This window comes from Helianthus annuus, chromosome 17, assembly GCF_002127325.2.
Source record: "Helianthus annuus cultivar XRQ/B chromosome 17, HanXRQr2.0-SUNRISE, whole genome shotgun sequence".
Taxonomy (NCBI): domain Eukaryota; kingdom Viridiplantae; phylum Streptophyta; class Magnoliopsida; order Asterales; family Asteraceae; genus Helianthus; species Helianthus annuus.
The window spans coordinates 104783552-104855640 of record NC_035449.2 but is presented as its reverse complement, the minus strand read 5'-3'; the positions used below and the strand labels follow the sequence as shown (position 1 = coordinate 104855640).

Here is a 72089-nt window from a genome sequence, read left to right as displayed (position 1 = left end):
CGTGAACTCACCTTCCTTTGTGTTGACACTTGATTTTTAACGTGTTCTACAGGTACTTGAGTTCTGCTTCGGGAATTATGGCGTATCTTGTGGTTGTTGATGCATGTTTTATTACTTAATAATGTTGGACTAACTTTTAAAACTACTGGGACGAATGTATAAGATCTGTGAGGATCAAAGCAACTTAACTATGTCGTGGTTGTGTCGTGTCTTAAAACGTAATGTTTGAATAACTTACATCTAAAATATACTAAAATGTCCAACAATTAAATGCATCGATCGACAAGATATAAATGGGCACCAGCTTCCGTCACTACTACGTTTTATATTCCGCTGCGACGTTTTTGGGGTGTGACAGAAGTTGGTATCAGAGCCAATGGTTGTTAGCGAACTAGATGTTTTCGGAGGAAAACACTAGACTTCAACCGAAGAATTTTGAGATTTGAAGTCCAAAATTCTCGAAGCCAAGATTTTTAAATAAATAAACATGGAAAATTTTATCATGTGTTTATATGCATACGTGATTTTCTGTTTATTTGGGCCTTATGTGTTACTATTCATATTTATCACACACTTACTTTGTAAGGTTATGATGTGTCACGTCTCGGCCTATAGAACCAATAGTAGTCCTGCTCACTGATGCTGTCGAGCCTACACTTGAGATTCTTTCGCCCGTCGTTACAGAGATCGCATCGACTTCGAGAGCTGAGAAAGCGTCCGCTATGAAGAGGCAGAAAGGGGTTTGGGTCAATCGCTCTCACTGTGATCATCAGTTCGCCACGTTACGCGGAGGCATGGAGACGATGAAGGACTTAGAAGGACAGATGGACTGTTATGATGGCTAGGAAGATGTTGGACTTCCAGGGATTGAAGCGTTAGTTGTTGGTTGTTTCTGTTATTTGTTTTGTATGTCTCATTTAATGAACCCTATTTATGGCTTGCATGCCAAATTTTCAGATATTTAGGAGGAAATTCCATATAGGCTTGTTGAGGGTGTTGATGTAGACATGCCAAATTTTGATTAGTCTTCGTACTAAAAACAAGCTTTGTAATTTCTGGTATAAATATCAAATGGGTTTCTTTTGGTTTAAGAATTGTTCTCATTAATATGTGGATATTATACATGCGCAATGTATGGTCCACTAGCATTTAACGATTGAATTATTTTTGGTTATTGTCTTATGTGATTATTATTCTTGAAAGATTCTTGAAGAATGGGAGATCCATGCGGATGTCAAAGACGACGATGGGGGCTGATTAGTGGTGTTTGGTTGTTCTTTATCTAGATGTTAGTCTAGTGGTCGTTTCCTATTTTGGTTGTTTTGTTTTGGTTTGGTTTTTGGCTTGACTTTCATGGGGTGTGTCTCATGATTGAACTAGTGTAGACTCACTACACTACTTGTATTTTTTTGGTTGTGAATATATAGAATCACCGGGGTAACCCTTTACCCAAAAAAAAAAAAAAAAAAAAAAAACGACGAAATGCCGCGAAAAGTGAGATAGGGTTCTGGACTACCTATTACCCCGAAGGAGTTGGCACAACTCATAGCCCAACGCGTTAATACTGCCATGGAACAGCGCGATGCTAACCAAAATAATGGCCAGGAACGTGGAGTGATGCTCATGGGCATGGTTTTGGTGAGGAACGCAGATTGGAGAAGCGTGAGTAGCTAACCCTAGAGAGAGTCGGGAAAGGATAATGCCAGGGATGGCTGGAGTGGTCTTGAGAGGAAGACTCAGGAGGATGAGGGGATAAAGTGCGCCAGATGTGGTCGGACTAAACATTTGACTCGCGAGTGCTATGCTAAGAGTGCGTTGGATGGAGTTACGCTCGAAGGATGCTACAAGTAGGGTGAGCAAGGACATTTCGAGAGAGATTTTCTGAAAATGAAGGGTCAGGATGCCAGAAGTAGAGTGTTCGAGCTAAACGCTGGGAAGGCACGAGACGATCTTGCTGTTGTTACAAGTAGGTTTCGAATCAAGAACCAATCTATGTTCATACTTCTAATACCAAAGTTGACTTGAGTTTTGTTCAAGAAACTTTGAACCATTTTTGTGTTCACCAACAAGTAAGTTGGGTATAAAGTGCCCGATAGAACTAGCAATTGGTAAGTTGATAGAAACTAGTAAGGTCGTTTGCAGTTGTAGTATTTAGTTAGGTGATCGTAGTTCTAGTGTTGGTTTATTTCCAGTGGAGCTGGGGAGCCTTGATGAAGATGAGAGGATGGACTGATTATCCAAGGACAAAGTAGGGACTATCGCTTGAAGAAGCTAGCTAGGATATCTCGTCCTGATAACAGTAGAAAGGTGGTAGTTGTTCGTGGAGATCGACCGAGTTGAGTATCGAGTGTCGAGTGTTGATGGTTAAGAGCTGTCAGTTTTGTGAGGATGCTCAGGTGGTTGCAAAAGGGGCTATCCTGCGTTCTTAGTTAACGTGGTGGATACGAAAGCCGAATGTAGGAATACCGGAGAGATTCCTATTGTTCGCAATTTTCCAGAAGTTTTCCTAAAAAGACTTACCTGGATTTCCCCCTGCGAGACAGATCGAATTCTGAATCGATCTGGCACCCGGTGCTACACCAATTGCAAAATCTCCTTATAGATTAAGCACCGTCTGAGATGATAGAAATGTCGAGTCAGTTTCAAGAGCTATTAGACAAGAGTTTCATTCGATCAAGCTTTTCGATTTGAGGTGCATCTATTTTGTTGTGAGAAAGAAGGATGGATCCTTCGGGATGTGAGAGGATTTCAGAGAGCTGAACAAGATGAGTATCAAGAATCGGTACCCTTTTACCGAGGATTGAAAAATTGTTCAATCAAGCTACCGGGACTCAGCTGCTACACGAAGATCGATCTACGATTAGGACATTATCAGTTGAAAGTTGCTGACGAAGAGATGCTGAGGACTGCTTTTCGAACGCGATAGGGCCATTACGAGTTATTAGTCATGCCTTTGACTAAATTATTGCGCCATTTATATTCGTAAATCTCATGAACAGGGTATGGAAACCCTAATCGGATGAATTTGTGATAATATTCGTCGACAACATACTTGCCTATGTGCAAACCAAGGAGAATCATGAGTAACGTTTGAAGTTAATTATAGAATTGGTGAATGATGAGGAGCGCCAAAAACCCCGTCGGGAGTATGATGATCCATATGACTAGCTAGGGGCTACAGGAGATTTATTGAGAATTTCCCTAAATCAGTGCAACCTTCGACACTAATAACCCCAAAAGGAAAAGGGAAATTGATTGGACAACAAGATAGTAGGAAGCTTTTCGGACCATCGAAAGAAAAGTTGGGAGCGTGTATGATGGACTCCGAAGGAAGTTAAGATACTCAAATGCCCTTGGCAGAGTTATCTTGCAATAATAATTAACACGCTAGTATTTAGATTGCTCCGTATGAAGCCTTGCATAGATGGAAGTGTTGATTGTCACTTCGTTGAGCTAACGTGACGAAGGACAATTAACCAGACCTTAGTTTATCTAGGAAATCAGTGACAGGATTTGTCTAGATCGAGGGAAGGTTAAAGGTCGCGAATTGATCAATAGAGGAATTACATGGACAATTGAAGATTTAGTTCTGTTAAAGGAGTTATATTGAGAGAGATGCTATTAGGTTTAGCAGAGAAAAGAAGAGTTGAGCCACAATGATTAGGTCCTTCCAAGAGCCCATCTTGAGCTGGACCAGTCGCTTATAGGCTCAAGCTACCATAAGGATGGAGTAGTGTACATGATGTATTGTTTGGGTTCAGTTGAGAAAATGTATAATGGATAATACACTGATTTTGTTCTTTATAGAGATTTGTTTGGAAAATAAACGGAAAGCTTATCAAGGTACCATAGAAGCAGTGCGTATAGCTAGAAGAGTTATGCTAATAACCGGACAGGCGATTACAGCATTCTAATTGTGTATGCGATTTATTGATTTGGCGATTTATGGATATCTGAAATTAATGCAAGAAGGAAGGAGGACGAGTTTATGAGATTTGATTCTTGCGAGAGCCCATCTAGAGTCGAATCAATCAGGTGTAAACTCAGACCATCTTAGGTACGGAGTAATGTATATGTAAATATACGTACGTCAAACCTAAAATGGTGAAAACATTGACTTAATCTTCTTGATTAAGTGCTTGTATATGTTGAGCCTTGTAAGCGTGGAGAGCGTTGAGATGTGAGATTAGGGATTAAGAGTGTATGTAATATAGGTCTACGAAGATTCCTTGTAAGAAAGAATCCTCGGACCTTCATCAAGGGGCGACAAGGGCGATTAAGGCGATCTGGTTATTCCTGTGAAATCAGTTCTCGTTTCAATCAAATCCTGGTTCTGATCGACGTTTGTAATCAGGCTAGGGTTCTTGCGAGTAGAGGTTTTCAGTTTCTTTTTCGTTCGTTCTACTTAGCGTTGATTTCTGATTTCGCATTTAGGGTTTAAGCTTATCTTCTTCGGTAAGTGATTGGTGTTTAGTTGCTGAGTTCTGGGTCCGATTGGTTTCTGGTTGGATTTTGATCGATTCTAATCTTGACGGCGGCTAGGGTTTTGATCGATTTCAATTGTGGTTCCGGCTAGGGTTTATCAAGGCTGATTTTCTTTTAGCCGACTTTCCTTGATTGCTGAATGTTCAACAGTAATTCAGGGTTTGTTCAACGGTAATCCAGGCTAGGGTTTATTCTGCTCGTTCTTCCTGATTGACGGCGGCTAGGGTTTGTCGAATTTGGGATGGATGATGTTAGTGGTTCTGGTGGAAAGCAACAGGATCTTCATGCGACACCGAGGGCAACGTTTGAAGAAATTGCAGCAAGGTTTAAAATCATTGGCGATCTATCGACTCAAACTGAACCTCGTAATGTCAACATAAATGATGAATTGTTAGAGAATTCAGTTCCAATTGAAGCTGAAAACCTGCGGTCAGCAACTAAGGTTTCAGATTGGGAAGGGATTAAGCAAGCTACCAAGCGATATGAGCAAAGATTAGAATCCAATGCTGCTGCTTTGGCAGGTCATGGTAATCCGCAACCTTCAGCAACGACGGAACCGGTATCATTTGCAAATGCAGTTAAGAACTCGAAGGAGAAGGTGACGGTCAACTTTAGGGAGATGGAGTCTTCTGAGGTTGTCGAAGGAGCTGATGTTGTTATTCCGCTGGCTTCGGTTCAGCAAGTCACGGACAGGTATGCAAACACCCTCTATGGGTATTTCTTGGGTAAACGGCTAGCGTTTCCGGTGGTGGATTACTTTGCTAAGAACAACTGGGTTAAGTACGGTCTGGTTAGATTGATGATGAATGCGAACGGCTTCTTTTTCTTTAAGTTTAAAACTAAGGAAGGGATGGATAAAATGTTTGAGGATGGGCCATGGATGATAAGAAATGTTCCGATTATTTTGAAGATGTGGTCGGCCTCTATCAAACTGGAAAAAGAGGATATCAAAGCTATTCCGGTGTGGGTTAAGATGCACGATGTGCCGTTAACGGCATATACTGAGGATGGTCTTAGTTTGATTGCATCAAAGATAGGGGTGCCTAAGATGTTGGATACGTATACTGCTACGATGTGTGCTGAATCTTGGGGAAGAAGTAGTTACGCCAGAGCTCTTATTGAAGTGCAGGCGGGGGCTGATTTAAAAAGAAGTGTCACTGTTACAATTCCATCTTTATATGGTAATGGTTATTCTAAGGTGGAAGTTAAGATTGAATATGATTGGGAGCCGCTACGGTGTTCTTCTTGCTGTGTTTTTGGTCATGATGAGAGTTCGTGTCCAAAGAACCCTCAGGTTGTTCCAAATGTGGATTCTGGAAAGAATGTGGATGATTTCCAGGATGTGGGTGCGAGAAAGAAGAAAGCTAACATCCAAGGTCTACACATGAAAAATCAGAAACCTAAATTTGTTTATAGACCAGTTACCAATCCTAAACCAAAACCGGCCTTGAAGAGTTCGAACCGGGTTTCAACTTCAAATCCGTTTGATGCCCTTAAGGACGATGATGGTGATCAGGAAGGTAAAACTGTGGGGCGAATAGAGAAAAAAGAGAAACAGGTGACTGATAGGCAGGATTCGGATGAAGAGGAGGTCGTTGAAGTCTACAATGAAACGAGTAAATTTATGACATCGGGTCTCCATCCTTTTTCTTCGAAAGCAGGGGCAAGCACCTCTTCCACAAAATTCTCAAATGGTTAGGCTGTCTTTGGTTCGGTTGAAGGGGTTGCCGGTTTGTGGCAGCTTTATTTTTGATGATGGCGGTTGAGATTTTGTTTTTTGTTTTGCATTGTCTCGTCTACTAGATCTCTTCTTTGATGTATAGTAGGCTAGGTTATGGGATGTCATAGTTAATTTGTTTGCTTTGTTTTACATATATGGGGCATGTCCTATATATGAACTAGTGTGGAACTCATCCTCACTACTTGTACTTTTTTGCGTTGAAATTTAATAGAATCACCGGGGTAACCCTTTACCCAAAAAAAAGATTCCTTGTAAGAATCAAAGTTTCTCGCAGAAACTATAAGACTATATTCATTAAACCTGTCTTTACTGTTTCCACCTAGTGTGAAAACAAAACCTGTAGAGTAAAAAAATTTCGGGGACGAAATTTCCTAAACAGGGGGAGACTGTGACACCCGGCTTTTCAGGCCGTACCGTACAATTGTAACACATGTTGTGAATAGATCAAAGGCCATATTTGACTGATTATGATGTTTATATGTGAAATTTAATGAGTTGGTAAATTTAAACTTTGGTAAAAATTATGTTGGCAACGATAAAATTAACGCTTGTCACGTAACCGTTAAAATGCGAAACGAACGTCGGTGACCACCCGATCAGTGTTAAAATCCTAAAAATAGTCTATTATGATTAGAATAATAATTTTAATTATATTCGTGAGGAAAAATAAATTAAAGCGCTAAGAATCTCTATTTTTCAAGTTTAAGCGTGTACCACGCGATACAGCGCGTGTACCGGCAAAATATTGTCAACACAGCCTGCCAAGGCAACTGATAATCATTTTAGTAATAATTTGATGATCTTATCACTTTAGAATGATAAAAATAAATAAAAACGCATAAATCCCTATTTTTGCGATTTTAAGTGCATACTGCGCAGCACAGCGCGCATACTTCCAAATACCGGCATCGTAGCCAGACCAGACAAATAAAATATTGTTCAGTAATATTTTGGTGAGTTTATTTTTATAGAGTATTAAAAATAATTTAAAACGCACTAAAACGGGATTAAACGCTAGATAAAATACCCGGTATCCAGTAAAATACTTGTTTTTAACTATATATATTATATGTATATGTGAGTGTGCATATAATGTGTGTGTGTGTGGTGTATGTGGCGGCCCCATAGCAGCCCCACCTCCCTTCTTTTCAATTGCATGGATGACACATGTTGTGTCTAGAGAACATGAATGACGATGAAACCCTTAACACCTTCCATAAGTTGCAAACTTCAACACATGAACTCAAAAACTCCTCCACACATTCTCTCTAAAACCGTACACTCACAAACACACCCAATTTCGAAATTTCCCACATATTTCCTGAAGATTCAAGTCAATCCAAGCTTGTCCCAAGCATTTATGAAGATCCAAAGCTGGTTTGAAGATGTTTCAAGCAAAAACCAAGCTCCATATACCAAACTTCGTCAAGAAACCCATCAATATCTTGTAGGTATAAAACTTATTTTAAAAACCTTGTCTGTGATTCTTGATGATCTTGATGATGATGGAAGTTTCTCTTGTTCTTGAATTTAATCACAAACTTGAAAACAATAACAAATGGGTTTTTGTACAAAATGGAAATGGGTATGTATGTGTATGTATGTATGACCGTAGGATTATGTGTGTGTATATATGATTGTGTTTTGATTTTGACTGAGTGATTCTTGAATACTGTGATTCTTGAATAATAGAATACATGCATGAATCAAAAGTGTCATAAAAGAATGTTTTAAAGGTGTTTCATGATTTAAAAGGGATTTGATGAAAGAATGAACGTTTGGAAGTTCATGTGGGTGAAAATATTTCGTAAATACATATGTATATGTGTATGCATGCATGAGAATTTTGGTCATATACTCATGAATGAAAGATATTTGTAATTGTGTATGAATGATTATGTGATGATGGATGATATAGGTTGAGTTATATGATATTAATGTGTTCTTGAGTATGATTAGAACATAAAAGATGATGATGATGTTGTATGAGTGCATTAGATGCATTTACTTGAACATGCATGATGATATGTGATCATAAAAAGGTGATTTGAGTATGATTTAGTAAAAATCAGTTTTAATCAGATTATATTTTTTATGGGTAAAGGGTTACCCCGGTGATTCTATATATTCACAACCAAAAAAGCACAAGTAGTGTAGCGATCCTACACTAGTTCAATCATAGGACATGCCCTATGAAAGTGAAACCAAAAACACATCAAAACAACCAGCACAAAACGGGATACTACTAGGCTACAACGCTAGACACAAACAAGAACAAAATTACATAATAACTTCAGCCGCCATCATCATGCAATTCTGAACCATTGATATCCCAGGCCCGAAGAAGTCTTCGAACACTTTCACAATTCTTCAACTTCGCTCCCATCAGCTTGTACCGCACTTGTTGAATAATAGTTTCACTTAGAGATTCTGGGGGCCTCAACAGATTCTTGAATAATCTAGCATTCCGCTCCTGCCAAATTACGTAAGCCGTAGCACCCACAACCAACTTAGCGACATACACAGACGCCAACTTCGAGGCGGACCGGTCTCGTAACCAAGAAACAATATCATCCCACTTAGGTTGCACCGAATCCATGCCTGCTCTATGCCTAACCATAAGCCACACTTGCGTCGAGAACTTGCATTCAAAAAACAGGTGACTATGAGAATCATGGTTAGCAAAACATAATAAACAACACATCATATTCATGTTTTTTCTCCGCGAGAAGTCCCAGCTCAGGATTTTATCTTGAGTAAGCAGCTTTCTTCTCATGATAAGCCAAACTAAAAACGCATGTCGCGGAATACACTGACCAAACCAAACAATACGGCACCAATCCACCTCCGCTTCATGATGCCGAACCGCCTCCCACACTCTTGCCGACGAGAATTCATGTTTATGATCACCTTGCCGCCACAAGACTTTATCAGCTTTATTCGGATGCAATAACACATTATCAAGCTGAATAAGAACCGGGTAAGAGTCTCGCCAAGCAACCGGCCAGCTCCAAGAGTTAGCTGAATGAACATCGGCCACCTTAGACTCCAAATTAAACCCCGCGTTAGCAATGACTCTTGGCGAGAGAAACTGATCCAACGACCCTAAGTCACTCCACGTATCGAACCAAGCTGAAGTAGTCGCACCATTACCAATATCGGACCAAAAAAACTTTCTCAACATCGGGCGAAGCTGAAGAAGCTTTCTCCAAGACCAGCAACAGTTAGACGGGATTTTACACACCCAAAAACTTTTACCTTTCAACCTGTAGGAATGAACCCAATCAACCCAGACGGATTGACGCCTCGCTAGGATACTCCAGATATGAGCTGCCATAAGAGCTATATTAACATCACAAATTCGGCGAATACCTAAACCACCCTCAAGCTTAGGAACACACACCGCTTTCCACGAAACTTTGGAACGGCCTTTTTGGAATGCAGTATCATGAGACCAAAGAAAATTCCGCATCAAAGCCTCCAACTTTTGGATGATCCGGTTCGGCAAAGTAAGCACAGACGACCAATAAATATGCATGGATGATAAAACAGAGTTTATAAGTTGCAACCTACCTGCAAAAGACAGAAGTTTGTTCCTCCAATGCATAATACGGTTCTCAAACTTTTCCACTAAAACAAAACAATCTTTTTGAAGCAACCGCGAAGAAATAAGGGGCACCCCCAAATATCTAACAGGCAGCGAACCCTCCTTAAAAGGCATAAGATTCAGAATAGCCGATTTCACATATGATGGAACATTCGAGAAGAACACAGTACTTTTCTGAACGCTAGGCACCAAACCCGACATTTTAGAAAAAGAATCCAGAGCCTTCATAATACACCTAGCTGAAGCAATTTCTCCCTTTGCGAAAATAAACAAATCGTCCGCAAAACATAAATTAATAATCTGTTGACGCTCGCATTTGTTATGAAATTTAAACGAATTATCAATCTTAACCATATGCTGTAAGCTGGCTGTAAGGACTTCCATGACGAGAGTAAATAAATAAGGAGAAACCGGATCACCTTGACGTAAACCCCTGTTACCCTTGAAGAATCCATGAACTTCGCCATTAACACAAACCGAATATGTTGTGGTGGACACACACAACATAATCCATTGAACCATTCTAGGATGAAAGCCAAAACCAAACAAAATTCCTTTCAGAAACTTCCAATCAACAGTATCATAAGCCTTTTGAATATCCACTTTGAACGCACATTTCGGAGGGCCGATATTACGATGATAGTTATGCATCAACTCTTGAGTTAGCAAAACATTATCTGAAATCTTCCTGCCTGGCACAAAAGCTGATTGGTTGACACTAACAATATCATTCAAACCCACTTTAATTCTTTCAGCAACAATCTTGCTGATGCACTTGTATAAAACATTGCAACAAGCAATCGGACGATAATCCGTAACCACATATGGAGAGGAGGTCTTGGGGAGGAGAACAATAATCGTGTGGTTCAATTCCCTAAGCATCTTACCTGTAGCAAAAAAATCCATCACAGCATTCGAAACCTCACTTCCGATAATAGGCCAGGCGGCTTTAAAGAAGCCAGCCGTAAAACCATCAGGACCCGGAGCTTTATCTGAACCAATCGAGAACATCGCCTTTTTAACTTCATCGGCTGTAACTGGACGCACCATGTGACCCGCAACATCAACATTCAACTTGTTCGAAAATAACTCTGAAGCCGGGTTAAGCGACGTATCACCTTGTTGACCCAAAAAGTTCTCATAATGATTAACAAATGCTAGTTGAACTAGGTCATCCTCATACACCTTTCCACTAACATCCTGAATAACATTGATGCGACTATAATGAACTTTGTTTTTAAGAGAAGAATGGAAAAAAGCCGAATTCATATCCCCAACTGCCAACCAATCCACCTTGGACTTTTGTTTTAAGAAACGCTCTTCATCCAGTAAAGCTTCTTGATATTTACAGCGAATAGAAGTTTCTTTCTCACGAAGAACCAAACTAACCGGATCATTATCAATCTCTATCTGGATCCCATCAAGCTCAACACGTAAACCTTGAACTTTTTTGTGCAAATTGCCCTGCTTAAAGAGCAACTGACGAAGAGGCGATTTTAGCATCCGAAGCTTTTTCACAACTGAGAACTGAAACACGCCTCTAACCTCCATATCCCACATACGCTTCACAATGTCTAAAAACTCAGGCTTATGAACAAGAAAATTAGCAAACTTGAAGGACTTGTGTTTTACCTTCCCAACAACCGGAATTTTGAGAACACTAGGACTATGATCCGATAACCGAGCTGGACAAAAGACAGCGACCGCATTTGGGTATTGAGATATAAAATGAGAATTCCCCATGACCCTATCAATTTTCTTCATTAGACCGATCCCCTTCTTAGGCTTTTGACTCCACGTAAAGTGAAGACCCGAACGATTCAAATCCAGCATTTCAATGTCATTAACACATGTTTGAAACTCTCTCATGCTAGCTGAAAACGACGAACACCCCATAGACTTATCTTCCAGATACAAAGCTGAATTAAAATCTCCTAGCATAACCCATGGCTCACTACCGACAAGAGCTTTATGCAAACCGAGATGGTTCCATAACTCCCTACGAGAAACATAATAGTTGGCGGCATAAACCACCGAACAAAACAGCGTTTTTTTCTCATGTTTAAAAAACAGTTGCAAGTGCATAACCTGATCCGACTGAAAAAGAACCATAACATCGAAGATCAACGGATTCCAACCAACAATAATTCTCGTACCTTTGTGACATAACGCACCATTGGACGTCCAATTCCAAGATCGAAAATAACCATAGATTTCTGGACACCATATTTTTTCCAGTTGTTACGCACGAAGTAATCAACCACAGGATAGGCTACCCGATCCCCCAGAAAATAACCATATAGGGTGTTAGCCATTTTGTCTCGAACTACCCGCACAGATTCCTTTGGAAGAACAACATCACACCCCTCATGGACACTTTCGCTAGCAAGAGCTCTAAAATTCAGCTTTGAAGACTTGTTAGTAAATAACGAATCAGCATATGATCTTGCTTTCGAAGAACTAGCATTATCCCCACTAATCCCTTTGTCCACATTTTGCCCATCCTTACTAGAATTCAGTTCACCACAATCAGACCCTAGGTTCACCGGCTTATCTAACGGTACTGAAACCGTAACTTTGGTTAGTTCATCGATGACATTGATCGGCTTAGGATCATTGATGACAATACCCCTTCTCGGCAAAACCATGTTGGAATAACTCTTGAACTGCAAAGACGACTTACCACGATCAGCTTGGTTATTCATTCCATCTTTATTACGATCATCCATGCTTCAGAAAAACACCTCTCTATGAACAAGAAAACTCAAACCACCATGCAGAAGACAACCCAGACAACCAGACCAACAACGAACGAACAAAGAAAGAAAAACCCTAAACTAGCAAACCCTACCCCAAGGATCTTTCGAAACTATATAGTAGATTCAGTTCGAACAAGCAAACCCAACCACTATACAATCAGATCAATCCGAAGGAATAAGGCGGCGATTAAATCACACGAAAAAACTAAAACGAAAACCCTAAAAATTAACTCAATCCCTATGCTAACTAGTTCGAACTGAAAATTGATGAATCAATCCTCTGTAATCAGACTGTTATGCATAGATCAAGAAGAAAATATTAGGGTTGCAAGAAGGAACGTGATCGCCATGCTAGAGAGAGAATTAGGGTTTTTTCTGGAATTTTAATCAGATTATAAACACTAAAATAAAGTTATTTTAAAGTGTTTAGTGATATAAAACTTTTACATAATGTTTGATAGCTTTGCATGTTGTACTTGGTGCATTAAAAGTTGTAAAATATGTGAAATCGCATGATTTATGTGACTTAATCAAAAACTGCACTAATCTGATTATAACCATTATTTTAATCAGTAAATAACATGTATTGTGTTAAAATATCAAGTCATTTCGAGTTGGGATGATTATAGTAACGTTTAACGCAAAACTATGCGTTAAAACGGTCAAAAATCAGCTTTTTTGGTGATTTTAGTAAAACTGATTTAGATCAATAAATAAACTGATGTTTTTAGTTTAAAAACAAGTATTTTAACTAATTTTAAGTTTACTTGGTGTTTGGTTGGTAATACGTGACTTCCGACGCCCGAAAACCTTACCGAATCACTCAAATACGCATTTTTCAATGAACGCTAATATGGGTTATTTTTAGGTGAATCTTATGTGTTAAAATGTGTTATGTGATTTAAACATGTGAATGTGATAATATGTTAAGTGTTAACTTGATAGAGGGAAATTTAGACTATGCATGTATACTTGTACGTTTTGTGCGGTAGAAACGGTAAAAATTGCGTTAAATGTATAACTTGTTTGTCGAGCATGAAAATTTGATACTTATGAGATGTTTTATGCATCTTTGCTTTAAAAATGACAAAATAGATAGGTTAACAAGATTTCACGTGTTTCGATGTTAAATTATGTGAACCTTTATGTATATATATTACGACGCGCAAATCGTAGATATATTGCGTATAAACGGGAAAGTTAACGGATTTACACAATAACGGTCACCAATAAAATTGTTCAAGTCGCAAAAATCATAATAAATATATATGTATATGGACTCATGTGTGTGTGTATATATATATATATATATATTAACTTGCCAACATAATTAAAAATGACAACTTTCCGAGAAAATCTCAAAGTTATGTGATAATTCAAAGAAACGTAGAAACTTAGGATTTTTGTGTAATATATATATATATATATATATATATATATATATATATATATATATATATATATATTGATCTAGAATTGTTCCTATATTAGGACGTATATAAAAATCAATCTCTAGGATTGTGGTATTAAAATACGCACCCAAAGGAGAGTGTCACTAAACCCCTCTTTTTACTGCTTTGTACATATTTTGGGGGTAGAACACGTCGTTAAAAGGGTTTAATAATGTTTTCGAAATAAAACATACCTTTTAATATAAAATATATATTTTCGCTGAAAATATATGAGATTTGATAAGTTATACGTTTCGAAGTAAAACGTTTTTGATGAATAAATGTGGGACATTGGGATGGTACGGTGTTTCCGAGGCGAAACAGACCGTAAAGTTGGGACGGATGCCGGCCTGAGTTTCGAGTGATGGTGATTCAGGGGTTTCGTGCAACTACGTGTATTAAATTGTCATATTAGTAGGATATATATATATATATATATATATATATATATATATATATATATATATATATATATATTGTACGTGAGGCAGACATCATATTGTTCTTCGAGAAAGAACCCTGCGCCCATGATGTCGTTTAATCAGATAAGTATTGTACGCGAGGAATTGTTGGTAGATCTATCGGGTTGACAACCCCGTCGTGACCGTTCGCCCCGTGTCAATGTCAAACGACGAATTTATATTTTGTTCATTGTCAAGCTTTGATTATCCCTGCATGGTTAATATATAGTGCGTATCATCTAGCTAACATACGATTCTGAAAATTAACGCTATAATTTAATATACAAAACCTGGGCAATATATAATACAGTTGTCGGATCGATGAACCGGCGGAAGGCCAATGGATTTTTAATAAGGAAGTAAAATGGACTTTCTAAAACTTATATGGATGTTTTCAAATAAACACCTAATCAGAAAGTTTTCCTTGAAATAAAAATTGGTAGTAAGTGAATACGTGAACTCACCTTCCTTTGTGTTGACACTTGATTTTTAACGTATTCTACAGGTACTTGAGTTCTGCTTCGGGAATTATGGCGTATCTTGTGGTTTTTTTTTTTTTGGGTAAAGGGTTACCCCGGTGATTCTATATATTCACAACCAAAAAAATACAAGTAGTGTAGTGAGTCTACACTAGTTCAATCATGAGACACACCCCATGAAAGTCAAGCCAAAAACCAAACCAAAACAAAACAACCAAAATAGGAAACGACCACTAGACTAACATCTAGATAAAGAACAACCAAACACCACTAATCAGCCCCCATCGTCGTCTTTGACATCCGCATGGATCTCCCATTCTTCAAGAATCTTTCGCACCCTGACGGTATCCTTCAACTTTGCTCCCATCAATTTGTATCGCACTGTTTTGATAATAACATCACTAACCGTCTCAGGAGGTCTCAGTTGATTTTTAAACTACCTAGCATTCCTCTCTTGCCAAATGTTATATGCAGCAGCCGCAACGAGAAGCTTAGCAACATAAGTATCAACCCTCTTATGATGGACACGAGCACTAAGCCAGTGAACAATCTCCGACCAAATCGGGCTGACCGAACTCATCCCCCTCGATCCCGAATTAGCGTCCATACCCGAGAAGAATACTTGCACTCAAAGAACAAATGTGGGTGGGAATCAAAATTCTCAAAGCACAGTAAGCAACACATCATATTCATGTTTTTCCTACGAGACATATCCCATTGCAGAATTTTATCTTGCGTAAGGAGCTTACGTTTCATAATCAACCACATCATGAAAGCGTGCCTCGGAATGCACTGGGCGAACCACACAATATTGCACCAATCAATATCCGGCTCCCTATGACGCAACGAGTGCCAAACCCCAGATGAAGAAAACCCATTAAAATCATTACCGTCCTTCCATAGAAGCCTATCATGACGCAACGGGTCCAATCGGACTTGATCAATCTGAATAAGAACAGGGAATAAATCCCTCCACGCCATAGGCCATCTCCAACCACCATTCGAATACACATCAGCCACCGAATCCTCCAACCTAAAATCAGCGTCGGTAATAACTCTAGACGAAAGAAAATCGGCCAGAGGCCCCAACTCGGTCCACGTATCATACCAAGCTGAAGTAGAATCACCATTACCAACAACCGACCAAATATGTTTTCTAACCAGCGGCCGTAACTGAGTAAGCTTTCGCCACGACCAACAGCTATTTGCGGGCGTTTTACATACCCAAAAGCTCTTACCCTTCAACCGATATGAGTGCACCCAATCAACCCATAAGGAATCCCGTTTAGAAACAATGCTCCAAATGTGAGACGTCATCAACGCTTTATTCATATCCCCCACGCGTCTAATACCCAAGCCCCCTTCATATTTAGGCGTACAAACCAGTTTCCAAGAGACTTTAGATTTACCTTTACTGAACGCAAACTCTTGAGACCATAAAAAATTTCTCATTTTAGCTTCAAGATCCTTGATAATTCGAATCGGCAAAATAAAAACTGAGGCCCAATAGATATGCATAGAAGATAGAACAGAGTTAATAAGCTGAAGTCTTCCCGCGAACGATAACAGCTTATTTCTCCAATGCATGATACGCTTCTCTAACCTCTCCACAAGAACTCGACAGTCGTTGTAACCAAGCCTAGCCGAAATCAAAGGGACCCCCAAATACTTGACAGGCAGCTTTCCTTCCTTAAAAGGCATAATATCCAGAATAGCTTGTTTAGTATGATTTTTCACATTGCAAAAGAAGACCGTACTTTTCTGGTTGCTCGGGACCAACCCCGACATCTTAGTGAAACTCGAGAGAGAAGACATAATGCACTTAGCCGAATTAACTTCCCCTCTAGCGAACAAAAACAAGTCATCTGCAAAGCAAAGATTAATGATTCGCTGTCTTTCACACCGATTATGGAACCTGAAAGAAGAATCAATTCGAACCGAATGCTGCAAAATACTCGTTAAGACCTCCATAACTAAAGTAAATATATATGGGGACATCGGATCACCCTGCCTTAACCCACGTTTTCCTTTGAAGAAACCATGCACTGAGCCGTTAACACAAACCGAAAATGAGGTAGTAGAGACGCATACCATAATCCACTCCACCATTTTGGTGTTAAAACCAAACCCAATCAGCACTTTTCTCAAAAACCCCCAATCCACAGTGTCGTAAGCTTTCTGAATATCGACTTTAAAAGCACACCTAGGGGGACCCACATCTCTATGATAATTATGCATTAACTCTTGGGTTAACAGAATGTTATCCGAAATTTTCCGACCAGGAACAAAGGCCGATTGATTGATGCTAACAATATCATTAAGGGCACCTTTAATTCTGTCCGCAACAATCTTACTGATACATTTGTAAAAAACGTTGCAGCAAGCAATTGGACGAAAGTCAGTAACAAGCATAGGGGTCGATACCTTTGGAATGAGAACAATTAGCGTATGATTCAATTCCCGGAGCAGGTTACCCGTATCAAAGAAATCCTTAATCGCATTAGAAACATCGTTGCCAATTAAAGACCACGCACTCTTAAAAAAGGCTGCCGTATAACCATCCGGCCCAGGGGCTTTGTCGTTACCAATAGAAAACATAGCCTTTTTTACCTCCTCCATTGTTACCTGCCGAACCATATTGGACGCTACATCATGAGATAACATTCTCGGGAATAAATCCGGAGCCGGTTCCAGCGATATATCCCCTTGAGATCCGAAGAACCTTTCATAGTGCTGAACAAACGCTTTATAGACCATGTCACCTTCATAAGAAATCCCACCCGAATCCGTAACAACCTCTATTCTGGAAAAATGGTTTCTGGCTTTCAAAGAAGAATGAAAAAATGTCGTGTTCATATCGCCCGCAGCTAACCAATCCACTTTCGATTTTTGTTTAAGGAACCGCTCCTCATCTAATAAAGCTGCCTGTAACTCTCGGCTAGTTGAAGCCTCATCATCACGGATAGCAACATTAGACGGGTCTTGATCCATTTTTTGTTGAATCGCATCCAACTTCAATCTAAGGCTGTCGACTTTCTTATGGAGATTTCCTTGTTTAAAGAGCAACGACCTTAGCGGGTTTTTCAGCAAACGAAGTTTTTTTACGACTCGAAACTGGTGCACACCATCAACATGAGTATCCCAACATTTAGTAACAATCTCTAAAAATTCTGGTTTGAAAACCAGAAAGTTAGCGAACTTAAAAGACCTCGATTTCATTTTCATAGCATCCGGGAACGATAAAATACATGGGCAGTGATCCGACAGACGATATGGCTTGAAAATAGCCACCGAGTTCGGATATTCAGCTAGAAAAGATGTGTTCCCCATCACCCGATCAATCTTCTTAAGTAACCCAACCCCTTTCTTTGGCTTTTGGTTCCAAGTAAAATGAATACCTGACCGATTAATATCGACCACTTCAATGTCATCTACACACGCCTGGAACTCCCGCATACCAGTAGAACAAGAAGACGTGCCCATGGAGCTATCCTCTATATTCAGAGCTGAGTTAAAGTCACCCATCATAAACCACGGACTATCCGCAACAAGAGTTTTGTGCATCGAAAGTTGATGCCACAAATCCCTACGGGTCACATAATAATTGGCAGCATAAACAATAGAACAGAAGACCCTCCTCTTATCCAACTTAAAAACGAGTTGAAGGTGCATAACCTGATCCGACTGAGCCAAAATCATCACATCAAAAATGGCCGGATTCCAACCAACAATGATTCTAGTGCCTTTATCACAACACCTACCATTCGACGTCCAATCCCACGAGCGGAACACGGACTTACACACACTCGCCAAATTAGCAACATTAACATGGGATTCTAAGATAGCACACAGACTCAACTTATAATCTTTAACAGCCTGCCGAACCTCCATTTGTTTAAGCGGGCGGTTCAACCCCCTTATGTTCCAAACCGCGAGACTAATCATCAGCAACTACCTGAGAAGGAGTGCTTGCCCCTTTTTTGCTCTGAATTTTACACGTCCCTTGCAGAATGAACTCATCCATTTCGTTGTAAACTTCTTCAACTTCATTATCCGAATCCTCCAGGGCCGAACCCGAGGATTTCTTGCTCGTACCTTCTCCCGAATCAACTTGGTTTAACACATCAAAAGGGTTGCTCACTTTAATTGGCACCGAAGTAGACCCAATATTACCTTTCAGCTGAGGTTTTGGGGCAACCGGACGATATTCAAATTTGCTTTTCTGTTTGTTCACCGGAATACCCTGTTTTCTAGCAACTTTCTTACCATGAACTTCAGTATACCCATCCTGATCAACAATCGGAACCTTTTTCATATGCGTATTCTTTTGAATATTACGATTCGGCACATCATTCCTAGTAGTTTTCACCGGTCTTTTTGGGCACAAATCAGCCGTATGACCAAAGACACAACATGTGGGGCAACGGTGCGGACACCATTCATACTCCACATACATAGTTTCTTTAATAAAACCCTCCCCTTCCGGTTCAGGTATCGCCATAGTAATCTCTTCACGAAACTCCTTATCAGCTGAAATTTCCACCAACGCTCTAGCATAGCTGCTACGACCCCACAAATCAGTACACATAGAAGTTGTAAAAGAATCCAGCATTTTAGGCTCCCCGATTGTTGTAGCTATCAGACTAAGACCATCTTCCGTGTATGCCGCAATCGGAACCTCATGAATTTTAACCCAAACCTGCACATTCTTAACTTCTTTCTTTTCTAATTTGGTCGTGGGGGTCCATGTGTTAAGAAACAGCGGTTGCGACCTGATAATCCACGGACCATCCTTGAGAACATTCAACATCCCACCTTCATCATTAAACTTAAAGAAGAAAAAGCCATTAGCATTCATCATCGTTTTCTGTAGACCATATTTCTTCCAATTAACTTTAACATAATAGTCAACAACCGGGAAAGCAACCCGGTCCCCCAAAAAATACCCGTAAATAGTATTAGACAACTTCTCCTGAACAGTACGGACAGATTATTTGGGTAGCAAGATATCACATCCTTCATGCACAGCCGGACTCGCCAACGAACGGAAATTAACTTTCTGCCCACTACTAGCCGCAACCGAATCCGCATAAGACTTCGGTGTAGAACTACTACTCTGACCATTACAAGAACCCTGAACAACATGAGCAGCCCTAGAATCAACCGGATTGAATGTGACCCCTTTACCAGCCGAATTAGGGTTTGCATGGGGCGCCCCCATAGCCGATACAAAGTTCACTCCACATGCAGGATCAGCATTCAACTCTACCGGCTTAGATATCTCAATCAAACCATCAATAACCGAAGTATTATTAGTTGAATACATACCTCGTCTCAGAATCCGATTATTACCCTTAATGTTTGTCACTCGCAACCCAATACCACGAACTGGTGGTGTTTTCTCATCCGTCCCCGGAATGGCAGCCTCCTGCAACGGCTTAGAACGATCATTCATGACAACAGCAGCAACTCTCTCGTGAAACCAAAAGAAAACAAACCATGCACCCGTATACCGAGAACCCTAAAGCCGCAACCAGCAACGAAAGTCAAGAAGAAACAAAACCCTAATCCTTTAAACCCTAAAAACCAATCTCAACCCTTAATCGATTAACCCAGAGTTATCAATCTAGCTAAATTAGTCACAGCTAACCGCAATCAATAACAACCAGGGTAATAAATCAGAGAATCGAATAAGTTTTCTAGGGCAGCGATTTGAAAGAACAAGAAAAAACCCTAGTTTTGGATCGATCACAAATGCTAACAGATTCGTTATAATGTTTTGAAAACAAAACACTAATCACAGACTGTTATACATAAGATTACGAAGAAAAACTGAAGGATTCATGGAGATGAGCAAAAAATCGCCTAGTTCACCTTTTGAATTGGTTTGACTGAAGCTCAAATTGTAATGCGGTGAACCGGCGTATCTTGTGGTTGTTGATGCATGATTTGTTACTTAATAATGTTGGACTAACTTTTAAAACTACTGGGACGAATGTATAAGATCCGTGAGGATCAAAACAACTTAACTATGTCGTGGTTATGTCGTGTCTTAAAACGTAATGTTTGAATAACTCACATCTAAAATATACTAAAATGTCCAACAATTAAATGCATCGATCGACAAGATATAAATGGGCACCAACTTCCGTCACCACTACATTTTATATTCCGCTGCGACGTTTTTGGGGTGTGACAAAAATAAATAAACATTTGATCGTTTTACCGATCACGTGTCTACCTCTTGAAGATCCATTTCAATTTCCTCCTCCTCAACGAAGCCTCGATAGAGTTTAAGCCTTTGTCCGTTTACCTTGAAGGGTACACCGTTTGGAGGCTTAATTTCTACTGCTCCATCTGTAAAGATTTGGGTGATGGATTATGCTTGATTTCTCAATTCATCTAGTTCATTTAATTGATAGAATTGATTTTTACCGGCAAGGTCTTGGTCTAGGTTTACGTTTTTTAACGCCCAATAGGCTTTATGAGCAATTTCTACAGGGAGGTGACAATTTTTCCATAGACGAGCTTATATGGGGTGGTGCCTATTGGTGTTTTGTAGGCAGTTCGGAAGGCCCATAAAGCGTCATCTAATTTATCCACCCAATCTTTCTTGTTTTGACTTACGGCTTTTTCTAAGATTCTTTTTAGCCCTCGAGTTGTTTCTTTGGCTTGACCGTTGGTTTGAGGATGGTAGGCGGTTGAAACACGGTGATAGACCCCATATTTTGTTAAAATTTTGTATAATTGATGATTGCAAAAATGGGTGCCTCTATCACTAATTAGTGCTTTTGGAACACCAAAACGAGAAAATAGTCGTTTTAGGAATCTTATCACAACTCTACCATCGTTGGTTGGAAGAGCTTCGGCCTCGGCCCATTTGGACACGTAATCAATCGCTACAAGAATGCATTTATTACCTTTTGATGGTGGGAAAGGTCCCATAAAATCCATATCCCAAACTTCAAAAATTTCACAAATAAGAATACCTTTTTGGGGCATTTCATTTCTTGTAGAGATATTACCTGTTGTTGGCATGCATCACAAGTTTGAATGAAATTGTATGCATCCATATGGATGGTTGGCCAATAAAATCCTGAATTGAGTACCTTTCGTGCGGTGCTTGCGACTCCATGATGTCCTCCATACGATCCTTCATGACAATGGCGAAGAATTTGTCTTGCTTCTTGACCATGGACGCATCTTAGAATAAGTTGATCGGCACATATATTAAAAAAAACATGGGTCTTCCCAAAAGTAGTGTCTTACATCGGCAAAGAATTCTTTTCTTTGTTGATGTGACCAACCTTTGACTAAAATGCCACTAGCGAGGTAGTTAGCATAGTCGGCGTACCATGGTTCTTCTGGGTATTCAACCATTTCCAAATATTCGGTGGGGAACTTTTCATTTATGAGCTCTTCTCGAGTCAACTCCAAAGCGGGATCTTCTAAGCGTGACAAATGGTCGGCGGCGGTATTTCGGCTCCTCTTTTATCTTTTATTTCAATGTCGAATTCTTGGAGGAGAAGAATCCACCGGATCAAACGTGGTTTGGCATCTTGTTTCTTGAACAGGTATTGGCGGCGTGATCCGTATAGACTATTGTTTTAGAAAGAACAAGATAGGAACGGAATTTATCAAAAGCAAATACTACGGCTAGTAACTCTTTTTCGGTTGTTGTATAATTTTCTTGAGCATAATTAAGAGTTTTACTTGCATAATATATTGGGTAAAAATGTTTTTCTTTTTGTTGTCCTAAGACAGCTCCAACTGCAAAGTCACTTGCATTGCACATGATTTCGAAGGGTAATTTCCAATCGGGAGCTATCATGATTGGTGCTGTAACAACCCGCGTTTTGGGAAGTCAAAGTACAAGTCAAAGTCAAAGTCAAAGGAAAAAAAGATTGCTAATTGCGATCTGTCACTCCTTGCTTAACTATGGATTGTACACCTTGACTTGTAATCAAAATTCTTCTATTTGTTTGCTTTAGTTGTATTATGTGGAGTATCTATTAATAATCGAGGTTTAATCGCATGTTATTCGCTTTGATCGCTTATCGCATCACAATCGCATTCGCAACTCGAATTATGCATTCTGGATATTGTTTTACGTGTGTGTGCTATTTATGTGTTACTTGTGCATGTTTTTTTTTGGGTAAAGGGTTACCCCGGTAAATTTTATAAATCAACTAAAATCAATACAAGGGTGAGCCAGAACGAACACACCTACTAGACTTGGCATACCAAGCCTAGGAAACAAAATGAAAAACAACCAGAACACACAAACCAACCACAAACAGCCACTGAAACAACCACACACAGACACAAACTAGACCCTACAGAACGATCAACTCAGCCCGGGTCTTCATCCGACGCCCTTGACGGGATTTTCCACTTTCTTAGAACACGGTTGAGGTCAGAATGACCTTTGAACTTGAAGCCCATCAACCGAAAACGCACGGAACTTTTAATCTTCTCAGATACTTGAGTAGCTGAACATTGCATCCTGGAAAATAATCTGTTATTCCTCTCTTGCCAAATAAAGTATGCCGAAGCCGCTAGAACCAGCTTGCTAACGATATGTTCCAAGTTCGTTGAGCTCGAGTATTGCTCCATCCATGCCAAAACTGAACTCCACAGCTCATTAACTTGCTTCATGTCCACCAACGATTTCACATTCATCCAAACCTGCGAAGAGAAATTGCACGCGAAAAAAAGATGATCTCTAGAGTCGCGGTCTCGCTGACATAAAGGGCAGCACATTAATCTTAGGTTTGTTTCACTACCCGCCTCCCAGACTTTCAACCTGTCTTGGGTTTTCAATTTATTCTTGATCACTAACCACAGCTGAAACGAGTGCCTCGGGATACATTGACTGAACCAGACCATGTTTGCCCAGCTAACTGTATTACTACGCAGTCGAATAGCATGCCAAGCTTCCATCGAGCTAAATTGCCGTTCGTTTCCCTCTAGATCTTTCCAAACCAATCGGTCATGTAATTGGGAGTTATCCCGACTAATAGTTAAGCCAATTAAAACTGGGTAAGTATCATACCAAGCTTGAGGCCATCTCCATTGACCGTTAGCATCTAATATATCCGCCACCGAAGACTGAAGGTTGAAACCTGCATTAGCAATGTGCCGCGGAGTGATAAAGTCCCTAAGAGGGCTCAAGTGACACCAGTTGTCACTCCATGCATTTGTTTGAGCTCCATTTCGAATGACATTCCATATAAATGGGCGGACCATATTGCGAATCCCTAAGAGTTTCCTCCAACCCCAACTTACGGATCCCCTACATTGGACATCCCAAAAATTCTGATGTTTAATTCTGTGAGCATAAATCCATTGCACCCATAGCGATTTCCGCTTGACAAGGATACTCCATAAGTGTCTCGTAATAAGGGCTCTATTCACATCACAAATTCTTCGAATTCCTAAGCCTCCCTCCACTTTAGGAAGGCAAATGTCGGACCAAGCCACTTTGGCTTTAATATTCCCAGCACTCCCGGCATTCCAAAGGAACCTCCGAATACGTTTTTCCAGCTCACTGACAACCCTAGCCGGAATAACAAAAACCGAAGCCCAATATATATGCATAGAAGACAGGACGGAATTGATGAGTTGAACCCTACCCGCAAAGGATAGCGTTTTTGTCATCCAATTATTAACTTTCTTATCCAAACGGTCCACGAGCATTTTGCAGTCCCCAGCATTTAACTTTGACGAAACTAGCGGCACACCCAAGTATCTTACCGGTAAGGATCCTTCCTGAAACGGCATTTCATTGAGGATCTCATCTTTGACTTGTTGGGGAACATTACAAAAGAACACTGTACTTTTAGCCTGACTCGGAACAAGCCCCGACATACCCGTGAATAACTCCAGGGCAGCTTTAACCTTTCTAACCGAATGAACACTCCCATGAACGAAAATAAAGAGGTCATCCGCAAAAGAGACATTTATAATTCGTTGCTTTACGCACTGCGCATGGAACTTAAAAGACGTACCCGAACGAGCATTCTTTTGGAGTAATAAGGTAAGAACTTCCATAACAAGAGTGAACAAGTATGGAGACATTGGATCCCCTTGTCGGAGACCCCTTTTTCCTTTAAAAAACCCATGGAGATTTCCGTTGATACTCAAAGAATACGTTGCCGTTGTGACACATGCCATAATCCATTTCACCATCTTCTTGTGAAAGCCAAACATACTAAGAATCTTCTCTAGAAACACCCAACTTACAGTATCATACGCCTTCTGGATGTCAATTTTAAACGCACATCTCGGAGCACCTTTGTTCAAGTGATAGTTGTGCATCAACTCTTGGGTTAACAGAATGTTGTCAGAGATCTGTCTGCCTGGGACGAACGCAGATTGGTTGATACTAACCAAAGAATCCAAACTCCCTTTAATCCTGTCAGTTATAATCTTGCTAATGCATTTGTAGAGTACATTACAGCATGAAATAGGTCGATAGTCAAGAACAGAATCCGGGGTATCAACTTTAGGAATAAGGGCCAAGATTGTGTGATTCAATTGCTTAAGGATCTTGCCGTTCCCAAAAAAATCAAGAACTGCATTCGTTACCTCGTGCCCCACTATATCCCACGCATTCTTAAAGAATGCTGAAGTGTAGCCATCCGGCCCCGGAGCTTTAATTTCACTTATACTGAACATAGCATTCTTTACTTCTTCCCGCGTTACTTGTCGGACCATATTAGCTGCATTCTCCGGATTAAGGACATTAACAAAAACATCATCCATATTCATAAAAGTAACCTGATCCTCCTTTCCCAAAAACGCTGAATAATGATCAACTAGAGCGTGCACGGCCTCATCCCCTTCAAACCTATTGCCATTCACATCTCTAATGCATTGAATTTTGGTACGATTGTTCCTGCATTTAACAGAATTGTGAAAGAATGCCGTGTTAGAGTCCCCCGCACAAAGCCATTCCACCTTCGATTTTTGCTTCAAAAAACATTCCTCATCATAGGCAGCAGTTTTGAAGTCATGGAGACACTCGAACTCCATTTTCCGAATATTCACATCCATCGGATTAGCATCAACCTGTTCCTGGATCGCATCTAGCTTCAAACGAAGCTCAAGAACTCGCTTATGAAGGTTGCCTTGTTGAAACAGGATTTTGCGGAGGTCCGGTTTCAGGTTTCTAAGCTTACTAACAACCGAGAACATAGCAAACCCATCAATCTTCTTCGCCCACTGTTTCTCCACACAGACTTTAAATTCTGGTTTTGAAACAATAAAGTTCGGAAACTTAAATGGTTTTGGCCGAGAATTGTTAGTAACATTAGTCAACTTCAGAATGCAAGGCGTATGATCCGAGACACGATAAGGGTGATAAATAACGTAAGCATCCGGAAACAAATCTAGGCACTTAACATTACTCATAACTCTATCAATTTTCCTTAACAAGCCAACTCCTTCCTTCGGTTTCTGGTTCCATGTGAAATGGAGACCATGACCCTTAACATCTACAAGCTCCGTCTCTTCAATACACTCACAAAATTCCCGCATACCTATCGACCGACTAGATGGCCCAAAAAGCGAGTCATCTGAGCTGAGAGCTGAATTAAAGTCCCCCATGACGAACCAAGCCTTATCCGAGCATAAAAGCTTATGTCTACATAAATCCTCCCACAAGCTTCTTCGTTCTTGGTATTTATTTCTCGCATAGATAAAAGAGCAAAAAAATACTCGAATTATCAGCTTTGGACCAGATCTGAGAGTGTATAACTTGATCAGTTTGAGACAAAATCATGACATCTACAACATCACTATCCCAACCGAGAATAATTCTAGTACCACGGTCACAGATTCCCCCGTTAGACGTCCAATTCCAACCTCTAAAAACATTTTTACAAACCCTATCCAGATTAACAACCTCCACATGAGTTTCTAAGATAGCACATACCGAAACCTTGTTATCAGAAAGCATAACACGAACCTCCCTTTGTTTCAGGGGTTGGTTCAAACCCCTTATATTCCAGGAGAGGATGCTAACCATGGAGACCGCTATGACCGGGAGTGCTTGCCCCCTCAGAACCCTTTCCCAGGTTGTCATTTTTCATAAAAGCCGCCATTTCCGTTGGAATTGTCTCCACTACTTCCTCAACGATCTTAGGTTGACCCCCGTTCTTACAGTTACCTGTTCCCTCCCTATCATTATCTTCCTTCCCTTCCATGTCATCTATCTTCGACAATGCTTCAAACGAGTTCTGAGTTTTAACATTACCACTCTTCTTATCATTAACATTTACATCCTTTGTACCAGATGTACTCGGATCAGACTTATTGAACTTAGGCTTGTAAATGAATTTTTGCTTTTGTTTCCTTGGAACCACTCCTACTCGTACCGTCTTCCTCTTATCCGTTATAAAACCCTCATCATCCACCACAACTTGTTTAGTTTTCCTGTTCTCATTCTTCCCACAGGTTTGATCATTATGCCCAAAAATGCAACATACGAAACATCTCTGAGGTTTCCACTCATATTCCACATTGATTACTTCATTAATATATCCCTCGTCTTCAAGCTTCGGGATAGCAACAACGATGCGGTCTTTAAGCTCATGGTCTGCATTAACTTCAATCAATGCTCTAGCAAAACTACTCCTGCCCCAGTTTTCCGAACACATATCCGCTGTATAACCATCCAACCGTTTTGGTTCACCAATCTTAGAAGCTAGCAAGCTTAACCCATCCTCATTATAGATCGCAATAGGCACATTATGGAGCTTCACCCAAACCGGAGCAGATTTAATTCCTTCTTTCTTAAGGCTAATGGACGGGGACCAGACGTTAAGAAATAACGGCACCTTCCTGATCAACCAAGGACCACCTTCCAACACTTTTTCCATACCCTCCTTAGTATCAAACTTAAAGAAAAAGAAACCATCCCCGTTCATCATGAGTTTATTAAAACCAAATTTAGCCCAAACATTCTTAGCATAGTACTCAACAACCGGGAACGGCAACCGATTACCCAAGAAGTAACCATATAAAATATTGACAAATTTCTGTTGAGCTTTGCGGATTACCTCACGAGGGATGACAACATCAGCATCAGGTTTTGTCTCTCCAGAATCCATCTTCCGGAAATTCACCTCTTTTTTTACTACAGCAGCATTCCTTACCCTATCCGCATATGAGACCTTAACGGCAGGCTCCTCTTTATTCCGATCTGCATCAATACTTGCCTCATGAACCGGAACCGATACCTTCTCCAATTCATCGATTATGTTAATCACTCTAGGTTCCTTTTGGCCGACAACCCTCCTCGGCAACATCGACGATCCATCAATGTTTAACGATTTAGCATCCAGACTAGCCCAAAAAGAAGACATATCACGCGAATCCTTTTGGTTCGGCTGGTTTGCATTGCTTGACTTGATAAAGACATCCCCATGCATCCTTTCAGAGAAGGACTGAAACCCTAGATCCTCTAAACTGTTATCATACGTATTCTCCATGCATACGAAAGAAAAAAGAAGCAGATGACCTAATCATGCAACGTGAAAACAAACTCAAAAACGACAAAACCTACGACAATAATGAACGAACGGCAGAACCCTAGCTAAGCAAGAAACGAAAAGAGAAACCCTAAAATCAACGTCAAAAGATTAGAAACCAGGATTGCAATCTAGAACCCTACTTAGAGGGAACGATAACACCCCAATACCTTACCCAGATCGATTGAAAATTAAGGAAGAAGATCAAGAACAAGCTAGGGTTTTAGGAGGTCTGCCAAAATCGTCAAAATCTCTCTTCGTGCTCTTTTATATAAGCAAGGGAACCTGTGTTACTTGTGCATGTTTATTTATGTTTTGTGGTGATTATTCGAAAACGCGATCGCAACTCTATCGCAACGCAATTTAATCGCAAATGCTAAATGCAAGTTACCTATGATGATTGTATGTTATAGAGATGGCTTCTCTCTGGTCCCATAGGCGATTTTGGCGACTTTTCTAAGAAACCCTAGTTCTTGATTTCAACCTTAATTTCGATTGATCTGGGTTAGGTATTGAGGTGTTGTCGATCCTTCTGAGTAAGGTTTCTAGACTTCTACCCTGGTTTCTAATCTTTTGAAGTTGATTTTAGGGTTTTCGTTTCTTGTCGTACTTCTAGGGTTTCTGTTGCTTGTAATCGTCGTGGTGCTGCCGTCTTTTCTGTTCGCTTCACGTTGCATGTAAGCTGTTGGTTATTCCTTGTTCTTGAATATGAATAATAATCGTGAGGAGGGTTTAGACGAATTAGGGTTTCGGACTTTTTCGGAAAAGATGCATGAGGATGTATTTATTTCGTCAAAGGGCCCTATGAATATTCAGGATGTTCGTGATAAGCCGTCTTTGTTTAGCAAACCGCTTAAGATCGATGGGAATCCTTTATTTCCTCGTCGGGGTGTGTTGCAGGGAGATCCAAAGATCATTAACGTTATTGACGAGTTACAGAAGATCACAGTTCCAGTTTTTTTTTTTTTTTTGGGTAAAGGGTTACCCCAGTGATTCTATTAAAATGCAACCGCAATTAAGTACAAGTAGTGAGGATGTGTTCCACACTAGTTCATATACAGGACATGCCCCATATATGTAAAACAAAAACAAAACCAAAGACCTATAATACCCCATAACCTAGTCTACTATACATCAAGACTCGACATCTAGTAGACAAACAAAGCAAACCACAAACACATAATCTCAACCACCATCATCAAAAATAAAGTGGCCACAAAACCGCAGCCCCTTCAGACGAAACGCAGACAATCTATCCATTCGAGAACTTGGAAGAAGAGGTGCTTGCCCCTGCTTTTGAAGAGAAAGGATGAGTACCCGATGTCATGAATGCACTAGTTTCGTTGTAGACTTCTTCGACCTCCTCCTCATCCAATTCCTGCCCGTCCCTCGAAGGTTTCTTCTCAACCCGACCCACGGTGGTACCTCCCTGATTACCAGCCACTCGACCCACCATGGTACCATTACCATCGTCATCTTTAAGACTATCAAAAGGGTTCGACGTTGAAACCTGGTTCGAATTTTTCACAGCCGAATTCGGTTTAGGTTTGGCAACTGGACGATAGACTACCTTAGGTTTTTGATTTTTTATATGAAGCCCTTGAGTAGTAGCTTTCTTCTTTTTAGCACCCACAACCTGAAAATCATCACCCTTTTTTCCATAATCCCCATTCGGAACAACCTGAGGGTTCTTTGGGCACGAACTATCATCATGACCAAAAACACAGCAAGACGAACACCTTAAAGGCTCCCAATCATATTCAATTTTGACTTCCACCTTAGAATAACCATTACCATCTAAAGATGGAATGGCAACAGTGACACTTCTTTTTAATTCAGCCCCCGCCTGCACTTCAATAAGAGCTCTAGCGTAACTACTTCTACCCCAAGATACAGCACACATCGTAGTAGTATACGTATCCAACATCTTAGGCACCCCTATCTTTGATGCAATCAAACTAAGACCATCCTCGGTATAAGCTGTTAGCGGCACATCGTGCATCTTTACCCACACCGGAATAGCTTTAATATCCTCTTTTTCTAGTTTGATAGAGGGCGACCACATCTTCAAGATAATCGGAACATTCCTTATCATCCATGGCCCATCCTCTAACATTTTATCCATCCCTTCCTTAGTTTTAAACTTAAAGAAAAAGAAGCCATTCGCATTCATCATCAATCTAGTCAGACCATACTTAACCCAATTGTTCTTAGCAAAGTAATCCACCACCGGAAACGCTAGCCGTTTACCCAAGAAATACCCATAGAGAGTGTTTGCATACCTGTCCGTGACTTGCTTAACCGAAGCCAACGGAATAACAACATCAGCTCCATCAACAACCTCAGAAGACTCCAACTCCCTAAAGTTCACCGTCACCTTCTCCTTCGAGTTCGAGTTCTTTACTGCATTTGCAAATGATAACGGTTCCGTCGTCACTGAAGGTTGCAAATTCCCATGACCTGCCAGAGCAGCAGCATTGAATTCCAATCTTTGCGCATATCTCTTGGTAGCTTGTTTAATCCCTTCCCAATCAGAAACCCTAGTTGCTGACCGCAGGTTTTCAGCTTCAATTGGAACTGAATTCTTAACCAATTCATCAATTATGTTAACATTACGAGGTTCAGTTTGAGCCGAGAGATCGTCAATGATTTTAAACCTTGCTGCAATTTCTTCAAACGTTGCCCTCGGTGTCGCATGAAGATCCTTTTGATTTCCACCAGAACCACTAACATCATCCATCCTAAAGTCCGCAAACCCTAGCAGCCGTCACTAGAGATTCAGCCAAGGAAAATCGGCTGATGAGATAAACCTTAGCCGAACACAACTAGGAAACCCTAGCCGCCTACACGATTGAAAACCCTAGCGCCGGTAATCAGACTTCGAACAACCACCAAGCAGAATCCAATCGGAAGCAGAATATGCAGCCGCAAACCCTAAACTGAACCAAGAGGAAAGAACTCTGATGCGCCGCAAACCCTAAACCTGATTATTGATTCTGCCGAGACCCTCTTCAACAAACCATACGAACTTGATCTGCCAAATAGTGCCGTCACCCGAAGAACAATCAGGAAAAACGAAATTAAAGAAACCGAACCCTAGAAAACAATGCTTAATCTGATATCAATTGATTGAACCCTAAAGAAAACGAATTCTTAGATACAAATCAATATCAAATCAGACCATGAAGTTGCTTGAATTCGTTTAGGGTTACTAGAAACCCCCAATCGCCCAAGTCGCCCTTCTCTAGTCTCCCTTCAGTTCTCTAGTCTCCCTCCAGTTCAGCCAGCTGCTGACATCGTTGATAGTCAGGATGATCAGCATGTTGAGCCGTCAGTACATGTTTCCTATGCAGAGAAACTTCAATCATCATTCCGGAAAAAGAAAGAAATTAACTTCCGACTTATGAAGCCGTCGGAAACAAGAGAGGATGCGGATGTGGTAATCCCTAGAGAAGTAGTCCAAAAGGCCCAGGATAAGCTCGAGAATGTTCTTTATGGTTATTTCTTGGGTAGCAGGTTGCCTTTTCCGGTTGTGGAGTATTATGCAAAAAATGTTTGGGCGAAGTTTGGTTTCACGAAACTGATGATGAATGCGGGTGGCTTTTTCTTCTTCAAGTTTGAGACTAAAGAAGGTATGCTAAATGTGTTAGAAGGTGGCCCTTGGCTTATAAGGAAGATTCCCCTATTCCTCAATATTTGGACTCCATCGGTAAGTTTGAAAAAGGATGGGATTAAAACGGTGCCGGTATGGATCAAATTGCATAATGTTCCCCTTGCAGTTTACACTGATGAGGGTCTGAGTTTACTAGCGTCAAAGCTTGGGGTCCCGAAAAGATTAGATGCTTATACGGCTGATATGTGTGCTGACAATTGGGGTCGCACAAGCTTTGCTCGGGCCATGATCGAGTTATCGGCGGACAACGAGTTAAAGGAGCACATTGTCCTTGCTATTCCTAAGTTAGATGAAGACGGTTTTCTGCTGGAAAAAGTTAACGTTGAATATGAGTGGAAACCTCAAAGGTGTTCAGCTTGTTGTCTTTTTGGCCATTCGGATTCTACCTGTCCTAAATCATTAGCTTCGAAGTCTAAACAAGTAACAACTGATGAAGATGGGTTTGTAACTGACAAAAGGAAAGTTGCTAGATATGGATTTCCTCAAAAGAAGCAAAAGCCGAAAGTTGTTTATAGACAAAAAACTAGCCATATGGGTCCTGGTCCATCCGGAACTAAGAATGATGAAGGTGAACGGCCTGCGGCTAAGGCAAGTCAAGGTGTTAGTAATAGTAACCTGAATTTGAAGAACTCCTTTTCGGTTCTGGATCAAATGGCTGATGGGGACCCAACTACGAGTAACAGTATGGGTGAGAGTTCATTTGATGAAGACTGTGTAAAGCATAATACAACTGAGATTTCTGAGTTTATGTGTGCGGGTACTAGTAACAAAAAATCTGAGGGGGCAAGCACTCCCGGTCAAGCTGGTGTCCATGGGTAGTATTGGTGCATGGAATATAAGGGGATTGAACCTTCCCCTGAAACAAAGAGAGGTTCGTCAACTTATCTCTGAAAATCGGCTTCAGGTGTGTGCTGTTTTGGAGTCTCATGTTCATGTTAGTAAGCTTGATAGAATTTGTAAAGGGGTGTTTAGATCGTGGGATTGGACCTCTAATGGGAGCTGCTGTTCTAGAGGTACTCGGATTATTGTCGATTGGAACAAGGATGTCGTGGATCTTTTGGTGATAGCCCAATCGGATCAGGTGTTACATGTGCAAATGCATATAAAATCTGATAATAAAATCCTGTTCTGCTCGTTTGTTTATGCTGAAAATAATTACCAAGATAGAAGGGCTTTGTGGGATGACCTTTGTAAACACAAGTGTTTCATTCAAGACAGACCGTGGGTGGTGTTAGGTGATTTTAATTCAGCTCTTTCGATGGATGACTACTTAGTTGGGCCATCTACTGTTCCGGTAGGGATGAGGGAGTTTTATGATTGTGTTCAACACAATCAACTTTCTGATGTTAAGAGTCATGGGCTTCGTTTCACTTGGAACCAAAAACCGAAAAATGGTGTAGGAGTATTGAAGAAGATTGATAGAGTTATGAGTAACACTCAGCTCCTTGATTTATTCCCAGATGCTTATGTTTTCTATCATCCTTATCGGGTTTCGGACCACTCGCCGTGCATTCTGAATTTGTTCCCGTTTAACCATAATCGGCCTAAGCCTTTCAAGTTTGCTAATTTCCTAGCAAGCAAGGGGGGATTTATTCCGTGTGTTGCCAAGGAATGGGCTAAGGAGATTCCGGGTAAAACTATGTTCTCGGTGGTTAAGAAGTTGTCGGCTCTTAAGTCTCCGTTAAGACGCCTTCTATTTGATCAGGGTAATCTCCACAACCGAGTGAAGGAGGTTAGATTGAAGTTGGATGCCATTCAGAAAGCAATAGATGACAACCCTTTAGACCTGGTTCTACGTGACTCTGAAGCTCGTTGTATTCAGGAATTCAATACCGTCTCGTATGATGAAGAATGCTTTCTTAAGCAAAAGTCTAAGGCAGAATGGCTTGCGGCAGGCGATTCCAACACGAAATTCTTTCATAACTGTGTGAAAATGAGGAATGCTTGCAAAAAAAATTCACAGTATTCAAGATGTTCATGGAAACTGGTCGCATGGGAACGATGTCTTTGGTGTTCTGGTTTCACATTACTCGAACTTTTTGGGTACTCAGGACAATGTAAGCAGGTTGGTGAATGATGATTTATTCTCTAATGTCCTTGATTCGCATGGTGCTAGTAATATGGTCCGGCAGGTTACGCGTGAAGAGATTAAAAGTGCCATGTTTTCCATAGGAGAAAATAAAGCCCCGGGGCCGAATGGTTACACGTCGGCGTTTTTCAAAAACTCTTGGGAGATTGTGGGTGAGGAGATAACGAAAGCGATTCTGGATTTCTTTGATAATGGGAAGTTGCTTCAGCAAATAAATCACACTATCATTGCTCTAGTTCCGAAAAGTCCATCGCCTAATTCAGTGACGGATTATAGGCCGATTTCCTGCTGTAACGTTCTTTATAAATGCATTAGTAAGATTCTCACGGACAGGATTAAAGGTAGTTTGGATCGCCTTGTTGACATTAATCAATCTGCCTTTGTGCCGGGTAGGAAGATTACTGATAATATTCTGCTTACCCAGGAGCTTATGCATAATTATCACTTGAACATTGGCCCGCCCAGATGTGCTTTTAAAATTGACATTCAAAAGGCCTATGATACAGTGAGCTGGTCTTTTCTTGAGGACGTCCTTCATGCTTTTGGGTTTCACCAGAAGATGGTTAAATGGATCATGGTTTGCGTTACGAGTGTCTCTTATTCGCTGAGCATTAATGGCAACCTTTATGGTTATTTCAAAGGGAAACGAGGGCTTAGACAGGGTGATCCTATATCACCTTACCTATTTACTCTGGTTATGGAGGTTCTTACTTTGTTACTAAAGAGGGCAGCCTACTCTAATAATGCATTCAGGTTTCATCTACATTGCAAAAAACAGAAGATTATTAATGTATCGTTTGCTGATGATCTGTTTTTGTTTGCTAATGGGGATGCGGCGTCGGTGAGGATTCTTCGGGACGCTCTTAAGATGTTTTCAAGTGTTTCGGGTCTGGTCCCAAGTTTGCCGAAAAGTACTGTTTATTTTGGTAATGTTCCTCGTACTATTAAGCAGGAAATTCTCAATATTATGTCGTTCCAAGAGGGATCGCTCCCGGTTCGTTACCTGGGAGTTCCGTTAATCTCAACAAAGCTTTATTACAAAGATTGCAAAATCTTAGTTGATAAAATGGTGAAAAAGATTGACAATTGGATGACGAGATCCTTATCTTTTGCTGGTAGGCTCCAGTTGGTTACTTCTGTCCTATCTGCAATGCATATTTATTGGGCCACTGTGTTCATGCTTCCAGCTAAAATTGTTCATGAACTGGAAAGATGTATGCGTGCTTTCCTTTGGGCCGGTTCCACCCAACAGTCTGTAAAGGCTAAAGTTGCTTGGAAGGTTGTTTGTTTGCCCAAGTATGAGGGGGGTTTGGGTATTAGATGTATTACTGATGTCAACAAGGCCCTCCTATCTTCTCATGTTTGGAGTGTCCTTACTAATAGAAAATCGCTCTGGGTTCAGTGGATCCATATGTATAAGCTTAAAGGCAAGAGTTTTTGGGAGGTCCCGAGTAGAGGTCGTATGACTTGGGGTTGGAGGAAGCTTCTTGCTATCCGCAGCTTACTCCGGCCTTTCTTATGGTCTTCTATTGGCAATGGTGCTCAAACAAACGTATGGAGCGATATGTGGTGTGATCATGGTCCCTTGAGCAGGTTCATCAGCCCGCGACGGATTGCTAATGCTGGGTTCCATCTCCAGTCTACGGTTGCTGAGTTGGTATCGCAGAGTGGGGAGTGGAGTTGGCCGATTGCATGGTATGACTTATTTCCAGTTTTAATTAATATCCAGGTTCCGATGTTTAATGATAGGCAAGACCGGCTGGTTTGGAAAGATCTTGATGGTAACTCCTGTCACTTCTCTTCTAAGGAGGTTTGGAATAATATTCGGCATCGTGAGAACGTAGTCCCATGGGTTAATATGGTTTGGTTTAAACACTGCATCCCGAGACATTCGTTCCATATGTGGCTTGTTATTAGAAATAAATTAAAAACACAAGATAGATTGTCGGTTTGGGAGGCGGGAAGCGCTTCAAATCTGAACCTCATGTGTTGCCCTTTATGTTGCTATGATAGAGATTCGAGGAATCACCTATTCTTTGAATGCTCTTTTGCTTTGGAGGTTTGGAATAACGTCAAGGCATGGACGGCTATGGAGAGTGTAAATGGTTCCTGGGATGATATTATGTCTTGGATGACTCAGCACTCGAACATGCAAGTGCCGGAAAATATTATCAGTCGATTGGTTCTATCAGCTGCTTCGTATTTTGTCTGGCAAGAAAGAAATAATAGGCTATTCTCAAACAACCACCGTACGCCGATGGTGATTGCTCGTGAGGTTGTTCGGACGGTTCAATTACGTATGTTGTCATTCGAGTTCAAGTGGAGACCTGGCCTTCGTCGACTCCTAGAGAAATGGCAGATTCCTAGTGGAAACTTAGAGATTGATCCAGGCTGAAAAGTAGTGTCTTGATTTTATTTTTGTTGCTCTTTGTGAGCTGGGTTGTTTAGTTGGTTGTTTTGTTTGGGTTGTGCTTGTTTTGGCCGTTTTTTTTTCTTGCCTTGGTATGCCAAGGTTTTGTGTGTAACAGTTCAGTTGCACAATTGTGCTTATTGATTTATAATATTCACCGGGGTAACCCTTTACCCAAAAAAAAATATGATGATTGTATGTTAGATATAGTAGTTATGTGATTAGTTGTAACACCCCCCAAAATTCCACCTGCGGAAACCCCGCGAGGCGTGCTACGCATCAGAGTTCGAGCCACCAATCACATTGAACCAACGATAAATATTTAAATAAGTCATGACTTTAATTACTAAAATAAGAAGTCAACATAATATCAATTCTCAAAAGTTGCGTAGCGGAAGCATATAAATATCGTTTAGCAAATGTCTCATAGTAATACTTAAAACCAGTGTATCAAATGTGAGTTAATCCAAGAGCCTCGATCCATGACCACTCCAGCACTCCCAGATAGCAAGTCCATGTTCCAAACGTTAATGACCTACAAGCATGCAAACAAGAGTGTCAGACTACGCTGGTGAGTTCAAGGTGTTGCTTACGTGTGAAGTTACCAGATATTGGTTAAATCAACTCGTTGTTTGGTTCAGATGTCGTTGTTAACTTGATTATTGTACCGTATGCAGCGTCAATGATGGGAATGCCTAACCCCAATGCCCTACAGGCATTGGTCAAAGTCAAGGTATCAAACAACCTTGACAAGCTGTAGGAGGTCTTATATCCGCGTTACAAGTTGTCCCAGTAATTAGTTCACGCCCGTCCTTACGGCCCGGTGTGAGGGTGCCAAACCTAATATCAACTAATTACCCCATTGCCTTACAGGCAATCCGGTAAATGATTGTTTCTATGTTTCAGTTGTTTACCCCAAGTTTCCCTTCCAAATGTTTACCAGTTGTCCCAAACCACCGGGACGCATGCTTGAGAAAATGCAATGAACTCACCTTGGTTTGCTCGGCAGATTATACCAAAGTTACTTGAATTAAAAGTGGTCAATCACGTCCTAACAGGGTTACCATACGAGTCAGGTTTGGTTCAAGCAAAGCACATATGATTACACATAGTTTAACATATTGCTAACACGTATCAATCATGGCAACATAGTACACACATAGCATGTTTTAAATGTTATAAGTTTATCATACGGATGAAGCCCACATAAGTCTCGGCCCAACACGTTGTGCGATCAGCACATCCTTGTGCGATCCACAGCGTGTTGTGCGACATGATAGAGCCCGGCCCAAACAATAATTAAGCCCAACATAAGTAAATAGTCCAATAAGCTTATCGGCCCAATAGAATAGACATGATTTAGCTTGTGCGATCCAATACTACTTGTGCGATCGGAGTGGTTGTGCGATTGGCAGTTTGGGCTTGTTCGGCCCATCAGCATAACAACATTACAACTTGTGCGGTCCAGTTCATCTTGTGCGACTGGACAAGCTTGTGCGAGTGGACACTTGGGCTGTCCGGCCCAACAGTTTGTGCGTTTGTGATTTGGGCTGGCTCGGTCCAATGGATAACATTTATAAATGACATTGTGCGATTAGGGACCCCTTGTGCGACTAGACTCCTTGTGCGGGTGACTAGTCTTGTGTGAGGGGTCTCTTGTGCGATTGATCTTATCCCTCCCGAAATCGTGCAAATCAGTTACATAAAGATCAACAGTTTCCTTTTACATCCATCCATCAACATAATCGGTTTCCAAAACAAATCAAATCAATTAACGATCAAGCAAGCAATCTAGCATCCAATTCACATGAACCCTAGAATAATCATGACATGAATAATACTTAATCATATTCATCTACGGTTTTCAATCACTTTGTAATCCTTCCTACGTGATCATACAAGAGTCCGGTTCCGTGTACATGAAGCCGATTTATAAACATCCAATTCTAGTTCATCATGTTATCAATCAGTTATCAAACTTCTATCAATCCATACATCCTACACATGTGAGCCGACTACATGACACAAAGCATCTATAATTCACTATGTAAAACTATGTAGATTACAACATCATTAACTCAAGCAATATATCAAACACTAACCGATTGGGATCAAAGAGAAGGTGAGCCGAATGGAAAACAAGATCTTCGATCCAAAGGGTTGTTCGCCGTCGAGTTTGAGAGGAGGGGAGAGAGCACTAGGGTTTTGTAACTTGTGTTTTTTTTTTGTGTAACCAAATGAGAACAACCTCCTAAAGTTGTGTGTATGTACGTATAAGAGGAGTGGGCCGAAACCCCTAATGGGCTGCCCATTGGTTCCGGTTACAAGGAATACGACCCAAGGCCTTGTGCGTTCAAGTAGGTATTGTGCGTTCGAGAGTCTTGTGCGGTCGGGTCACTTGTATAAATATACATTCACATAAGATAAACATAACATTCACATAAAATAAGCATAACATTCAACCAACATAGTTCACGTGAGCACGTAACGTTACACAAAGTGGGTTTAAATTACGAGTTGTCACAGTATCCCCAACTAAAAAGAAATTTCGTCCCGAAATTTGGCACGCACTCACTAACGTAAGCTATATTGTTCACTAGTTTTCCTGGAGTGTCACATCATCCCCCACTTGAATGGGAATTTCGTCCCGAAATTCACTAGTTGCCTCAACATTAAGTTTGCTAGGTTCTGCCTGATCTGTGGGGAACAAATGTGGGTACTTAAGTTTCATCTGGTCCTCGCGTTCACACGTGAACTCTGGACCACGTCTTGAGTTCCAACGAACTCTCACAATCGGTATACGGCTGTGTTTACGAACTTTAACTTCCCGATCCATAATTTCAATTGGTTCTTCGACAAACTGCAATTTGTCATCTATCTTCAGCTCTTGAAATGGTACTACCAGTGTTTCATCAACCAAACACTTCTTTAGCTGTGATACGTGAAATACATCATGGACATTACCCAACTCAGCCGGTAATTCCAACCTGTAGGCCACCTTTCCAATCCGTTCTACAATTTTGAATGGTCCTACATAACGAGGGTTTAGTTTGCCGTGTTTCCCAAAACGCACCACACCCTTCCAGGGTGAAACCTTTAACATAACGCGATCATTAACTTCAAATTCCAGTGGTTTACTACGCTTGTCAGCGTAGCTTTTCTGACGGTCGCGAGCTGCGGCCATACGGTTTCGGATCTGCACGATGCTTTCTGATGCTTCAAGAACAAACTCAGGGCCTGTGATCTGGCTATCACCCACCTCATGCCAACAGAGAGGTGAACGACATTTCCGTCCGTACAGTGCTTCGAACGGAGCTGCCTTAATACTTGAATGGTAGCTGTTGTTGTAGGAGAATTCTATCAACGGTAGGTGCTTCTCCCATCCTTTTCCAAAGTCGAGTACGCATGCCCGAAGCATATCTTCGAGTGTTTGGATGGTGCGCTCGCTTTTACCATCCGTCTGTGGGTGATAAGCGGTGCTCATGTCGAGTTGGGAACCAAACGATTTATGCATTGACTGCCATAATTCTGAAGTGAAACGCGGATCTCGGTCTGAAATGATAGAAGTTGGCACCCCATGCCTAGAAACCACTTCCTTAAGATACACTGCTGCCAACTGAGAGAATTTGTCTGTTTCCTTGATTGCTAGGAAATGTGCCGACTTCGTGAGGCGATCAACAATCACCCAAATGGTATCGTTCCCAGCCTGGGTTCGAGGTAGCCCTGTCACGAAATCCATGGCGATCTGTTCCCACTTCCATGTGGGTATCTCTGGTTGCTGCAGTAGACCTGAGGGCTTTTGATGTTCCGCCTTGACTTTAGCACAAGTCAAACATTTGCTGACGTAGGTTGCTATATGAGCCTTCATGCTGGGCCACCAGTAGGTAGTTTTCAAGTCGTGGTACATCTTATCTGATCCAGGATGTACAGAGTAGCGTGATTTATGTGCCTCTTCCATTGCGAGTTCTCGTAAGTCACCATAGAGTGGAACCCAGATGCGTCCGGTTACGTAGTAAGCACCGTCTCCCTTCTGTTCTAGTCGTTGTCTCGAGCCACGTAAAGCTTCAGCTCGAACGTTCTCTGGTTTCAACGCTTCCAACTGAGCGTCTCGTATCTGGGAAGGGAGGTTGGACTGAATCGTGAGTTACAATGCTCGCACACGCCTAGGTGCATTATCCTTTCTGCTGAGGGCGTCAGCTACAACGTTCGCCTTGCCCGGATGATACTTGATGGCACATTCATAATCGTTCAATAACTCCACCCATCGTCGTTGTCGCATATTCAACTCTTTCTGGTCGAAGATGTGTTGGAGACTCCTATGGTCGGTGTAGATGGTGCATTTGGTACCATACAGATAGTGCCTCCAAATCTTCAACGCAAATACCACCGCTCCTAACTCCAAGTCGTGCGTCGTGTAGTTCTTCTCGTGCACCTTCAGCTGACGAGAAGCATAAGCTATTACCTTCTCGCGTTGCATCAACACGCAACCGAGACCCTGAATTGACGCGTCACAATATACCACAAAATCTTCGGTGCCCTCTGGTAAAGACAAGATCGGTGCACTGCAAAGTTTCTGTTTTAACAACTGGAAGGCCTCTTCCTGCTTCGTTCCCCAAGAGTACGCCGTGTTCTTCTGTGTCAGTGAGGTGAGAGGTTGCGCGATTTTCGAGAAGTCTTTAATAAACCTTCGATAGTATCCAGCGAGACCAAGAAATTGACGCACCTCAGACGGAGTCTTTGGTGCCGCCCAATTCTTAACTGCATCCACCTTCGCAGGGTCCACATGTATCCCTTTCTCGTTAACAACGTGCCCAAGGAAATGCACTTCCCGAATCCAAAAGTCGCACTTAGAAAATTTCGCATACAGTTGTTCCCTTCTCAAAAGTTCCAAGATGAGACGTAGGTGGCGCTCGTGATCTTCCTTGTTCTTGGAATAGACTAAGATGTCGTCAATAAATACTATAACAAACTCGTCGAGATATGGCTTGCATACGCGGTTCATGAGATCCATGAAAACCGCTGGTGCATTGGTCAATCCAAACGGCATGACCAAAAACTCATAGTGTCCGTAGCGCGTTCGAAAGGCTGTCTTGGGAACATCCTCTTCCCTAACCCTTACCTGGTGATAACCCGACCTTAAGTCGATCTTTGAATAGAAACTTGACCCTTGCAACTGGTCAAACAAGTCGTCGATGCGTGGTAACGGATAGCGGTTCTTAATGGTCACCTTGTTGAGCTCTCGATAGTCGATACACATACGGAATGACCCGTCTTTCTTCTTTACGAACAGAACTGGGGCTCCCCAAGGCAAAGAACTGGGTCGTATGAAACCCCTATCCAACAATTCTTGTAGCTGATTAGACAGCTCCTGCAACTCACCAGGTGCTAACCGGTAAGGAGCTCGAGCAATCGGAGCCGCTCCTGGCGCAAGATCAATCTGGAATTCTACTTGACGATGAGGAGGTAACCCTGGTAGCTCCTCTGGGAACACATCAGCAAATTCTCGCACCACTGGTAGATCCTCGATCTTACTCTCTTCAGACTGAGCGTTGGTAACTAACGCTAACAGTGCAGGATATCCCTTTTGTAGATACTGCTGTGCACGCATGGCCGTGATAATCCCAACCATCGTCCCACTACGATGCCCTTGAACTAACAGTGACTCCCCATCAGGGAGGGGAATATGCACAACTTTCTCCTTACACAAAATTTCTGCTTGGTGCTTAGACAACCAATCCATCCCTACTACTATGTCAAAACTACCGAGGGTAACGGGAAGGAGGTCAATATCAAACACCTGACCCACGAGATCTAGTTTGCACCCGAAAAGGACATTCGAGGCTTCTATCGTCTTACCATCCGCTAGTTCTACTACTTGTTTAACCTCTAAAGGTGTTGGGGTTATCCCTAATCGTTGACTAAACTCTAGGGACACGTAACTCCAATCGGCACCCGAATCAAATAATACAGAAGCAATACGATTGTTAACAGGAAACGTACCAGTTACAACGTTGCCGTCATTCCTGGCATCCCCTGCTCCAAGCTGAAACACTCTGCCCCGAGCACCATTACCCCCGTTGTTGCCGTTGTTGTTGTTGTTGTTATTTCCAGCGTTGTTATTATTCGGGCGGTTGTTGTCGTTAGCGTTCTGGTTTAACTGAGGGCAATCCCGCTTAAAGTGACCCTCATCCCCACATTGATAGCACCCCCTCCTAAAACCCTGGTTCTGCTGGGGCGGTTGTCCCTGTTGTCTCTGGTTGTGCTGGTTCTGTTGCTGCTGGTGTTTGGGCTGTGGGGCCCTACAATCCTTGGCCTCATGGCCCACTTTACCACACCTGCGACATGTGCGACTACACGGCCCGAAATGATGGTAGCCACACTTATTACACTGTGGTTTCTTCCCTGCATACGAGCCCTGACTTTGACCACTTCCCTGGCCTTGATTGACAGAAGACGACTGGCTAAAGTTGCGGTTGTTGTGGTTATCTGGCCTTTTCTGAGTCTGACCAGCACTGGATGCTTTATCACAATCACTCCACTTCCGCTTGTTATCATTAGCGGACGTAGTGGCAGTGGGTGTAGCAGCAGTAGTGGCCGAAATACGCGGGGGTAACGAATCGCTTTCCACCTCTTGATCCACAATCTTGTGAGTCAGACGAACGATCTGTGTCAAATCATTGAGATGGGCTGCAGTGACCAAGCTCTTCACACGCGGAGGCAACCCTTTGATGAATAACTCAATCCTCCGAGACATAGGCCGGGACAAGTTTGGGCACATGTCGGCCAGTTCATACGATCGCTTCACATACGCTTCGACTTCAGATCCAACCATCTTCAAGTCGTAGTATTCGTTTTCCAGCTTCTGGACCTCGTCCCGAGGACAGTACTCCTCCCTGATCAGTTCTTTAAAGTCTTCCCAAGTTGTGGCATTCGCTGCCTCGATGCCCAACAACTGTACTTGGGCGTTCCACCATGTTAGGGCACCATCAGCCAAGGTACCCGCAGCATATTTCACCCTGTCCCCAACGGGACAGCTACAGATAGCAAACACAGACTCTGCTTTTTCGAACCATCTTAGGAGTCCCACAGCCCCTTCAGTCCCGGTGAAGGTCTGTGGCTTGCAGTCCATAAACATTTTGAACGTACACGCAGGCTGGTTAGGTTGAGGTTGCGCTTGTTGACCTAAATAACGGGAGGAAACACATTATAGGAATGAAAAGACGTGTACGTGGTATAAGAGTAAAGAGTACTTGGTACATTCCGTACCAGCTTGATAGGCTGCTAAAGCCTCAGCCACGCGGGTATTGATTAGGTCAGTCAACTCAGCCTGAGTCATGTTGATGTTGCCACGTCCGTGTCCTCGTCCACTCATGTTTCTATAGTTGGGAATAAATCGATTTAGAAATCGAAACGAGACAGGAGTCAAGTATCATACTGATATTCACGTACTACTAAGTTCACACATAGTAAGGCAGAACCCTTCTCACGCTCGATAAGCCTCACTAGGACTTGCATGCACCCCGCGTTATTATTAAGTGTGCACCCATAATAATAAGGCAATTTGCATGCTTATCTCAGTGCCTCTTAGCTTGCGCTCGAAGTTTCCCCCGTTCAAACAACACAACAGATGATATCACAGTTCTATGGTTTACATGAGTCGAAGAGTAGTGTCACACTATCAAGTCACTATGGTGTTAAACGTTTCAGTTCATATATGTTGTGGGTGTGTGACTGCTAAGCAAGTAATGTATAAAGTGAGAGAGAAACGAACCTTGCAATCTGGTGCTGAGTGTCATGATCGATTTTCGAAGTTGTTCGGTTATAGTCTGGTTTTACAAAACGTTTTAAAACCTAGTTCACTATAACCAGTGGCTCTGATACCAACTGTAACACCCCCCAAAATTCCACCTGCGGAAACCCCGCGAGGCGTGCTACGCATCAGAGTTCGAGCCACCAATCACATTGAACCAACGATAAATATTTAAATAAGTCATGACTTTAATTACTAAAATAAGAAGTCAACATAATATCAATTCTCAAAAGTTGCGTAGCGGAAGCATATAAATATCGTTTAGCAAATGTCTCATAGTAATACTTAAAACCAGTGTATCAAATGTGAGTTAATCCAAGAGCCTCGATCCATGACCACTCCAGCACTCCCAGATAGCAAGTCCATGTTCCAAACGTTAATGACCTACAAGCATGCAAACAAGTGTGTCAGACTACGCTGGTGAGTTCAAGGTGTTGCTTACGTGTGAAGTTACCAGATATTGGTTAAATCAACTCGTTGTTTGGTTCAGATGTCGTTGTTAACTTGATTATTGTACCGTATGCAGCGTCAATGATGGGAATGCCTAACCCCAATGCCCTACAGGCATTGGTCAAAGTCAAGGTATCAAACAACCTTGACAAGCTGTAGGAGGTCTTATATCCGCGTTACAAGTTGTCCCAGTAATTAGTTCACGCCCGTCCTTACGGCCCGGTGTGAGGGTGCCAAACCTAATATCAACTAATTACCCCATTGCCTTACAGGCAATCCGGTAAATGATTGTTTCTATGTTTCAGTTGTTTACCCCAAGTTTCCCTTCCAAATGTTTACCAGTTGTCCCAAACCACCGGGACGCATGCTTGAGAAAATGCAATGAACTCACCTTGGTTTGCTCGGCAGATTATACCAAAGTTACTTGAATTAAAAGTGGTCAATCACGTCCTAACAGGGTTACCATACGAGTCAGGTTTGGTTCAAGCAAAGCACATATGATTACACATAGTTTAACATATTGCTAACACGTATCAATCATGGCAACATAGTACACACATAGCATGTTTTAAATGTTATAAGTTTATCATACGGATGAAGCCCACATAAGTCTCGGCCCAACACGTTGTGCGATCAGCACATCCTTGTGCGATCCACAGCGTGTTGTGCGACATGATAGAGCCCGGCCCAAACAATAATTAAGCCCAACATAAGTAAATAGTCCAATAAGCTTATCGGCCCAATAGAATAGACATGATTTAGCTTGTGCGATCCAATACTACTTGTGCGATCGGAGTGGTTGTGCGATTGGCAGTTTGGGCTTGTTCGGCCCATCAGCATAACAACATTACAACTTGTGCGGTCCAGTTCATCTTGTGCGACTGGACAAGCTTGTGCGAGTGGACACTTGGGCTGTCCGGCCCAACAGTTTGTGCGTTTGTGATTTGGGCTGGCTCGGTCCAATGGATAACATTTATAAATGACATTGTGCGATTAGGGACCCCTTGTGCGACTAGACTCCTTGTGCGGGTGACTAGTCTTGTGTGAGGGGTCTCTTGTGCGATTGATCTTATCCCTCCCGAAATCGTGCAAATCAGTTACATAAAGATCAACAGTTTCCTTTTACATCCATCCATCAACATAATCGGTTTCCAAAACAAATCAAATCAATTAACGATCAAGCAAGCAATCTAGCATCCAATTCACATGAACCCTAGAATAATCATGACATGAATAATACTTAATCATATTCATCTACGGTTTTCAATCACTTTGTAATCCTTCCTACGTGATCATACAAGAGTCCGGTTCCGTGTACATGAAGCCGATTTATAAACATCCAATTCTAGTTCATCATGTTATCAATCAGTTATCAAACTTCTATCAATCCATACATCCTACACATGTGAGCCGACTACATGACACAAAGCATCTATAATTCACTATGTAAAACTATGTAGATTACAACATCATTAACTCAAGCAATATATCAAACACTAACCGATTGGGATCAAAGAGAAGGTGAGCCGAATGGAAAACAAGATCTTCGATCCAAAGGGTTGTTCGCCGTCGAGTTTGAGAGGAGGGGAGAGAGCACTAGGGTTTTGTAACTTGTGTTTTTTTTTTGTGTAACCAAATGAGAACAACCTCCTAAAGTTGTGTGTATGTACGTATAAGAGGAGTGGGCCGAAACCCCTAATGGGCTGCCCATTGGTTCCGGTTACAAGGAATACGACCCAAGGCCTTGTGCGTTCAAGTAGGTATTGTGCGTTTGAGAGTCTTGTGCGGTCGGGTCACTTGTATAAATATACATTCACATAAGATAAACATAACATTCACATAAAATAAGCATAACATTCAACCAACATAGTTCACGTGAGCACGTAACGTTACACAAAGTGGGTTTAAATTACGAGTTGTCACATTAGTATTAACCTATCGCATAGCTTAATCGACGCACGCTCAAACGCATCGCAACGCACAACACGCAAAATGAAACGCCAAAAACCAACTCGCCAGAGCCACTCGATCGGTCATCCGAACGGATGACCATCTGATCGGATGGCCATCCGATCGGAGTGACATCCGATCGGAGTGACATCCGATCCGCACACCAGCTCCTCTTTCCTCTTTTGGCAACCTATAAATACCCCCTGTCACATCACAACAGTGATGTGACAGCTCTCCCTCTTCGACCAGCGTTCCAGACCATCTTTCTCTCGATTTCTCGCGATTCTTGTAAGTTTTCAACTCAAATCTTCTACTTCTATGATCTACACACACTTCTTCATCATTTTCATCTTTGAATCTTAACTTTTAACCGTGGAATCAGCGGGTTTGAGGTGTTCTAGGATGATGTCATCATGGAGTTTTTATAAACTTCAAGTTTTGGCCTCATTCCACCAAGAACAACTCAGATCTGAAGGATTTCCACATGATTTAACATTGATTTCGCATAGATCTAAACATTTTCAAAGTTAAAAGGATTGAAATATACTTTCCCAACTTTCTTTCAACTCTTTTACACTCAATAGCTCAAAACCGATAGAATCGGAGCTCATTCAGGACTTCTACTCTTCTCTAGTGATGTGTCGGTCAGAGATCTGATTTCTATCAAAGAGACAACCGGTTTTGGGTTGAACATGAACAACCGTCAAGAACAGTTAACTGGTCGGATTAGGGTGATTCCTGTTCAATCGGACGACTTGGATTTGACGAGGTTCCATTATTCAAACACGTAGTCATACTATCTCGATCAAACCGCAAAACTCTCAAACTTAGCAAATTTTCAAGTTTGCAAAACGATCAGATTGTGGGACAGATTGTCGTCCGATCGGATTGCCATCCGATCGGATTGTCGTCCGATCGGATTGCCATCCGATCCGATCGAACGGCAATCCAATCGGATTGCATCTAAACTTCAACACTTGAACTTTTTATCAAATTTTCAAAGATCATCAGTTCTAACGGATTGCCACTCGATCGGAAGACCATTCGATCGAATGACCATCCTGCCGTGAACTTGTTCTCACTGGAAATGTCTCGCCGATCGGATCGCCATCTGATCGAACGACCGTTCGATCGACGACCTGAAAGGTAGAGATACTTCTCTGATTTTAAAATGCTACAACGAAAACTTCAAAGCCATCATACACAAACACATCCATCCCAAACGAATGTCAATCCGACCGAATGGCCATCCGAACGGATTGACATCCGATCAAATGACAATCCGTTCGGATTACCATCCGATCGGATTACCATTCGTCAATTAGTCACTTTTCGCACAGTTTATTGCACCGTTCATTCGCTTATGCTATCGTTAACTGTTCAGGCTAATCTTGTCACACCCCGACCACGTAGGATAACAAACCGTGGCAGAAACGTCGGGGAGTGTTGCAACAGAATAATTGTTTCACAACCATGGATTCAAAAATAGTTTCGTTTTATTGATAATATTAAACATTACATTGTCTTAACACATAGAACAAATAAGTTTTATATCGTCTATCATAGTTGTTATGTCACTAAGGCCTTGTCCAGATCCTATGTGACGTATGCATCCTAGAAATCAATCAAGCATCAACTTGAAACATATGTAAAAACTTAGTCAGCAAAGAAATGCTGGCGAGTACATAGGTTTTATAAGAGTATCGAAATCATGGCTCGTTTATATGTTGCAGTACTTTATTAGACTACAAGAGTCAAAATACCAACCTTGTTTTGAAAAATGTATTGCAACATAGTTAACCAACTCAAATCAAATTGATTATAGTTTTACAAAAACATTTGTTCCTTCTGAGTAAGGATACTAGACTTCACCGTGTTTTCTAATCGTTTGACGTCGGGTTTAAGGTTATTTTTTTCTTTCGTTTTTTCTGCTAGGGTTTGTCGCCGGATCGTTTGGTTCTTGTTATTTCTCTTTCTTTTTTGCACGTTGCATGGTTCTAGATCTTGTTTGTCATGGATTCTAAGCAGTTCAAGCAATCGGATATGGATGCTAGACTTGTTAAACCGCCGGATATATTGAGTGCCTCGTTAAACCCTAATAAGGGTTTTCAGGTGGCTAATGAAAACGCTGATGCAACTCCGGGTTCAACGCCAGGCACTGCTCCGATACGTGGAATTGGATTACGGGTCACAAACATTGAAGGTAATACATTGCTGCCAAGGAGGGGATTATATTCCACGAATAATCCATCGATCCTTGATGGGTTGGAGGCAATATCTTTACCTGTGGAGAATATGTTTGCTGCTGGAGGATCGTCGTCGAGGGCTGCTACGGGTCAACCTGATACTGTGCATGATGAGCCTTTTTGGGATACTTATAAGGCAGAAGAACCAGTCTCGTATGCTGAAAAAGTGCAGTCAAATCGGAGGAAAACAGAGGTAAATTTCAGACTTATGGAACCAGTTGAGACAAGGGAGGGTGCGGACATTGTTATTCCTAAAGAAGTTGTCAAGCAGGTTCAAGATAAGTTTGAGAACGTGTTATATGGTTACTTTCTTGGAAATAGATTACCGTTTCCAGTAGTTGAATATTATGCAAAGAATGTCTGGGCCAAGTATGGATTTGTTAAACTCATGATGAACTCAGATGGATTCTTTTTCTTTAAATTTGATTCTAAAGATGGTATGACGAAGGTGTTGGAAGGAGGGCCATGGCTTATTCGTAAAGTTCCTTTATTTTTGAATGTGTGGTCGCCTAAGGTTAGTCTAAAGAAAGATGGGATTAAAAATGTTCCAGTATGGGTTAAGTTGCACAACGTTCCAATTTCAGTGTACACGGGTGATGGTTTGAGTCTGCTAGCATCCAAACTAGGGGTTCCAAAAAGATTGGATTCTTACACTGCTGATATGTGTGTTGAGAATTGGGGTAGGAGTAGTTATGCGCGAGCCATGATTGAAGTCAGTGCGGATAAAGATCTTAAAGACCATATTATCCTAGCTATTCCAAAGATGGATGAGGAGGGGTATATAACTGAACGTGTAAAGGTTGAATATGAATGGAAACCCCTTCGGTGTGCGACATGTTGTTTATTTGGGCATGATGAGAATACGTGCAGTAAGGTGGATAGGGGTAAACTTAAACAGGTAGTCGTTGATGATGAAGGATTTGTTACGGATAGGAGGAGGGTAGCGAAGCGGTCATATCTGCAAAAGAAACAAAAACCCAAAGTGATTTATCGGCCCAAGCTGAATACGATTGGGGCAAGTACTTCGGGCACAAAGGAGGATAAAATAGAAAATGCTGTGTCAACTTCTTCAGGCGCAAAAGGGTCGGGTACATTCAATGTAAAAATTTCGAATGCCTTTGATGTCCTTGATTCAGCAGAGGGGGATGGATATGACAGTAGACCGGGTAATTCACATAACAAGGATAAAAAAGGTGGTGATACGGTGCATGAAATAGACGAGGTTTTAGACGAGATTCCAACGGAGATGTCAAAATTTATGAGGAATGCGAATCAGGATACTCAAGCTGAGGGGGCAAGCACTCCCGGTCACATCGGTTTGAATGGATAGTATTATGTCCTGGAACATAAGGGGATTGAACCGTCCCCTGAAACAAAGTGAGGTTCGTGTTCTAGTAGCTGAAAATAATTTAAAAGTTTGTGCTATCTTAGAGTCTCATGTTGATGTTACGAAACTGGTTAAAGTTTGCAAAAATGTGTTTAGAAAATGGAATTGGACTTCAAATGGTGGTCAATGTAGTCGAGGCACTAGAATTATCTTGGGTTGGGATACGGATTCAGTAGATCTTATGGTCTTGGCTCAATCGGACCAAGTCATACATGTTCAATTGATTTTCAAGGCTAATGGGAAAGTTCTCTTTGGTTCGTTTGTGTATGCCGAAAATAAGTATCAGGAACGGAGGGCCCTATGGGATGATCTTTGTAAGCATAATAGTCTGTGTTATGATAAGCCCTGGTTCGTGATGGGGGATTTTAACACCACTCTTTATCATGAAGACTCGCTTTATGGGCCGTCGAAGCATACTATTAGTATGAGGGAGTTTAATGATTGTATCCAGAAGGTGGAGCTGCTTGATATCAAAGGCCACGGCCTTCACTATACTTGGACCCAAAAACCAAAAAATGGCATCGGACTCTTGAAAAAGATCGATCGAGTAATGGGTAATCTTAAGTTCCTCGAGAGTTTTCCAGACGCTTATGCCTTGTTCCAGCCGTATAGAGTGTCTGATCACTCTCCATGCATTTTAAAGACGAACAATAGTGTGGCTAAACGGGCTAAACCGTTCAAGTTTCCTAACTTTATTACCGCTAAACCTGAGTTTAGAAAGTATGTGGTTCAGGAATGGTCGAAGAGCATTGATGGTGTTCATATGTTTTCGGTTATGAAGAAACTAAGGAACCTTAAGCCGTATATGAGAAGAATTTTGTTTGATCAGGGGAATCTCCATACAAAGGTGACTGAGTTGAGGAAAAAATTGGACGACATCCAGATGATGATTGATAAAGACCCTCTTGATGCTAGTTTACGGCAAATGGAGGTTCAATGTCTTCATGAGTTTCAATCAGCGGCATATGATGAGGAGAGCTTTCTGAAACAAAAGTCTAAGGTGGAATGGTTATGTGCTGGTGATTCGAATACAAGTTTCTTTCATAATATGGTGAAAAGCAGGAATGCAAGATGTAATATTCATAGTATTCTGGATGCTTCGGGTAATCGGTATGATGGAGATGGTGTTGTGAATGCGTTGGTTTCTCATTATTCTAATTTTTTGGGTGTGGAATACCCGGTTGAATCGGTAAGCTTGGAGGATGTCTTCACCAATGTTCTCTCGGCTAATGTTGCGGGTTATATGGTGCGTCAGGTTACCCGTGAGGAGGTTAAGCAGGCTATGTTTAGCATTAGTGAAAATAAAGCCCCAGGCCCTGATGGGTACACTTCAGCGTTTTTTAAGCATGCATGGGATATTGTGGGTGACGAGGTTACTAATGCGGTGTTGGATTTCTTTGATAATGGTCAACTGTTGAAACAAATAAATCATACGATTCTGGCATTGATTCCTAAGAAAGATACGGCGGATTCAGTTTTGGACTATCGTCCAATCTCTTGTTGCAATGTTCTGTACAAGTGCATAAGTAAGATTATTACGGATAGAATAAAGGGTAGCCTGGAGTCGCTTGTGGGGATTAACCAATCCGCCTTTGTGCCGGGTAGGAAAATATCTGATAATATCCTTCTCACTCAAGAGCTCATGCACAACTACCATTTAAATAGAGGTCCTCCGAGATGTGCTTTTAAGATTGATATTCAGAAAGCTTATGACACGGTAAATTGGAGTTTTTTGGAGATAGTTCTTCAGCGGTTTGGTTTTCATAATAAGATGGTTAAGTGGATCATGACATGTGTAACCACGGCTTCGTATTCGGTCAGTATTAATGGTGATATCCACGGTTACTTCCCGGGGAAACGTGGCCTTCGTCAAGGGGATCCCATGTCGCCTTACTTATTCACGCTTATCATGGAGGTGCTCTCTTTATTACTTCAAAAGGCGGCGGAATCTTCGTTTAAATTTCATGCTCACTGTGCTAAGCAGAAAATCATTAACGTCTCATTTGCGGACGATTTGTTTATCTTTGTAAATGGTGACATCAGCTCGGTTAACAAGGTTAAAAATGCTCTTCAGTTGTTCACTAGTATATCTGGCTTAGTTCCGAGCCCTTCAAAGAGCACGGTTTTCATGTGCAACGTTCCTCCATCGGTTCGTCAGCAGATTCTGAGTGTTATGCCTTTTCAACAAGGTAATCTTCCTGTTCGGTATCTTGGGGTTCCGCTTATTACCACTAGGCTGAATTTTAAGGATTGCAAGATCCTTGTTGATCGGTTGGAACATAAAATCACGAGCTGGATGAATAAATCTCTGTCATTTGCGGGTCGGCTCCAACTTATAAATTCGGTCCTCTCCTCAATGCACATATACTGGGCCTCCGTTTTTATTATTCCTGTTCGTATCATTCATGATCTAGAGAAAAGAATCCGAAGATTTTTATGGAATGCGGGAACTGATAGTAGAGTTCGAGCTAAAGTGGCTTGGAAGGATGTTTGTTTACCCAAAAAGGAAGGTGGTTTAGGCATTCGTAGTATTGCCGATGTCAATAAAGCTTTAATTACCAATCATATATGGAGTATTATCACTAAACGGAAATCTTTATGGGTAAGTTGGATTCACTCTTATAAGCTGAAAGGCAAGTCTTTTTGGGATATTCCGAGTCGAGGAAACATGAGCTGGGGGTGGAGGAAAATCCTCTCCATTCGTGAGTTGGTTCGACCGCATGTTTGGTTTACTATTCGAAGTGGGACTCAAACAAATGCATGGAGTGATAATTGGAGTGAATACAGCCCGCTTAGATCCTTTATTACGCCGAGACACATTGCCAATGCAGGTTTTAACCTACAGTCTTCTGTTGCGGATCTGATTGATGATCACTCTCAATGGAAATGGCCTCAAGCTTGGAATGACTTGTACCCGGTTTTAATTAACTTACCGGTTCCGACTCTAGATCAAAATATGGAGGATAGAATCAGTTGGAAGGATCGGGAAGGAAACAAGTGTAGCTTCGGATCTGGGGTGGTGTGGGATTCTATACGCAACAGGGATGGAATCGTTTCGTGGGCAAACATGGTGTGGTTCGCTCAATGTATCCCGAGACATTCGTTTCATATGTGGCTTGTGTGCAAAGATAAGCTAAAGACGCAAGACAGATTGGCGGCATGGGAAGCAGGAAGCGAAACTAACTTAAGGTTAATGTGTTGTCCTCTTTGCAGGTACGGCCGGGACTCGCGTGATCATCTTTTCTTTCAATGTTCCTATGCGTCTAAAATTTGGAACAATGTAAAGACAATGGTGGATTTGGATAGTGTGTCTGACCAATGGAGCTCTATTATGGTATGGATGGCTCAATATGCTGATTCGAAGACGTTGGTTCATGTTATTTGCAAGATTCTTATAGCAGCATCTTCGTATTTTATTTGGCAAGAGAGAAACAACCGATTATTTTCTCAAAATTGCCGAACTCCCGAACAGGTGGCGCAGGTGATACTTCATACGGTCCGGTTAAAAGTGATGGGGTTCAAAAAGGACAGCAATCCGGGGAACAGGAGAGTTCTCGAGAAATGGAAGATCTCTACAGAGAATCAGCTAAATGATCCAGGCTAAATGAATTAACTAGAGTCTTGAGTTGTCTAGTTTAGTTGTGGCCGTTTTTGGTTTTGTTGTTCTGGGTTGTTTCTGTAGTTGGTTGTGTTTGTTTTTGGACTGCCTAGACTTGGTATGCCAAGTCTAGTAGTGTGTGCCAATTCTTGTCACACCCTGTTTTGTTTTTTGATGATATATAAAATTCACCGGGGTAACCCTTTACCCAAAAAAAAAAAAAAAAAAAAAAAAAAAAAAAAACTTGTAAAACATCTTGTAAAAACTTGTTAAAAACTCGTATAGTTTATATCTCTTAGAAAAACATCGTTGTGTGACATCGTTTCAAAATCGTTTACCCAAGTGAACTAAATAACGCCACGATATGTAATATGATGAAAACACTTATATATAGGAAGTACCAGCGGCGTATCCACCATGCTTTCATCACATTACACCCGTCCCGTTATCTAAACACTAACCAAAAACCAATCGTTTACCCAAATCGTTTAGCTTGTTAAAATCATTTCAAAATCGTTAACTCGTTTAAAATCGTTTAAATCATCCTCGTTTTAATTTGTGAAAAACTATTTATGGTCGTCTCGCTAAGAACATTCAAACCTTCGTGACTCGATCACCTCGCTTCTCGCTTCTCGAATTAACAGACCACCAAAGGGTAAGTTAACAAACATCAGATTCAGTCGCTAACCACAACCCCCACACATAACCATGGGTGTATTAAAGTAACAGGATTTGTCAGATCCTATGGTACCATAACCTAATACTGGTCGGTTGGGCCAAAAATAATGAATGTCATTTGTTATGTAACTACAACCATCAAGTTTTGTTCACATTATTGAAATCGTTATTAGTTTAGTAAAAATCGTTTTAATCGTTTTTGAAATCATCGTTTAAACCTTGAAAACATTTCGTACATATGAATCACCACAAAGCAATTGAAAACAGTAAAATAGGGGAACTACGTACTCACATGAAGTGCAAAGTATCCTCGATCAATAGAACTCAAGCAAACTCAAGCAAACCAGAGAAATCAAGTAGCACCTAATAATCGAACCACTAGTCAAACAATAGACGCCTAAATCGGACGATTGGATAGAATGAGGTCTTGTAAACCAAATGAGTGTTGGAACTCATGTGATATGGTTTAACAAAGCCTACATTCTAATTTGATACCTAACCTAAGTGCTTTCGACCCATTACGACCCATTAAGGTAGCTTACGCTACTTTAACGCGTCGTGCGCGCAAAAGCGCATTCGAGACGTCTAACTAGTCCTATGACAAGTATTGTATGCCAATACATGTTTAATTATGTTACATAATCAGTTACGTGACAAAAGTTTAGGTTACATATGCTTAATTACCTATTATGTATGAAAAGGGTATTTTGGTAATTTACCTATGGCATATAAACTACTTATCATACAACTACCTAAACTAGGTGACCATAAGGTATAACCTCGGAAGGTTATTCCCTATGCTACTATGGTCACTAAACATGTTTGGTTGGATCCTAATGATCGACCAAACGGGTCGTGATCGAAAGTCTAAGCGGGTGTTTAATCCGCTTGACTTACGACTCTACACAAGCACTAATCTAAAAAGTGACGAGCTAAACATGCTAGAACATGTTTAGTTAAGTTAGAAAACAGGTTTTGATATCAAAATAAATGGTTTTGATACCCTAGAGTAGTTTGGTTACAAAATACGCGTGAGAACGCATTTTGGCCGAAACTACGACTCGTCACTGAGCCTAGATAACGTGGTAATCAGTAGGTATAGTCACTAGGGACTATAACCATCGTGATTACGCTCACGTTATGAAGTTCAAACGAACTTCGCATTGACTATAAACTGGTCAAAGCAGAAAGTCAAACACTTTTTGACTTTTTTTTTGGGTAAAGGGTTACCCCGGTGAATCTATTATAAACCGCAAATAAGTACAAGTAGTGAGGATGAATTCCACACTAGTTCATATACAGGACATGCCCCATACATGTAAGCCAACAATCATAAAAGAACCTATGACATCACATCAAACCTAGCCTACTACACATCATGCAAAGATATCTAGCAGACAAAACAATACAAAACCAAAATCTTCAACCTCCATCATCGAAGATGAAATTGCCACGAACCGGCAGCCCCTTTAGACGAACCAATGACAAACTAACCATTGGAGATCTTCGTGGAAGAGGTGCTTGCCCCTGAACTAGAAGTCGAAGGATATGTACCCGAATCTTTGGTTTCATCATAGACAACTTCAACCCCGTCCTCATCTAAATCCACATGAACCTGTCTACCCCCTTTATTTCTCTCTTGAGTTGAAACACCCCGTCTCCCAACACACTCGAGAGCAGAAAACGGATTATGAGTCTGGATTTTATGGGAAGTAGAAACCTGCTGAGAAGTAGCGGCCTTTTTCTTCTTATCCACCGGTCTGTATTCAAATTTAGGCTTCTGGTGATTAACTTGAAAGCCATTCTTCTTTGCACTCTTCTTAACCGGAACATCAGTAAAACCATCCTCGTCCACTATTGGCCTGTTAATAGGAGTTTTGGATGTTGAGCCAATACGTGTAGGACATTCCTCAGAGTCATGCCCAAACACACAACAGTGAGCACATCTCGGAGGTTCCCATTCATACTCCACCCGAATAGTCTCAGTAACATATTTGTTTCCATCCAATTCAGGAATAGCCATGGTTACAGTGCCTTTCAAATCATGATCAGCTGATATTTCAATGAGAGCCCTAGCATAGCTGCTCCGTCCCCAAGCCTCATTACACATATCAACAGTATACGAATCCAGCCGCACAGGAGATCCAATTTTTGAAGCCAGCATGCTTAACCCATCATCAGAATAAGCCACTAGAGGGACGTCATGCAACTTCACCCAAACTGCAACCTTTTTCAACTCTTCTTTTTTAAGGGTGTTTGTAGGGGACCAAATGTTGAGAAACAAGGGTTTGTTACGGATCATCCAAGGACCCCCTTCAAGTACAGCGTCCATTCCCTTTCTATCTTCAAACTTGAAGAAAAAGAACCCATTTGAATTCATGATCGTTTTCTGAAGACCATGTTTCTTCCAATTTGTTCTCACAAAGTAATCAACAACCGGATATGCAATTCTATCCCCCAGGAAGTAACCATAAAGAGTGTTAGCTAACCTGTTGTTAACTTGACGAACAGAGTCAATAGGCAGCACTACATCCACACCATCCAATGAGGCATCTGAGATTAGCTTTCGAAAATTGACTTTCGGAACTTGGTTAGCCATATCATTGGTCTTCCTAGCACTTTCCTCTTCACTTTGAGCCTGATTTGGATTACCAACCCGTTTAGGACCACTCTGCTCAACCTGTTTGTTTAGAACCACATCAGCATACAAATGTTGTTGAACTCGAGAATTTTCACCCAGTTCCTGCTTTCGGACACGAGCAGGGCTGACATCATTTAGCGGGAGCACAAATGATACCTTTCGCCTATCAAAAACCATTGCATAATCCTCATCTGGTGAATCCGAACAGCCAAGAACGTAGTCAGTATCATTTAGCGGTAACATGAACCGAACCTTCTTATTACCCACTTCTGAAACCGTAGGAATTTGTGAATTCTGTCTTGGCTCAAATGGTTTTCCGTCAATATTCTTGATCTTTCTCGCAAATACATTTGAATTTTCTGCATTTTGATCATCCATACCGCATTACCAATTAGAATGTATGTCGGCCAAACAATGTTCTGTGAAAAACTTGATCTGAACGGCTGAAAACCAGATAACAGCAAACAAGAATTGTGATAAACCCTAGTAGCCGCCGTCAACAACCTGATGAAATTGCCGACCCCCTAATCTGATGTAACAAATAATGAGACTCAAGGAGTAATCTGAATTGCCGAAACCCTAAAATAAAGTGCCGTTGAATATGGATTGTCGATCCCTAATTAGCAGCCGCCAAATCCCCTTCAACAATCAGCAAAAAACAAAGGAAAAAACGAAACCCTAACTACAAACCTAATCTGATTTCACCCGGTTATGTACTAAGGATCGATTGAAACAAACCCTAAGATAATAATGGAACAATACATTCATGGTAAAAAAACGATAAAAGAACGAAGGAAGCTTACAAAGTGTCCAAGCAATGTAATCTTGACCCAAATTGCTCAGGTATGAGGTGCCAAGCCCCAACTTAGAGCAAAAAGGATCAGATTTGTGAGGAACTTGAATGAGGGTGTTGGGTATTTATAGGAAATCCACAACCGTTAGGATCATTCCTCGTAAATCGAGCTTGACTCTCAACCTTACACTTGGGCCCAAGGTATTAGAATACAACGGGAACATGAAAACCATCAAATGGTATTGAAAACACGGGATTAAAACCATCAAAACAGCTGGAACAGGCCAGATTCAATGTTTCTGCATTTTTGCTGGTCTGGGACATGGTTACGGACCGTAAGACCATGCCCATACGGTCCGTAAGGACCTTGCAGGTCTGATACTTTCAAGAAATTGCAAAATGGTCCCTGCACTTGAGAAACATGCATTCCGACCCATTTTTGACATGTTTAAGCCCCGTTAACCCCATTTCAAAGCTCTAAAATGAAGTTAAAGTATAGGGAACTTAAAATGTGCTCAAAAATATTTCGGATGTCGGCTCGTTTGGTCGTACGATCGCGTTGTTCGGTTAATTACGACGGGAGTCGTAACGAACGCAAAAACGATCCAAATTGTGCGACGAATGGATTTTTATTATGCCAAACACTAAAACATAATATTTTAATGATTACATAAATTTTTGGATGCCCGGATATATTCAGAACGTAAGATATGCGCGAAAATGCAAACTTGTGCACTTTTTGACGCTTTTAGTCCCTATTGATCAATAAAGTTTGTTTTTGCATACCGAACCCCTCAAAGCCTATTTCTAAGCTATGTAAAGGTTATTTAGGGTATGTTTAACTTATGAACAAGTTCTGGAATGTTCGTTACCATACATATCGGTATAGTTTCGCAGTTTGACACAAATAGTCCCTGCGATCGAACAAACTTGATTTCAACACACCAAACCATCCAAAACTTATTTCGAAGTTATGTGGAGGTTATTTAAGGTATGTTAAGCCTATCTCACTATTCCGGAATGTTTGTCGCGTTATACTGACTGCGTTTACTCACCAGTTTGCGTATAACTTTCAAGAAAGCGATTTAAAGCTTGAGATTGGAAACGAATCGAATTAAAAATTTACCAAACATAAATACACACATAATAACACCAAAACATATATAATAACACCAAAGCACATTGTTTTATTAATAATCATCATTGTTTTACATTGAACCACGACTACAGAACACAGTTGTCACAGTCTCCCCTACTTCAGGAAATTTCATCCTGAAATTTTTAACTAGAGGAAGCTTGTGAAAACAAATGCGGATATTCCGCCTTCATCTGGTCCTCACGTTCCCAAGTAAACTCTGGGCCACGTTTGGATTCCCAGCGAATTTTTACCAATCGAATCCGTTTGTTCTTCAACTGTTTGAAAGTACGGTCCAAGATCTCCACGGATTTCTGGACAAAGTGTATCGTTTTATCGATTCGGATCTCGTCGAGAGGAATGTGAAGGTCAGCGTCAGCTAAACACTTTCGCAAATTGGACACGTGAAAAGTTGGGTGAATATCCCAAGCTCTGGAGGTAGCTCTAATCATATCCTCCAAAGTTTGAATCGTTCGCTCAGATTGACTATCAGTTTGGGGATGATAAGCAGTGCTTAGATTCAGTTGGGTTCCCAAAGCAGATTGATGGTCTTCTAGAAATGAGATGATAATCGAGCATCACGATCAAAAGTGATATCCAAAGGAACACCATGTCGTGATACAATCTCATCAACATAAATCTTTGCAAGTTTATCAGCAGATAGATCCTCGTGAATTGGAATAAAATGAGCTGATTTCGTTAATCGATCGATAACAACCCATAGAGCATCATGACCTTTAGACGTACACGGTAACTTAGTGATGAGATCCATTGGAATGTTCTCCCACTTCCAAACTGGTATCGCTGGTTGCACAGGCAACCCGAAAGGTCGTTGATGTTCAGCCTTGACTTTGAGATAAGTCAGGCATTTTGATATATACAAGGCACATCCTTCTTCATACCAGGCCACCAGAACTTAGTACGAAGAGCCTTGTACATTTTATCAGCACCAGGATGGATAGAATATCGAGACTTGCGAGATTCGTCCATTACCAAGGTGAGAAGATTAAACGATCCTTGAAATAGAGCAACCCAATCGTCCTTTGTTTCGAGTTTAAGCTCAAGCTAATGTGGTAATTCCGTACCCATCAAATTTTGTGAAACACAAAATTGCTGAGCTTGAAGAACACGAGTTTGAAGATTAAATAGCGTTTGGAGCGCTTCTTCTTGTTTGGGTCTCTACTCAAAAGGCTTATCCTTCTGAGTCAAAGCAGTGAGTGGAACCACGATCTTTGAGAAGTTTGAAATGAATCGACAATAATAACCAACAAGACTAAGAAAAGATCGAATCCCTGTAGATGTTGTTGGAGTATTCCAGTCTTTAATAGCAACAATCTTGGATGGAACCACATGAATACCCTGCTCATTGACTATATGACCCAAGAATTGAACTTCTTTAAGCCGAAATTCACACTTGGAGAATTTAGCGAAAAGTTGTTCCTTCTTCAGGAGTTCCAATGTTAAGCGAAGGTGTTGCTCGTGCTCGGCTCGAGACTTCGAATAGACCAGAAATATCGTCGATGAACACAATGATGAACTTGTCTAAATAAGGTTTATAGACCCTATTCATTAAGTCCATAAAGATAGCTGGAGCATTTGTCAAACCAAAGGGCATGACAGTGAACTCATAATGCCCATATCTTGTGCGAAAAGCAGTTTTGGGAATATCTTCTTCGAGAACACGAAGTCGATGATACCCAGAACGCAGGTCGATCTTGGAAAAGCATGAAGCACCTTGCAGCTGATCAAAGAGATCATCAAATCGAGGTAGGGGATATTGATTCTTGATGGTAAGCTTATTAAGCTCACGATAATCGGTACACATTCGAAAAGACCCATCTTTCTTTTTCACGAAGAGGACAGGAGCTCCCCAGGGTGAAAAGCTCGGACGGATGAATCCTTTATCCGATAACTCTTGAAGTTGTTTCGATAACTCTTGCATCTCCGACGGTGCAAGTCGATAAGGTGCTTTTGCAATTAGGTTGGCATTGGGTACGAGGTTAAAATGAAACTGGACTTGATGAACTGGAGGTAAACCAGGCAGTTCATCAGGAAACACCTTTGGATAATCCCGAACAATCGAAATATCCTGAATACGCTTGCTCTTGCATTTCTCCTCGGTGACAGGTGCTAGGAAAGCACATATCCTTTTCTCAAATAACTTTGGGCTTTTGTTTCTTAAAAGAAACGAGTGTATAAGGTTCAAGGGGGGGGGGATCACAAGTGATCATAAAAATGACAGAACCACACGAGTGGTTTGTCTTTGTATTGACATCATAAAGTTGCATCAAACATTCATACAATTGCATTGGTTCACAAAAAATAAAAATCATAAATTTTTATTTATATAACAACCGCATTGTCTTTAAATGTTAAAAGATAACAACCAGAAGAAATACAAAATACTAATCGTTCACTGCTGCATCATTGATTGCCTTATTGATGTTATACACTCGTCCACGTGCTGGATTCACATTGACGTTGACGTTTGCATTCGGGTTTGCATTAGCATTCGCGTTTGCATTCACCAGTCTTGGGCAGTTGTTGCGGAAGTGCCCAAACTCTCCACAGTTGAAACATGAACCCGGTGGGAATCTTGCAGCATTCCCCTGAACCGGAGCTTGAACCTGAGCAGCCTGATTTTGTCCCAGACGACAAATATTGGCCAATTGCCCAAGCTTACCACACGTCGTACATTGCTTACAAACTTGCTGTGCAACATGATGACCGTTGCAGCGAGCACAATGAGGTACGGTACCTGCATACGCCTTCTTCACAGGTGGCTGAGCCGATGGGTTCTGATCAGTCTGTGCCGTAACAGCGAAATTCTGAGCATCCTTCCGCTTCCTCGACTTCTTTGTCATCTCACCTTCCTTACCCTTACCCTTTTTCTTGTCTTTTCCAGAATCAGTCGCCTTCTTTTTATCACCCTTGCGGGTGAGTTTACCCTTCCTGACTTGAGATTCAGTCAGGGTAGCAGACAACTCGATCGCTTGACGAAGGGTAGTAGGGTTAACACCGGTCACAATATCCAGAATAGAATCGGGTAAACCATCGATATATCTTTCGTTTGCTTTCTCCAGAGGGGTAACCATGGTGGGACACAATAGACTGAGTTCCTCAAAACGATTCGTGTATGCACAGTGTTCAGCCCCATCTTGCTTTAGATCGTCAAACTCTCGTTCCAAAGCCCGAATCTCGTGACGGGGACAAAACTCTTTCATCATGAGAGCCCGAAACTCATCCCACGTTTGTTCCAATGCCACTTCGACACCCCTATCTCGCATAATACCATTCCACCAGGTAAGCGCTCGCTTCTCAAACACACTAGAAGCAAATTCAACCTTCCGCGCATTCAGACACTGGACGTGTCTGAATGTGCTCTCGATACTCTCTTTTTTTTTTGTTTTTTTGGGTAAAGGGTTACCCCGGTGATTCTATTATAAACCGCAAATAAGTACAAGTAGTGAGGATGAATTCCACACTAGTTCATATACAGGACATGCCCCGTATATGTAAGCCAACAAATAAAAAACACCTAAGACATTCACATCAAACCTAGCCTACTACACATCATGCAAGATATCTAGTAGACAAAACAAAACATAACCAAAATCTTCAACCGCCGTCATCGAAAATGAAGTTCCCACAAAAGGGCAGCCCCTTTAAACGAACCGAATGCAAACTAACCATTGAAGCTCTTTGTCGAAGAGGTGCTTGCCCCTGTTCTAGAAGTCGAAGTATATGTACCCGCATCTTTGGTTTCATCATAAACAACTTCAACCCCGTCCTCATCTAAATCCACATGAATCTGACTACCCCTTTTGGCTCTCTCTTGCGTTGCGGCCCCACGTTCTCCAACACACTCAAGAGCAGAAAACGGATTATGAGTTTGAACTTTATGGGAAGTAGAAACCTGCTGAGACGCAACGGCCTTTTTCTTCCTATCCACCGGTCTGTACTCAAATTTTGGCTTTTGGTTATTAACTTGAAAGCCATTCTTCTTTGCACTTTTCTTAACCGGAACATCAGTGAAACCATCCTCGTCTACTGTTGGCCTCGAAGGAGGTTTGGATGTTGTGCCAATACGAGTAGGACATTCCACAGAGTCATGCCCAAACACACAGCAGTGAGCACATCTCGGAGGTTCCCATTCATACTCCACCCAAATAGTCACCGTAACATATTTGTTCCCATCCAAATCAGGAATAGCCATGGTTATAGTACTTTTCAACTCCTGATCAGCTGGTATTTCAATGAGAGCCCTAGCATAGCTGCTCCGACCCCAAGCATCATTACACATATCAACAGTATACGAATCCAGCCGCACAGGAGAACCAATTTTTGAAGCCAGCATGCTTAACCCATCATCAGAATATGCCACTAGAGGGACGTCATGCAATTTCACCCAAACCGCAACGTTTTTAAACTCTTCTTTTTTAAGGCTGTTTGTAGGGGACCAAATGTTGAGAAACAAGGGTTTGTTACGGATCATCCAAGGACCCCCTTCAAGAACAGCGTCCATTCCCTTCCTATCTTCAAACTTGAAGAAAAAGAACCCATTTGAATTCATCATCGTCTTCACAAGACCATGTTTCTTCCAGTTTGTTCTCACAAAGTAATCAACAACCGGATATGCAATTCTATCCCCCAGGAAGTAACCATAAAGAGTGTTAGCTAACCTGTTGTTAACTTGGCGAACTGAGTCAATCGGAAGCACTACATCCACACCATCCAAAGAGGTATCTGATATTAGCTTTCGAAAATTTACTTTCGGTACTTGGTTAGCCGTAACATTGGACTTCCCAGCACTTTCCTCCTCACTTTGATTCTGATTACCAACCCGCTTAGGACCACTCTGCTCACCCTGCTTGTTTAGTAACACATCAGCATACAATTGTTGTTGGACTCGAGCATTATCACCCTGTTCCTGCTTTTGGACACGAGCAGGACTGACATCATTTAGCGGTAGCACAAACGATACCTTTCGCTTATCAAAAACCATTGCATAATCCTCATCCGGTGAATCCGAACAGCCAAGAACATAATCAGTATCATTCAACGGTACCATGAACCGAACCTTCTTATTACCCACTTCTAAAACCGTAGGGATTTGTGAATTCTGTCTTGGCTCAAAAGGTTTCCCATCGATACTTCGGATTTTTCTCGCAAAAACGTTTGAATTATCCTCAGTTTGGTCCTCCTTTTCAACAGCCATATCAAAAGAAAAAACAGCAATTAAATCGGCCAAACCCTAGTGACGGCTAAAAATGAGTTCGCTGAAAAATGAATACCAATCCCTAATCTGAATCGTCACAAACCAGAATTGTAAAGCCGAACCCCTAATCTGAATAATGACGCCGACAAACCCTAACCAGAATTATCGCAAACCAGAAAAATTGACTGCCGATACCTGAACGCCAAAACCTAATCTGAACTGATTAATCAGCACCGTGATCTGAAGATGTAATGCCGAGTGAAACCTGTTAGCACTCCAGAATAACAGCGCCGACAACAACCCTAATCCGATTTCTTGAAAAAAACCGACTTCAATTGATTAGAACCTAGAGACACGATTAAAGAATGAAAAATCGAAATCCTTAGATAAAAACCAAGATCAATCGCGATGAAAAATCGATTGGATCGTCTAGGGTTTCTCCCAATCGCCCAAATCGCCAAAGTCGCCCATTAGACTATAAAAAGGGGGTTCGCTAGTGACGAGTCGTAGTTGTGCTCTCGATACTCTCAAACTACTGCAAGAGCGCAATTGCTCCTTGCGACCCAGAAAACTTTAGAGGCTTAGCAGAATTGAAGCTCTTGAAGTTGCACGGCGCATTGTTGTTATTATTATTGTTGTTGAATATCTCGTGGACTTGGGTCACAACGCCTGGAAGTACAGCAGCCACTTGCTGAGAAACCAAGGCTACGATTTCTTCAATAGTGAAAGATTGTGCTTCACGTCGAGGAGGCATTGTCTAATAAGGACATAAGAGAAACGAGTGAGGTTGAAAATCAAAAGAGGTATTGAAAATACCGTCAAAACACCAGAAAGGCGATCATTTGTTTGTTACCTCGAACAAACAAACGACACGGAGAGACTAATCAAAGTAAATGGATAAAAAATAATGTATCGCCGAAGACATGCTCGCCTATAAGTGGACACTCACCCCAAGAGTTCCCAGGTAAGAGTGATTGGTCCGATACTGCGGATTTGTACGAACACTCTAGCTTTAGACAGAAAACTCAGAGTACAGGCACCCACTCTTCCAGTTTGCACGTGTTCACACTATTTAGACCCAATCTCTGACGAGATTTTGAAAACTTAAAGGTTTCAAAACCTTATAACAAAGGGTTCAAAACCTAGTAATCAATCATCCTAGAACGGATGATTAGTTTTCAAAGCGGATTCGAACTTAGCGTTCTCATTGTGGTTATCACCTAAGGATAGGTGACGGTATTGTTTTAAAATCTAAACACAAGAAACTTGCGTTAGGGTCCTAAAAGTTTAGTCTAGGTCAAAGCATTACTAATAACCTAATTCCCTATAACCATTGGCTCTGATACCAACTTTTCTGTCACACCCCGACCACGTAGGACAACAAACCGTGGCGGAAACGTCGGGGAGTGTTGCAACAGAATAATTGTTTCACAACCATGGATTCAAAAATAGTTTCGTTTTATTGATAATATTAAACATTACATTGTCTTAACACATAGAACAAATAAGTTTTATATCGTCTATGATAGCTGTTATGTCACTAAGGCCTTGTCCAGATCCTATGTGACGTATGCATCCTAGAAATCAATCAAGCATCAACACCTGAAACATATGTAAAAACTTAGTCAGCAAAGAAATGCTGGCGAGTACATAGGTTTTATAAGAGTATCGAAATCATGGCTCGTTTATATGTTGCAGTACTTTATTAGACTACAAGAGTCAAAATACCAACCTTGTTTTGAAAAATGTATTGCAACATAGTTAACCAACTCAAATCAAGTTGATTATAGTTTTATAAAATCTCGTAGCCATGCTTCTTAACCCAAAAACATTTGTTTTAGAAAACCAACTTGTAAAACATCTTGTAAAAACTTGTTAAAAACTCGTATAGTTTATATCTCTTAGAAAAACATCGTTGTATGACATCGTTTCAAAATCGTTTACCCAAGTGAACTAAATAACGCCACGATATGTAATATGATGAAAACACTTATATATAGGAAGTACCAGCGGCGTATCCACCATGCTTTCATCACATTACACCCGTCCCGTTATCTAAACACTAACCAAAAACCAATCGTTTACCCAAATCGTTTAACTTGTTAAAATCGTTTCAAAATCGTTATCTCGTTTAAAATCGTTTAAATCATCCTCGTTTTAATTTGTGAAAAACTATTTATGGTCGTCTCGCTAACAACATTCAAACCTTCGTGACTCGATCACCTCGCTTCTCGCTTCTCGAATTAACAAACCACCAAAGGGTAAGTTAACAAACATCAGATTCAGTCGCTACCCACAACCCCCACACATAACCATGGGTGTAGTAAAGTAACGGGATTTGTCAGATCCTATGGTACCATAACCTAATACTGGTTGGTTGGGCCAAAAATAATGAATGTCATTTGTTATGTAACTACAACCATCAAGTTTTGTTCACATTATTGAAATCGTTATTAGTTTAGTAAAAATCGTTTTAATCGTTTTTGAAATCATCATTTAAACCTTGAAAACATTTCGTACATATGAATCACCCCAAAACAATTGAAAACAGTAAAATAGGGGAACTATGTACTCACATGAAGTGCAAAGTATCCTCGATCAATAGAACTCAAGCAAACTCAAGCAAACCAGAGAAATCAAGTAGCACCTAATAATCGAACCACTAGTCAAACAATAGACGCCTAAATCGGACGATTGGATAGAATGGGTCTTGTAAACCAAATGAGTGTTGGAACTCATGTGATATGGTTTAACAAAGCCTACATTCTAATTTGAAACCTAACCTAAGTGCTTTCGACCCATTACGGCCCATTAAGGTAGCTTACGCTACTTTAACGCGTCCGTGCGCACAAAAGCGCATTATAGACGTCTAACTAGTCCTATGACATGTATTGTATGCCAATACATGTTTAATTATGTTACATAATCAGTTACGTGACAAAAGTTTAGGTTAGATATGCTTAATTACAAATTATGTATGAAAAGGGTATTTTGGTAATTTACCTGTGGCATATAAACTACTTATCATACAACTACCTAAACTAGGTGACCATAAGGTATAACCTCGGAAGGTTATTCCCTATGCTACTATGGTCACTAAACATGTTTGGTCGGATCCTAATGATCGACCAAATGGGTCGTGATCGAAAGTCTAAGCGGGTGTTTAATCCGCTTGACTTACGACTCTGCACAAGCACTAATCTAAAAAGTGACGAGCTAAACATGCTAGAACATGTTTAGTTAAGTTAGAAAACAGGTTTTGATATCAAAACAAATGGTTTTGATACCCTAGAGTAGTTTGGTTACAAAATACGCGTGAGAACGCATTTTGGCCGAAACTACGACTCGTCACTGAGCCTAGATAACGTGGTAATCAGTAGGTATAGTCACTAGGGACTATAACCATCGTGATTACGCTCACGTTATGAAGTTCAAACGAACTTCGCATTGACCATAAACGGGTCAAAGCAGAAAGTCAAACACTTTTTGACTTTCATGCTAAAAAAACGATAAAAGAATGAAGGAAGCTTACAAAGGGTCCAAGCAAGGTAATCTTGACCCAAATTGCTCAGGTATGAGGTGCCAAGCCCCAACTTAGAGCAAAAAGGATCAGATTTATGAGGAACTTGAATGAGGGTGTTGGGTATTTATAGGAAATCCACAACCGTTAGGATCGTTCCTCATAAATCGAGCTTGAATCTCAACCTTACACGTGGGCCCAAGGTATTAGAATACAATGGGAACATGAAAACCATCAAATGGTATTGAAAACAAGGGATTAAAACCATCAAAACAGCTGGAACAGGCCAGATTCAATGTTTATGCATTTTTGCTGGTCTGGGACATGCTTACGGACCGTAAGACCATGCCCATACGGTTCGTAAGGACCTTGCAGGTCTGATACTTTCCAGAAATTGCAAAATGGTCCCTGCACTTGAGAAACATGCATTTCGGCCCATTTTTGACACGTTTAAGCCCCGTTAACCCCATTTCAAAGCTCTAAAATGAAGTTAAAGTATAGGGAACTTAAAATGTGCTCAAAAATATTTCGGATGTCGGCTCGTTTGGTCGTACGATCGCGTTGTTCGGTTAATTACGACGGGAGTCGTAACGAACGCAAAAACGATCCAAATTGTGCGACGAATGGATTTTTATTATGCCAAACACTAAAACATAATATTTTAATGATTACATAAATTTTTGGATGCCCGGATATATTCAGAACGTAAGATATGCGCGAAAATGCAAACTTGTGCACTTTTTGACGCTTTTAGTCCCTATTGATCAATAAAGTTTGTTTTAGCATACCGAACCCCTCAAAGCCTATTTCTAAGCTATGTAAAGGTTATTTAGGGTATGTTTAACTTATGATCAAGTTTCGGAATGTTCATTACCATACAAATCGGTATAGTTTCGCAGTTTGACATAAATAGGCCCTGCGATCGAACAAACTTGATTTCAACACACCAAACCATCCAAAACTTATTTCTAAGTTATGTGGAGGTTATTTAAGGTATGTTAAGCCTATGTCACTATTCCGGAATGTTTGTCGCGTTATACTGACTGCGTTTACGCACCAGTTTGCATATAACATTCCAGAAAGCGATTTAAAGCTTGAAATTGGAATCGAATCGACTTGAAAATTTACCAAACACAAATACACACATAATAACACCAAAACATATATAATAACACCAAAGCACATTGTTTTATTAATAATCATCATTGTTTTACATTGAACCACGACTATAGAACACAGTTATCACAAATCTATCAGCGCTCCCTTCAATCCAAGAGAGTGTTTATTTATTAAGCACTATCTGTGAGTATACTCGATCCTTTTTTGCTTTACGCACTTTGGGTGTTACATACGTTACTTATTCAAATCACATCAATCACACAATGCAAACACTATTTATACGGAAAGTGTGATTATGCTCTGCGTAAAAGTGCATCTCTCTCTCCTTATGGCGATTTTTGTTCCTCTTGAAACCCTAGTTTTTTCCTTGTAATCTGATGTATAACAGTCTGTGATTAGGGTTTTGATTTATCATAACTCTATAACGAACTAGTTAGCATTAGTGTCCGGGTTGAAGTAGGGTTTTATTTTCGTTTCTGTTCTGATCGCCGCTCTTGTGATTCAATACGAAACCCTGATTGATTATCTTAGTTGTTATTGATTGCGGGTAACTGAGATTACTTTAGCTAGATTGATACGCTTCTATAATCAATTAAGGGTGGAAGATTGTTCCTAGGGTTTAAGGATAAGGGTTTTCGTTTTTTCTGTTGGTGGTGTGTTGTTATCGTGGTTGCTGTGCATGATCTGGTTCTTACGTGAACATGGAGAGAGTTGATGTGCTTGATGGAGATGGGAATCCTAATTCGAATGATAAGGCTGAGTCCACTCCTGGAACAGAGCCAGTAAAAGGAATCGGACTTAGAGTTACGAACATTGAAGGTAACCCCTTTATGCCACGGAGAGGTATGTTCCAAACTAGTAATGCTTCAATTCTTGATGGGCTGACTGAGATATCCAAACCGGTGGATATCGATTACATTGGACGACAGGCAGGTGATGGTAAGATAAATGGGAATCAACCCCATGCAAACCCTAGTAATATCGGTCATGCTGGTAGTAGTGTAAGGATTATTCAGGGCGATGGTAAGAGTAACATGAGGTCTTATGCCGACTCGGTTTTGAATCTGAATTCTAGGAAAGTTAATTTTCGGTCCCTAACCTGCTCTGGGAAACATGCTGATTGTGATATAGTTTTACCAATGGAGTCGGTTCGAGTGGTTCAGGATAAGTTAGCTAATACGCTAATTGGTTATTTTTTAGGCGATCGTATAGCATACCCGGTAGTAGAGTACTTCGTCCGTAACAATTGGAAGAAATTTGGTTTAGAGAAGTCGATGATGAATGCTACTGGTTTCTTTTTCTTTAAGTTTGCGGACCGGAAAGGAATGATGGAGGTTTTAAAGGAAGGGCCTTGGATAATTCGGTCCCAACCAATTTTTCTAAGCGAGTGGTCACCTTCTATGAAACTGGAAAAGAAGGAAGTTAATAAAGTTCAGGTTTGGGTTAAGATCCATGAGGTTCCTCTAGCTGCTTATACGGAGGATGGTTTGAGCATGATAGCGACTGCAATTGGGGAACCGAAACACCTTGATTCCTATACAGCTTCTATGTGTCTTGACAGCTGGGGAAGAAGTAGTTATGCAAGAGCTTTGGTTGAACTTTCAGCTGATAAAGAGTTGAAGGAGGAAATTACTTTGGCTATTCCGGTTTTGGAGGGGGAGGGTTTTATAAAGGAAACGATGTATGTTGAGTATGAATGGTGCCCTCTAAGATGTTCGGGATGTTGTGTCTTCGGTCATTCGGATGAGACATGTCCTAAGAAGCTGAGGAAGGTTACAAACAATGCTCATCAAGAACAAGCTGCTAAACCGGTAAAGCAAGGGAGCCGGAAGGGTAAGGAAGCTGTTACTGTGGATGCGGATGGTTTTTCTGGGGTTCATTCAAAAAAGGTTGCTAGGAAAAGTGGTATCCTAATTAATAAACCAAAGCCTAAATTCGAGTATAGACCGATCAGTAATAAACGTTCTGAAGAGACTAAGTCCAAGCCGATGGGGGGTATTTTTACTAGTCGAAACCCGTTTGAGGTTTTGAACGATCCTAAGGTTGTGGATGTGGATAAGGGTCAATGCAGTACTTCGGGTGGGGGCGGTAACGTAGACTCTGTGGAGGACGAGGTGTTGGAGGGTTACAGCGAGATGGATGACTTTCTTATGGAAGGAACGCACAAAGTACAAGGGGCAAGCACTCCTTTTTCAGCGGTTTCTAATGATTAGTCTAGCGTCTTGGAACATTAGGGGGTTGAACCGCCCTCTGAAACAACAAGAGGTTCGACAGATCGTAAAGGAGAATAAGTTGTCTTTTTGTGCTATTTTGGAATCTCATGTGAATGTTGATAATCTAAATAAGGTTTGTTCGTTGGTCTTTCGTCGTTGGGAGTGGACCACGAATGGTAATAAGTGTGACAAGGGCACGAGGATTATAGTAGGATGGGACCCGGGTATATTTGATGCTGTCTTGCTGTCTCAGTCTTCGCAGGTTATGCATTTTCAACTTGTTTTTAAGCAGGATAAGAAAGTGTTTTTTTGTTCAGTTGTCTATGCAGCGAATTACTATATTACTCGGAGGGAGTTATGGTACAATCTATCTAAGCATAAAGTGCTTGTGGGGAATAATCCTTGGGTTATTTTAGGCGATTTCAACTCAGCCCTCAACCTAGATGATAAGTCTACGGGAGCTTCAAACATTTCGATCGGAATGAGAGATTTTCAAGATTGCATTTCAGATTTGGAGGTTTTTGATATTAATAGCTCGGGTTTGCATTACACGTGGAACCAAAAACCAAAAAATGGTGCCGGACTGTTAAAGAAAATAGACAGAATTATGGGTAATATTCCCTTTGTGGATATGTTTCCTA

General features: G+C 41.1%; 2 protein-coding genes across 2 annotated transcripts; both read left to right on the top strand.

The window, feature by feature from the left end:
* Positions 1–31921: 31921 nt before the first annotated feature.
* Positions 31922–33010, top strand: LOC110924683. The gene has a single exon (XM_022168677.1). The coding sequence runs from the start codon at positions 31922–31924 to the stop codon at positions 33008–33010; it is 1089 nt and encodes a 362-aa protein (XP_022024369.1).
* Positions 33011–33287: 277 nt separating this feature from the next.
* Positions 33288–34268, top strand: LOC110924684. Its single transcript, XM_022168678.1, has one exon. The coding sequence runs from the start codon at positions 33288–33290 to the stop codon at positions 34266–34268; it is 981 nt and encodes a 326-aa protein (XP_022024370.1).
* Positions 34269–72089: the final 37821 nt, after the last annotated feature.

Excerpts from the sequence above, each read along its gene's own strand:
- LOC110924683 (XM_022168677.1), top strand. The coding sequence starts at position 31,922 with ATGAAGCCGTCGGAAACAAGAGAGGATGCGGATGTGGTAATCCCTAGA.
- LOC110924684 (XM_022168678.1), top strand. The coding sequence starts at position 33,288 with ATGCATATAAAATCTGATAATAAAATCCTGTTCTGCTCGTTTGTTTAT.